This window comes from Talpa occidentalis, unplaced genomic scaffold, assembly GCF_014898055.3.
Source record: "Talpa occidentalis isolate TD23 unplaced genomic scaffold, MPIMG_talOcc4v2.1 talOcc4.12, whole genome shotgun sequence".
Classification (NCBI taxonomy): Eukaryota; Metazoa; Chordata; class Mammalia; order Eulipotyphla; family Talpidae; genus Talpa; species Talpa occidentalis.
The window spans coordinates 52,907,268-52,978,644 of NW_023601212.1; the positions used below are offsets into that span (position 1 = coordinate 52,907,268).

Consider the following 71,377-nt stretch of genomic DNA (forward strand, 5'->3'; position numbering starts at 1 on the left):
GGTGATCAACGCCCTGTGCCTGCTGGGCATCTATGGTGCCTCTTCCTTTTGGCATCATTGCTATAGACCCAGCTCGAAGCTGACAAGATCCCGAGATGCCCCATGTTCCATGAGTGCTGGAGGATCCCTCTATATGTTGCTGCAGCAGGTGGAGCCGCCAGAGAAGGATGAGCATGTGCCCGTTCTTTCAAAGAGCTAGTGCTGAGACAGGGCCTAGGGTTCTTGGGGCATGGTCCACCCCGCCTTCCTCCCTGGGGGTTCTCTCCCACCAGGGCTTTGCACCCTCTTTGGTCCCGAGTGAAATTTATGGACAGGATGGTGCCTGTAGTTGCTGAGGAGAAAGGGAGTGAAGGACCTGGAAACCGGGCACTGACAGGACTCTGTGGATAAGCAAGTGGGACAGTGACATGAATAATGGAAGAAAGAACCATGTTGGGAAGAGAAGCACAGAGGGAGACCATAGCAGGAATGAAGGCCATGCTGTCACCAGCTGCTTCTCTGGGCTTTTATGGAGAAATAAAGACTCCTCACAAATCAAAACTGCAGTGGTGGGTATTTCTGGGTGCCCAGCAAAGTGACACTACCATGTTGAAAATAGCATAAGCAGATGTGGCACAATTCACTTATCCAATAACCAAGTTGAAATGCTAAGAATCTCATCTATTTTTTAATTAGGGTAGATTAGCACTGTTTCAAATTTTTCACATAGAGCGAAAATTAGTGCTTTCATATCACAGATTTTTTTCAAGTCTCCTTAAATCAAATTTTCATTAACGTCACCATATTTCTCATTCCTGACCTCTAATTCAGACAAAACAAAGTACTTAGCTGCTTCTTTATTTACCACCAGCCCCACCACCAATTTACTAGCTCCTCTTGTGCCGCTGCCAAATAATACTCTGTAATTTAGAAAAAGTCTTCGCCTGCACATTTTTACTCCAGCAAGTCAATTTATACCCAGTTTTAAATCTTCTGCATGACAGCATCCCCCAAGAACTTTTCCAGAAAATTCTCATTGTTTTCCTTTTATTTGGGACACTTCAGTGACTGATGTGAATCTGCTGTTATGTTGCCAGTGCTGCTGCTTCATCAACCTCTGTCCTGTTCCCATGTTGTTTCCTGTGAGAGATTTTGCTCCACCAGCTAAAAGCAGGTTCCTTAAGAGTGGGAATTTTCCATATCCTAGATTCCTAGTTACCTAATTGGTTCTGCATATTCCAGAAGAATATAACATTGTTGTCTGCACAGCTGATGTTTAAGAAAGTCTTGGTTTGCTTCCAGAGATTGCCTTTCCTCTCTCTTCTAAATGCAAAGTCCAGCTGCTCAGTGGACTCTCCTGGAGGCAGCGCTGTCCAAAGTCTGAGCCATGTAAGCAGCAGGTCCACTCTCTTCCTGCTTCACCTGCAACATAAACTCCACTGCCCTATTTAAAATGGTCTCTCTGTGCATCATTTTTACTCTACCTACATAAGGTATGCCCTGTTGGCTTTCCAGAAGTTGCCATAATTAAGACCCCAGTGGATTTGTTTGCCCAAAGACTCAGGGCTGGTCAGCATGGGACAGGGACTTCAGTTGGTCCCTATCTGAAGTCAGGCCTCTGCTTCTGTCATGTGGGCTCACTGGCTTTTCCGCAGAAATCCAGACAAGGAAATGAATAGACGGCAGGCACAAGGAGACCCTGTTGGTATAAGTATAACCGTGCAATTGTCCTCAGTCCTCCCAAGGGGTGTGGGCATGTATTACCGCTGTCTCTACCCCAGGCTTCCCTGGGTGGGGAGAGGCCGATGGGTCTGCACAACCCTGGCTGGGGCTTACCTGTCAGGGTGCAGGCCAGAGTGGAACTTAAGAAAAATTTCCCAAGCATGCCTAAGTGTTTCTAATCCTTCTTGTATCTCTCATTTCTGGACTCTTTCCTATTATTTTTGTTCTACCTTTCTATTTTTTACTATCACCGTTTTTGAATACAGTTGTGGTAAATGATGAAGAAATCCAGAAAACTCTGTCTCACTGCTCCTTCAAGTCCTATTTGCCCCATTCTGAACTGTTTAGTAAATCTCTAATAATAAATGAAATTCTCCCAGTATAATAACTCCTTCAACATATCTTCTGGATAACATATCTACCTTTACAGAATCCTATTTAAATTGAAGACACTCTGGATCAAAAAATTCTTAACATGATTTTAATGGAATTCAGCAAACCCATTTTAAATCATATCTGGAAAAAAATATAGAGAGAAGAACCTAAGTCAATTTTTCTAGAAGAAAAAAATGAGAACTATATTGCTCTACCAGTTTTTCATACACATTATAAATACTCAATAATTAGAATTGTGATGTAAGAAAAAGTCAGGACCAGAGGTCCCTAAATCCATAGTGTAATGTAATAAAGACTCCAGAAACAGGAATATGTAGTGTGAGTGTCAAATACAGCAGGTCCTTGAACAATGTTTGGTTAATCTTTGCCTATCATGTTGCTGAAAGAAAATCCCAACCAACACGGAGCTAAACAATGTTGTTCAAAGACTGCTCTCCTATGTCATTTCGTGTGAAATATTATTACCAATGTTATGTGAGGACTTACTGCCCATGTAAAGCTCGGCTCTTCAGTTAATATGAGAAATAAGTGGCTCTCCATTTCTGCGGGGGGGCGGGGAGATGGCTGGGAAGAAACCCACACAACACAGAAACAAAGAATTATAGCCAGATTGAAAAATTAGACATGAATAATAAGACCATAAAAGTTGCTTGACGGGAATAAAGGGAGATATTTTATAACAGGAGACACAAAAAGCTTTCTTGAGGAAGGAAAAAAACACTGAAAAATTAGACTTTCGATTTAGACTTCCTATAACTAAAAGACACAAGGAAAAAAGAAAGGGACACTATGAAGAATATTTTAAACATATGTAACAGACCAAAAAAATGCTGCTGAGAATCTATAGACATGTTTAAATATGAACAGACAACCAAATAAAAAGGAAGCCAACGACAAAAAATTGGCAGAGAATAAAAATGGCTGTCTCAGAGATGAACAAATTATGCTAAAAAGCATAAGAAAAATGTGCTAATCTAACCAAATTCAAGAAAAAACTAATTTAAATAAATAAATTTAGATAAAGTAGGACTTTTTTAAAATCACTATCAGGTTGTCAAAAATTGTCAAATATATTAAAGAAATTATATTATCCATTGCCAGTAAAGATTTAGGGAATTATAAGCTGTAGGCAGCTCTGCAAACTGGTCTATGTTGAAGTGAGTTTGGTAGTGTGTGAAAATATAAAGGTATATATATATTTTAAAAGATTTATTTATGCCATGCATACAAGAGCTGGGGTACAGGCCAGAGGTGTGGGGGGTTAAAGGATTCACTGGAGACAGTGGGGAACAGAATAGGCAGACTGAATGAAATGCACTGCTGGGGGGAGCAGAGGGCGAGTCAGGAGAGGTCTGCTGTGCCATGTGGGTAGCTCCCTGGCCGGGGATCGAACTTGTGCTGCAGTGGCTGTGGATAGCTTCAAAGGTTGTGTCTTAACCCTTTTGCCACCAGGGAAGCCCATTAGTACATATATTCTTCAAGCAAACAGTCCCCACTGCTTGCAGTGGACTTTTGTTATGTGAACTTAACCACATCTGAACCCCTTTCCAATATGTTGATCAGTTTCCATATTGTTTGTCCTGCCTTCTCTGGTCTGCCTTGGAGCTAGGTAGAATATAGGCATGTAACCAATTAGACTTCAATTCAGGCGTGAGCAATGTCAGGAAACTGTGCATTCAGTTTCTATTCTGTGGCACAATCAGTGGCAAAGATGACAACCTCACCTCTGTTCTTCACTGTCCAGCCACTTTGCCCTCATGGTCTGGGCCCGCAGAGGTCTCAACCTTATAAGCCCATTTCAGCTGTGAAGTTCTGGGAATTGTTTTTTCATACTTAACCTGGAACCCCTTTCCCTAGCCTGCCTTCTGATTCTGTAAGCTGACAGACAAGACTCCATTGTGACTAGAAAGGGAATTTATTAAAATACTCTTTATAAAATAAATAGTATTAGTGGGCCTCCCCTGGTGGCGCAGCGGTTGAGCGCTGGGCTGCGAAGCTGCCTGCAGCCTCTGCAGCGACGGTTTGATCCCCGGCCGCCAGCGAGGGTTCCACGGCATGCAGACCTCTCCTGCGGCGCCCGCTGCTCCCCTCAGCAGTGTATTTCGTCAGTCTGCCTGTTCTGTTCTCCTCTCTGGTTCTGATAAATTCTCTCACCCTCCCGTGCTTCTGACTGTACCCGGTGCTTGTATAAATAAATAAAATAAATCTTAAAAATAAATAAATAAATAAATAGTATTAGTAACAAGATGCTATTAAACAAGATGCTAGAATTACTCACACATCCACACAAAGAGCATGTACAAAAATAGTTACAGACACATTGTTTCCATAGGAAACTAAAAAATCAATATTCACCTGATAGAGGAGTAATTATTGAATTATAGAATACTATGCAGGAGTTAAAACAAGCAAACGAAAATGATCTGTATGTCTTGACAAGAATGATCTCCAGGATGAACTGAAAAAAGCTAAATGTAAAACATACAGGATGAATGACCTAGGTTTTGGAGACAGGTGTGTTCTTGTTAACTTCAGGAGCTCCTATGTTTCCTCCTCACACCTGTTAAGACTGGTCAGGCCTACAGAGCAATTAGAAGAGAGTGTGATGAATCACCTCACTCAACACACCCTAAAGCAAATTCTATTTCCGTGTAAATAATGATTCATTTGAATTTTAACCTATAACTAATGTGGCCATATAATTTATCATTCAAACATGGGCACCTGAGAGTGAAAATGGCAAAATTAATTCTTGCACTTGGACAACAGGTGAAAATCAAACTCCTCCAGGGGCCTCCCTGGTGGCACAGCGGTTGAGCGCCGCACTGCGAAGCTGTCTGCAGCAGCCTCTGCAGCGCCGGTTCAATTCCCCACCGGCCAGGGAGAACCCCACATGGTGCAGCAGACCTCTCCTGCCTCGCCTGCTGCTCCCCCCAGCAGCGTCCTTGGTCTGTCTGCCTGTTCTGCTCCCTGCTCTGGCTCTGGTGAATTCTCTCACCCTCCCGCACTTGTGACCTGTACCCCAGTTCTTATATAAAATAAATAAAATCTTTAAAAAAAAAAAATCAAACTCCTCCAGGCAATCAGGATTTAGGGGTACCCTACAAAGAGGTGTGCCGTCTATATTCAGTTTGCCCCTCCAAATCCGTCATTTGCCTCCTCCCTATTCTCTCCCCCAGGAGACAGAGGTGGTCTGCTGAACACCACTGAATTCTCTTATCCTCTGGCTTGTAGAGGGCTTGGTCAATGAGGAGCCCCAGCAGAAGAATGAACAAAATGCGCTTAGCACTTTTGCTCTCTTACCTCTGGGCTTAGCTCAAGCTGATAGTACCGTGGCACCACCCATATTGTTTTCCCAGGCTGCCATATAAATGACCACAACTTTGTTGTCTTGAACACAATGGAAATTTACTCTCACAGTTCTGGGTGCCAAAAGTCAAAAATCAACATGTGGGCAATACTGCTGCATCCTTCTTGAGGTTCTCCAGGACAATCTATCCCATGCTCTCCTGGTTTCTGATGACTACTGGCCATCTTTGGCTTTCTTGGCTTATAGATACATCATTATAAGTGAAAAAAGATCCAGAGCCTGAGATGAGAATCACAGCCTGGGCCAGTATCTCTGTGTAAGCTTGGTGAGATTCTGAGCAGAGGACTCAGTTAACTGTATTGGATTCCTGACCCATGGAACCTCTGAGATAACATGTGTTGCTTAAGCTCCTAGTTTAGGTTACTTTGTCACACAACAATAGAAAACTAAAACAGGTGGCTTTTTGGAGAAGGTTTACCCAGTCGTGGTCAGTGACCAGAAACAATGTACTCATTAAGATGTGGCCCTGTTTCTGGAAGCCTGCTTCCAAAAAAAAGAGAATCTGAGGATAACAGGAAGCTTCAGGACTTTCAAGTCCTTGTGCTCTCTGTGTGTCATCATCAGGCAGCCTTTGTGAACTAAGTTTCTTGGGCCCCAGAAACAGTGACCTTGGACTTTGTTTCTGACTGTTCTAGACTTTGAGATGCTGAAGGCAGAGGAGGGGTTGGATAGAAGTTATAAACTTCATCCTTCAGGTAACTTGTAACAGCAAAGTTGACAGACGGGTTGAATTTACTTGAGTTCCCACTGGCTTTTTGGGGGGCTTGGTAGACTGTATATTATTCAATGTGTATTAATTAATTAAAACAGATAAATGCTAGGGACTCCCTGGTGGTGCAGCGGTTGAGTACTGGGTTGCGAAGCTGCCCGCAGCCTCTGCAGCGCTGGTTCCATCCCCGGCCGCCAGGCGAGGGTCCCACATGGCGCGCAGACCTCTCCTGCTGCCTGCTGCTGCCCTCAGCAGTGTACTTCGTCGGTCTGCCTGTTCTGTTCCCCGCTCTGGCTCTGGTGAGTTCTCTCACCCTCCTGCACTTCTGACTGTACCCAGTGCTTGTATAAATAAATAAATAAATCTTTTTAAAAAATAATATGTTAAGACAAATAAATGCTGAATCTTATTGACTTAACTTGACAAGAGGTTATTCCTCCACACACATCAAGTCAACAGCCAGCACTCCTAGCTACTAGGCCTTATCCCTGGTCTCTCAGAAGCCAGACTCCTCCCATCTTGTCTGTTTTCCTCCTCTGGGGCCTCTCAGTCCTCTGTATTCAACCATCAGTTATGGAAAAAACAAAGGGTGGGGAATAGGAGGGAGGTTGCTATGAACCATGCCTTGAGGCATTGTAACTTCTACACTTTCCACTGCCCAAGTGTGGTCACTGAAAGGCTAGGCAGTGTGGTGCTGGGCATCCTGGCAATACCCAGCACCACTCTCCATTGTAGGAGAGAAGCGAGAGACTTTAGTGGTCAAAGATCTGTGGCTACGCAGAGAATTTTGAAATACAGAGTCCCCAAATTGCAGAATTCAGAATCCTGAACAAAAGGGAGCAAAGGTTAACTTCTAGTTAGGGGATAGAGATTCTGGTTGAGAAGATAAATGATCAATGGAAAAGCAGACCTGGGGTACTTGAGCCCCTCCGTCATGGGTATGAGTTCAGAGTGTAGTCATAAGGCAAAAATGAGTATGATAGGTGAGCCCATGTTTCCCCTTGCCAAAGCTTTCAGAAGAAAAGGAAATTTGCAGGGCCTCCCTGGTAGCCTAGAGGTTAAGTCTCAGTGCGGTCACCTCTGCAGCCTGTGTTCAATCCCAGCCAGGGAGCTAATCCATATGGTACAGCAGACCTCTCCTGTCTAGCCCACTGCTCCCCTCAGCAGTGTATTTCAGTCAATTCACCTGTTCTACCCTCTACCCTGTCTCTGGTGAATCCTCTCATCTCCCCCACCTCTGATCTACACCCCAGTTCCTGTATGCATAAATAAATAAAAACAAATCTTAAAAAAAAAAAAAAGGAAATTTGCGATTGGAAATTTGATAGTTGAAAAGTACTACAAATCAATTCTATAAACTGTGAAGCCTAAGTTATCATTATAGAATGAGGTATAAAGCTCAGAGAAAATTTTGAAGAGAAAAATTATGAGCTGATATGCCAGGAAAAATAAAATACATATGTCTTTTAAAATTAAGAAATTAGAGTGCTATTTTCTATCTCTTTCGAGCCTTGTTTTGTAAGTCAGTGACAATCCCCAAGGCTTAGTACCCCTTGCTTGAAATAAGATTAAAGTTAGGTACCAGAACAGATGGGCCATCTTTGACCTGTAACAATTTTCATGGTCCACTCTGTATGTCTTGCCCAATCCCCAGTTTTCTTCCTGTGGTCTATTTCTCCCATACACCCAGGTGAGTTGCAATCCATTTTTTAAAAATATTTATTTTTATTTATTTATGCATACAAGAACTGGGGTATAGGCCAAAAGTGTGGGGGTGAGAGGATTCATCAGAGACAGAGTGGGGTGCAGAACAGGTGAATCTACTGAAATATACTGCTGAGGGGAGCAGCAGGCTGCGCCATATGGGTCAGCTCCCTGGCCAGGGATCGAACTCATGCCACAGTGGCTGGCGGATAGCTTGATAGCTTGAGACTTTAACTCCTGAACCACCAGGGAAGCCCATACAATCCATTTTTGATGATGATGGTCATGATGATGATTATAATGATGATGTTGTTACTGACTGTCCCAAGCAGAAAGGAGATCAATTAAAAGATCCTTTAAGAAAGCACCACACTAAAACCCCTTAGCCATTAAGAGTTTAGAGTCTGGCTCTCTAAATGCCTTTTCTAATCAAACTTCTACTTCCTCCATGAACTGCTATTTTTTCTAAAACGTTAAAACCCATATTTCACGCAACATGTTACCCTACACTGTAAATCTCTCCATCCAAAATGGGCGCCCCTGACAAGAGGCCACTGAGTGCTTGTCATTTGGCATGTTTGAATTGAGATGTGCTGCAGGTGTATAATATATGCTGGAGTTTGAAGACTTAGTTTAACATAAGGGACCTAAAATATTTCATTTATTATTTTTATAATCATTACAAGTTGAAATAGTATTTTCAATTTACTGGATTGAATATAGTATCATGATGAATTTCACTGTTTATGGTTTTTAAAGTTGCAGTTAAAAATTTTAAATTACATATGTATTGTTTGATTTCAATGGATAGAAAACTTGAATGTGTGTGTGCATGTGTGAGTGTGTATATAGTGGCGCATGCCTTCAACTCAAACGCAAGCTCTTTGAGAGTAAGAATTAACACATACTTCTCTATGAGTTCTGTTATACTTAGTAGAATTCACAGCAGTGTGTAAATTCATGTTGACTAAATTCTTGAAGGCTTTTTCGAAGACTCACTTTGGCATTTTTTCCAGACAAGTTGCAGCGGATGAGCCGGGGGCTCCTTTTGAATGTGGGCTATATTTTGGGGGTGCAGGTCTGAGAGGAGTGTCACCATGGAGCAGCCATGCTATGAAGGGGTTCCATAGACTCCCATGTTCAAGCTCAGTTGCTTTCATGAAACATCTTTCCAGGTACTCGGGGTCCACAGACTCTGGCACTGTCCGCCAGGTCGGCTAATCATTCACCACCTTTGGCTTCCTCTGCAGCTACCTGTGGGCGGTGTCTGGTTTCTGAAGGACATTTCCTCTCTTCAAAGTCCTGAGACCAGGATGTTCATGTTTTAATGAACAACATACGGCTTTGGTGCCTGGTCCAATGGGGTCCTGAAGATTGCAGGTGGGGCCCTAAGAGGAGCTACTTGACCTCACATGTCCTATTTCCGACCTCATCACTGCGGTTGGTCCGCTCTGCTGTTCTTTCTCCTGCTCTGACCGCTCGCTCAGAGCTGCCAGGAACAGCCCAGGAGAGAAGCATAGAGGTTAGGAAAGCTCTGCCGCCCCCCTCGTTACTTGGACCCAGCCTCAGAGAATGAGGGGAATGTTAGCATGACCAAAGCAGCTCCCTTTGAGGCCTGTGGATATTTAGAGCACAAATGGACCTCATGTTTCTCCCAGAGCAGAGCCAAAAACCAAGAAAAGTCCCTCAGCTCCTCTCCGCCCTGATCCATGTCACAAGTATCACTCCAGTTTCCCCTTTGAATCCCTTCCCTCTGAGCACGAAGCTCCATGGTGCTCTCCAAGTGTTCCAATATCACACACACACACACACACACACACACACGAGAGCTAAATATGCTCACTTCTGTGCAATAATATTCATGCTTTTAATTTTCATTTTCACAGAAAATTAAGTGTTCCACTCACGTTTTTTCAGACAAGTAGTATGACTTCCAGAAAATCAAAGGAGAACTGGAACGAGAATCCAGATTTCTGACTTCCAGCCAAAGCATTTTTCACCTCTTTATGCTGGTTTGTTCATGTTTTAATGAACAACATGTAGCTTTGGTGCCTGGTCTTTCTATACCTCAGTGATGACGATGTCACTTCCAGGTTATGGGATTGCCAATGACGTCTAATTTTTTTTTTTGTGCTTATCTATTTTAGCTTATTTCCTACAATGATTATGTGTGGAAAAATCTAAAATTAAAATTTTAATTAAGCAAAGCAGATGGCTTTCAGAAAGCAGAATTAAGCTTTGTTTTTCTAACTTACATCCACATAAAATCTCCACCCCATCAGATCTCTCAGTTGCAAGAAGCAATGTGAGTTATTGTCATCCACAAGGCCAGAGAGATTTGATTTTTCTGGTGTTACAGTGAACTTGAGAAAGGAGTTATTTTTGCGGAGCAGCGCTGTCACCTGGTGTAACGCCTTCTCCCCACTGGGGGCGCTATCAGCAAGCATTTACTGCCACTGCGCACAGAATTGCTTTACTGGGGAACAGATGATATGCGGAAGACCTCATCACAACAGCATGCTTCATGATGAGGAATGAACCGCCTCTCCCCTCAGTACACCCAGAAAAACTCCTATTCCAAATACCCCCCTGCAATAAACCCAATGCTCAGGCCGTGCCTTGCAGTTTTTGCATTTTGCTCCTTGCCAGGCCTGTGTTATACAGTCGGCTATTACCTGATACTTGGAACTCTGTCCTCTGAGTTGCATTAGACTAGTCAAGTGACAGATAAATGAGGCTGATGCACTACTCCACATTAAACTACAAGTGGCCAAAACCAGCTCACAAAAGTCACTCCCCTCAGCTGTATCTGTGTTTTAAGGCCTACACCTTCATCCCTTGTATCAGGGGTGGCTCATGAAATTCATTTTTAAATAAAATTTTTAAATAAAAATGATTTTTAAATCAAAAATTAGACCTTATACATGTGTAGTAATGAAGTCTGTGAAGGCTGCTGCCTCCTAGCTTTGCTCAGGGGCAAGGCGACTTCTGGTCAATATGGCAGCACTGAGGACTAATTGTTAAGGCCGGTGCCCTTCACACTGAGTGAATCTCAGGGATCTGTCAGGCTGTTGGCTGTTCAAGGCTGAGGAAGTGATCCAGTGGGCCAGTCACAGAGTGCAGGAGGTGCAGTGCACCTGGCACCCCACACTTTGAGAGTGTGCTTAGGATGCTGCTTCACTTTCCCCTTCAGATTCTCATGCAAATTTCCTTGTAACCAACCCAGCCTGGAACAAACAGGGGAGGGGATTCTGGAAAAATGGCTCAAGCTTAGGTAGGTTGACAGACTACAAAACCAGAGGCCCTAAAATCAAAAGGTAGCTTTTTGGATCTATGTATCACCCAGCAGAGATGCTGAAGTGGGTGGAGTGGCTGGTGGCAACATGGGGGTCAGAAGGGCAGATAAAGGGAGACTTCTTGGTGATTTCCAGAATGTGTCTATAGAACAAAAAATCTGGCAGACTGACTGAAGTACCCTGTTCTTATATAAATAAATAAATCTTTAAAACAACAACAACAACAACAATGAATAGAAAATCTGTATCAGTGCTAAGCACATAGTATATAGTAATATAGTCAAAAGTTTGTAAATATGTGTCCATATAGAAAATGTTACAATTAATTCAAAGTTATTATTGAGCAGTACTGAGTGCCGGGATTCCTCTGGATACTAAGGCAGCTCTTTTTTTTTTTTTTTTTTAAAGATTTATTTATTTATTTATACAAGCAGTGGGTACAGTCAGAAGTACGGGAAGGTGAGAGAATTCACCAGAGCCAGAGCGGGGAGCAGAGCAGGCAGACTGATGAAGCACACTGCTGAGGGGAGCAGCGGGCGGCAGGAGAGGTCTGCGCGCCATGTGGGACCCTCGCCCAGCTGCCGGGAATTGAAAGGGCACTGCAGAGGCTGCGGACAGCTTCGCAACCCAGCGCTCACCAGGGAGGCCCCCCAAGGCAGCTCTTCGCCCCATCCCAGGTTGCTTTCCTCCTTCTCTGAGCACTCTTGAGGACAAAGGAAAGGAAGCCATGAGAGAAAGGGACAAATATGACCAGAAGCACCTCAAGGGCCCTACAGGAGAACCCCTAAAAGCATATTCACTAGCTTCCTTCTTTGGCAGAACCAGTGAGTTCCCGCTGTACCAGGATGGAGTGGAACAATGAGGCTTTACTCCCTCAAAGGTGTAGGCTTGTTTCAAGAAATATTTCCTCTCTGTGGGAGAGCAGTGGGTGGGGTGAGACAATAAAACCAGTGGAAGGCAGTTCTTTCTAAGGTCCAGATCTTGAGTGGACCTCAGAGTGGACGTGGCTGAGTTTCCCTCTTCCACCCTCCATTGGCCAGATCTGTGGTTCAATGGGAACTTTCATTGGTCATGTGTACCCAGGGTTGTTCCTAGTGACCTATGGACTCTATCAGGCCGTGGTGGTCTCCAGAGCTGTGATATTCAATGACTCCCTCCTGTATCCATCATGCCCCCCCAGGAACAAGGGAAGATGGAGCTGGCTGTGGAAAACATCCTACAGAGGTTTGCTGAAGGTGGTGACTGGCTCCATCTTGATAGCTTATGAGATCAGCTGCGTTAAAGGAGGACTGGTGCTGATGAACAGAGATCTGCCACCAAGATTTATGTACCCCAAGCAGTGGCAGCACCTCACCATGTTCCTCCTCCTCACCCTCAATGGCTGTGCAGATGTTGTAAGCAAGAACCTGCTGTCTCAGAGGTGTGTGGTCCTAGAAAAAGCGACTCAGGCCCTGGGCTTCTACGTGCTTCTGCTCCTGCTGGTGACGCACAGCCAGGGCTCTGCCGGGGTAGAGCTGCAGGTGCACGCGCTGCTCATCCTGGTGGTGTTCCTGCTGATGCTCGTGCTGACTGCAGGGCTGTGGGCTCCCGAGATCTCTCTCCTCTCATTCATCGAGACCTTTCTGTTCCTGATGATGGGCTCCTGGCTGATGCAGGCTGGCTTCATTCTGTTTCGGCCGGTCTCCGGCTACCCATGGCAGGACGATGACATCAGTGACATCATGTTTGTCACCACCTTCTTCTGCTGGCACGTGGTGATCAACGCCCTGTGCCTGCTGGGCATTTATGGTGGCTCTTCCTTTTGGCATCGTTGCTACAGACCCAGCTTGAAGCTGACAAGATCCCGAGACGCCCCATATTCCATGAGAGACGGAGGACCTCTCTATAAGTTGCTGCAGCAGGTGGAGCCACCAGAGAAGGATGAGCAGGCACCCATCCTTTCAAAGAGCTCGCGCTGAGACAGGGCCTAGGGTGCTTGGGGCATGGTCCACCCCGCCTTCCTCCCTGGGGGTTCTCTCCCACCAGGGCTTTGCACCCTCTTTGGTCCTGAGTGAAGGCAATGACCGTGATGGAGAGCAGTTGGTCTTCATCAGCTGATGCATGTCCTGTCCCTGTACCTGAGGTGATGAGAGAGGGGCATAAAAGGGGGGGGGGGTCTGATGGGCTCGACAGGGGGAGTAGGAAAGTGTGGGAGAATGCAGTGGAATGCAGGCCTTTGATGGGGAAGAGAGCAGGGCCCACTGGTCATGCTGTCACCAGTTGCTTCCTCCAGCCGTGCCTCCTGGTCATCGTCATTTCCCTGAAGGAATAAAGATTTTTCACAATTCTATAGGAATCATTCAAGTCTCATCCTGATAAAGAAAAGTGAGTATACTTCTCTTTGCTTTCCAAAGTGGCATCACCATACAGAGTGGCATAAACAGAATATATAATTCATTCACACAGGTTAAAAGAATGTTCTTTTTTGCCTCCTTTCCTCCCCTCAATTTTTTTTTTAAAGATATACTTATTTATTTATACAAGCACTGGGTACAGTCAAAAGCGCGGGAGGGTGAGAGAATTCACCAGAGCCAGAGCGGGGAGCAGAGCAGGCAGAAGGACCGAGGTACACTGCTGAGGGGAGCAGCGGGCGGCAGGAGAGGTCTGTGCACCATGTGGGACCCTCCTCTGGTGGCCGGGGAGCAGCCGGGGATCGAACTGGCTCCGCAGAGGCCACGGGCAGCTTCGCAACCCAGCGCTCAACCACTGCGCCACCGGGGAGGCCCCTCCCCTCAATTTTTAAGGATTGGCTGGCTTCACTTCAAATTCAAATTAATAAAGTAAGACCCTATTAATGCTTAATACAGTCACATTTCAAATTTGCATAATTCAAATTTTCATAGAATTCAAATGCTTAACTGTAGTTTTTACTCCTATTCTAGCCAATGCTTACCAATTTCACCATTATCGCTCATAGTCCTATAATTTACTGGATAATCTCCTTGGAGCTTTGCAAATTTTACTGCCCAGAAACCCACAGAAAGCTGTCCGGCAATCACATTTTTACATTACTTGGTACCAGCCTAAAAAACTGGCTTTACTCCTCACCCGACTGAGCAGCCCCTAGAGAGTTAGCCCCTGACTAACTCCTTTGTTCTGGAACTCACAGGCACTTATACTGAACTGGTCTGGTTAATTTGCTCCTACAGCAGCTACACTTTGCTTTGCCTGTTTCTGAAATAGTTTCTCTTGGGAAGATTTGCCCTCAGCACCTAAGGTGTAGACTCCTGAAGGATAAGGACATAATTTTAGGACAAATTACATCATTTCCTATGTATCCTCCAACTATGGCGCATAGGGGAGACTTAATAAAGGTTTATTTGCTTCCAGAATCTTTCCTTACCCCATCTCTGCTAAGAGTGTTGCCAGATAGGAACAAGGGTCTGTAAAGTACTGGAAGACACCCAGAGCCCCAAGCCTGATCACCAGCTTGGCTATAAGCCCTCTCTCTCTTCCTCATTCTTGGGATAACAAAATCCACTACCTGTTTCTGAATTGTTTGTGGTGTTATTTTATTTTAATCCTCACAAGCATTTCTAGAAGAAACTTTCAGAAAACCGAGACTCAGCCAGTTGACATGCCTAGGTCTTACAGCTTGAACGAGGCAAGACAGAAATTCAAGTACAGGTGGGTTGACTCAAGCCAGCACTGGGTCCCCTGGCAAGGACTGTGCTCTGGCAATGGAAAAGGGAGTGGTCCTCAAAATAAAAGTGTGCACACAATTAAAAAGAAAAAAAAGGTCAGCCAGGACATTCAGCTGAAGCAAGCAGCACTGGGTAAATACTCCAGACCCCTCAAGGGTATGTTTAGGTCACACATTCTGTCCACCACCCCCTCCCAGCCTCCACTTGGAGGGGGCTACACTCTGGTAAATGTTCAGTTTCTGACTGTCTTAAATTTCTGGGCTCAGATCCAAGTGAGAGCTAAGGAAAAGACCTTTTTGTGACCAAGTCTCCCAACTTTGCCATATCCACTTAACTCTTGGTTCCTAGGCTCTTTGCAAGTACAAGGGGGGTAGCCAGGGGGAGGGGGAGATCCTTTTCTCTTTACCTCTCTTACACATTGATGGGGCATGATGCTAAAGCACAAACACTCTACCTGCCCATTTCTAGTCATTTGAGGTTGAATTTTATAATGGTTAAAAAAAAAAAACCTGGTAATCAGTTGATTTCCAGAACATAATATCACCAAAACATCCAAGGAAACAAACTTGTCAGTAACTACTATAGATATAGAGAGAGGGCCTCAACCACGTTGATGACTCCCTTTGAACAACAGTCAAGAAAAAAAAAAATTAAGCGTTGGGGAAGAAGCTTGTAATTCTCCCAAAATTCCACCAGAGGGCAATAGGTTCCCACCACCCCAGCCAAACCTCGCACTAATCCGGTAAACAAGTCTCCTGAGAATGGTTTAAAAGAAGTGGGGGAAGGGAAAGGAGGCCCGGAAAAATACAGAACCAGCCTAAGTATTGCCCAAGCATCCAGAAAATACCCCAGGGCTGTTTGTTTCCCGTTAAAATTTGGCAAGTGACAGTGATATAAACAGGGATCCAAATCAGCTAATGGGATGGGGTGAGGGAGGAGGAACTAAGGATTCACTTGAAGATTTCTGTGGGAAAAGGACCAACTGAAAGACACACTCTGACCCCAATAATTTGTTTCACCACAATGGTAAATATCCTAAATGTTGTAATAAGCTTCAGCAATTTTCTAATCAATTTAAAGAACAAAGATAGGGCCATACCTAGAGAATAAAAAAACAGAATGTACATATGGAAATCTCAGACTCACAAAACAATGGAAGTAAGAACAGATTATTCCATGCACGCTGTGATCTCCAAAGGTCCCTTTAAAGGAAAGCTGCCTTAAAGCATGTTTTCCTGGTAAGCTGTTGACAAAGAATATATGGAATGTTTGCTCTATGTGAGGCCCTGGGGAAGCCACAGTGCAGCATTCAGGGCAACTGGTGGGTCTCTGCACTCTGGGAGGACAGAGGGATTCAGGTTTGAGAGGGGTGGCCCACGAATGCAGTGTCCATATTCTGGGGAGACAAGAAAGGGAAACAGATTAAGGCTCTCAGGGAGTTAGCTTTGAAAGCACTATGTGATTGCAGCCGGCAGCTACAAGTTGTCCAGGCTGCAGCTTCCTCCTCTCCTGGAATGATTTGAAGATCTAATTCTAGAATAATTCTCCCTGTTGTTAGCTAAGAAGAATTTAATTCTTCCCAACTCATCAAGCAATTTCCTGTAAGAGACAAGATTTGCAGTAGGGCTCAAACAGACCGAAGCCTTCAGTCATAAGGGAGAGTTGGGGAAATGGCTTCTCCCTATAGTCTCATGGTTTTAAGGGGATTCAAAAATTCAAGTCAGGCTAAAGCATCAGCGCTGACACTTAAACTTCTCATTTCCTAATCTGAGTTTGCGAGTATCAAACAACCAGAAAGGATATGAAGAGTAATTCCTCTCTGCTAAGATAGGTGCTGAATTAATGCAAAACTTGGTTTTTCCTTCTTTAATGGTATAGATTGAAATCTGAAAGTCTGGCCAACTGCAGCTTGTCTCCAAAATTTGGTTTAAGAATAATGACACCAACCTCCAGGGCTTTTTCTTTTCTTACTTTTACTTTTTGCTTTTTTTTTTTTTTTGCATGTATTTGTTTGTTTATTTATACAAGCACTGGGCACAGTCAGAAGCTCAGGAGGGTGAGAGAATTCACCAGAGCCAGAGCGGGGAGCAGAGCAGGCAGAAGGACCTGAGTACACTGCTGAGGGGAGCAGCGGGCGGCAGGAGAGGTCCGGGCGCCATGCGGGGACCCTCCTCCGGTGGCCGGGGAGCAGCTGGGGATCGAACCTGCGCTGCAAAGGCCGTTGCGCCACCGGGGAGGCCCTTCTTACTTTTACTTTTAAGAACTATATTACGGTCTATTCTTTTGAAAAGAACTGGTGCTGTTTTTAAAATAATAGTTTACAATTCGGGTTGGGTTTAACAGGGTGTTCTTCAAGACTAGGTCTCAGTGATGTTCCTTTGACCGCATGTAAGATTTTTAAGAATCACTCAAATACAGATAAAATTCCATTTCCCAATCTGCATGTTGAGGCTGAAGATTTGGGACTGTCGGGGTGGGGGTGGAGGGTCGTCTTCTCCCAAATCCTGGTCTTGCAAGCAGCCTCACTGCTCTGAGAAGTCACTCTCAGATCACTAGATTAAGGGCTTCCGACCCACACAGTGAGAATGGGTCCTTGAAAAGAGAGAGAAAGCAACTGAGAGGCTCACAGGTAAAGCTCGCCCAGGACCAGCCCTTAATTTTAGGCAGCCACACTCAAGAAATGCTTTTAGACCTCGCCATTTCTACAGATTTGGCAGCAAATCTTTACCTGTAGCATTGCTCTCCCACTCCACCCACCCCTTGGACATAGCTACTCCACGCTGGGAGAGAAAAGCCTGACTTCAAAGTGCACTTAGTAGAACCCCCTGTGGGCTTTGATACTGCATGTACCCAGAGACAGAAGAGTTCATGGGTTCAAGCATTCTGATGCTCTTTTTATGGAGGGGGTGGAAAATGAGGTGGGTGGCAATTTAGAGAAGAGGGAGAAAGATAACAAAGGGCAGCAAACACAGCAAAGTCAAACTGGATCAAACAGGCCATTCTACTTTCAACTTCTCTGAAAGCACACTCTGGTTTCTGGGGGCAAACCAGTTAGTTACGTGATTTTTTTTTTTTTCTTTCTACTTTTTCTTTCCTCATATTCTATGTTTTCCTGATCAGTCCTCACTGGGTCTCTGGTTCGGGGGGGGGGGGGTTTCAGTAAGTGTGGAGCCGACTCAGGACAAGGCCTTTTGCTCTTAAGTCTTAGAGGTCATGAATTTCAGTGCTAACTCTCACAAGGTGTACGCCTGGTCACAGGGACGGATCAAAGCAACCCATCCCCATTCTTGGAACAGCAGCTCAAAGCACAGTCTCTCTTGATGGTGCCGCTGTCATTTGTGTGGTCAACTAACACCATTTATTGAACATTCACCCTGGACCCTATTGGAGGGACAAAGTAGAATAAGCTGTCGAAGGAACTTGAGATGCCTAGCAAGGGAGGCAGGCACTCGCATGGCAAAGTCTAGTGCCATAAGCTTTAAGAACTGCCTTTGTGACTCCCTTGTCTATTTACTGTTAGGGCTACCCTCTGCCCTCAGCTAGTGATGACTGCAGAAGGCTCTGGTTTAATTTAGGCAGTTTTGCATATGGAAATTAACATCTTTTAAAAGAAGAGCATCACCCTTCCCCTCCTCGTTTAAATGAACCATTTAAATTCAAGACTTGACAGAAAGACATGGAATAAACTAACACCAGGTCTGAGCCTGCTTTCATAATGAACTACCGGTGATGCATTATACTCAATTAGAAAGTTGTACTTAATGGGTTGTTACGGGGAAGGAAATAATCCAGCCTCTTCTGATTATCTTGGCCCATAATTAGTCACTGTTTTGTAGACCTTTATTATGTTCCAGGTACTATCCTAATCTCCTTTGCATATGCATCACAATTGACCTCTGCAAATACAAAGTAGCTGTTACCCCAACTTTGTGGCAAAGAAGCTGAGGCTTCATATTGTTACAGGGCAGCCCAGATATAAAACGGGTTGCCTGGCTGTGGGTCCTCACCTGGCTGCTTAACTCCACCCTCAGGTTCCAGCAACCTTCCCTTTGGTGGTGACAGGATTTGTCTTTCCCAATGTCCTGATGGCTTTGGTCTGGAGTGGGGGTGGAGTCCACAAAGCCTGCATGAAATTAGCTCAGGACATCCTTTCCCCCTAACAATATGGTTAAGGAACTAAACCAACACAAAGCTGGTAAGAGGTGAAGCTCAAATTTGAACCTCTGTCTGACATGATGCCCAGTCTTTAACCATCACATCAGAATGCCTTAAAGCACAGCACCAAACTTCCATGGAATCCCTTATATTTGCAAGGTTCCTTACCCAATCTAGAATGTCACCTTGTCTGAAAACTATCTAAAACCAACTCAAATGCTGCCTCTGTCATTTGACAGCACCACAAGTGCTACACACTCTTAAAGGGAAGAGAGGTTGACCAAAGTAGTCAAGTTGTGTGTATGTGGCCACAGAACATTGTTTTTCCATATTTGTGGTACAAGAAATAACCAGAAGAACAAACTTCTTACTTTCTCTTCCAGAAGCACAGGAAGCATGACTTTTTGGTCTTCCAACAGAAAAAAACCTTAGGCTCAAATACTAGGGCTCCTGAAAAATGCCATAAATTTTAGGCAATAAAAACAGAATGATTGAGTAACAGCTCTGGGAATAATGAAAATACCCTTTGTGTGGTGCGTGTGTGTATATACACATAATTACTGGACACCTGTTGACAAGCATCCATTTCAAGATTGCATTCACACGCACATTTTCTCAACCACAGCAATGCTGGGCGTAGCAAGGGGTATATATTCTCATTATCCAGATTAAAAAGGCGCAAATGAAATCCTTGATAAGCAAAACCAGGGAAATTTGCTTAAGGAATTGTTTTTGTTTTTTTTTTTAACCTACCCTGGTCTTCAGAGGGGGCTTTCAAAGGCCTACTTTTCTTTCAGCTGCCCTTGGCGAACAGTGTGCACAAAGAATTTCAAATCTAGTAGGTACTCAAGGTTCTCCATTTGCAGAAGAGGAAAGCGCCCAGAGCGTCTGAGAGATTTGTCTCAGTTATGGAATCAGATAGGTCCCCGGGCTGTGTTTTCCACCAAGACCTCCCTGTGGAAAGCTCGAACACTGCGCGTGGACGCCAAATGTGAACTCTCGGACTTCAGTTCACTTCCCCAAAACACTGAGCCAGTAAGGGCTCCTCCAAGTCTCCCTGGGGCAAGCCCGCGCGGCCCGGCCAGTGCTTCCCTCTCAAACTCGAAGCGGGAGCCGGGAAGAGGGGTGGGGGACCGGGGTTCTCCAACAAGAAAAGGCAAAATGATGTCGCAGTGGGCGCTGGTGGGTCTACCGCACGGCCTCGCCAAGGAGATGCCTCTCCCGCAAACCTACCCAGCCCCAGAGCAGGAGGGCGTTTTGCCGGGCGCCTAGGGCCAGGGCTAGGGGCTGCGGAGACCGCCCCAGGCGGCAGGCGGCCCGGGCAGGCGGGGTCCTTCGCAGCCCAGCGCGCGCTCCGCCCGCCGCCCCGCGGCCCTTCCTCCCAGCCCTTCCCCCACGCGCCCCCTCCCCCACGGCCCTTTCCTTTTCTTTCTTTCCCTCCCCAGCCCGCTCGCCCCCACCCCGGCGCCCGCCCGGCTGCTCGCCCAATGGCCGCGGTGCCCCGGCGCGCATCAGCTGATCCTCCCGGCTCCCGGGCCGCCGGGAGCCAATCAGGGCGCCGGGGGCGGCCCGGGCCGCCGATAAAGGGCGCGGGGCGGCGGGCGGCCCTGCAGAGCCTAGAATGGGAGAAGGGTGGGTCGCCTGAGTAGTGCCGCCGGCCCCTCTCCGCTCCTCTCGGCGCCTCGCCCTCCGGCCTGCCTGCCCAGCCGCTCGCTCGCCGCCCAGGTAAGCGCCCACCAGCTCGCTGGGCGCGGGCGCAGCTCCTGGGTGACGGGGCCTGCAGCGCGGCCCGGCCCTGGCCCGCCTCTCTCCCCACTCTCCGCCGGGCCTCCGCGCGCATCGCCGCGGGTGGCTCCCGGCGCTCGCGCCTGGGGACTTGGGGCGCGCGCGTCACTCGACTGCTGGAGGGCGGGGAGTTGTTTTGATCTTCCTGGGGCTCCGGGCGGCCCAGAGCGCCGCCCCTTGGAGGCCGCTCGGCCGGTGGGGCAGTGCTGCGGCTGCCCGGGCTCCGCGCGTCTTTGCGCGCGGTGGATGGAGCAGTTGGATCCCGGGCAGGAGTCTGGAGCCCTGCTCCTCCTCGACCGTGGCTCTTGTCGGCTTCGGGGGCGCGCGCGCGTGTGTGTGTTGCGGGGGCGGGGGGGTTCTTAGTGATCATGAAGAGCGGCAGATCCTAGGCTGGAGCCAGTGGCCGTGAGCTTTGATGGCGCGCTGTCCCCTGTTGCGGGACCCGGGGTCCTTCTTCTGTGATTAAACAATGGGGCGCCCCAGCTGCGGCGTGGCCGGCAGGCGCGGCTGCGGAGAGGCCTGACCGCAACAGGCAGAGGGAGCAACAACGCGGGTCCATCAGGCAGACGCCTCGGCTTCCTCCCCTGCCCCCCAGCTTTGGCCCTCAGTGGAGGGGTATGCACCCCTGGGGCAAAGTCCTGAGATCCGGACGGGGGCCCGAGGGGCGGGGCGTCGACTTTGGGGACATTTCCGGGCGAAAGGGCTGCTCTCAAGGTGGATTATTCCAACTCGCCCGGGGGCGGGAAGCGGGGGTCCCACCCCAGCCGCAAGTATGCGCACACCACAAACGACGATGAAGATGACCAGGAGTCGCAGTCCTCGGGGACCCCCGCCAACTGCTTCGGCTTCGTCGCCTACTCAGTGAAATCCGGAGAGAAATCGCGATTCAAGTTCAGGACTTTAAACCCCCATCCTGAGTACTGCGGCACGTTGTGGCCCGAAGATCGCTCCCTAACCCCGTCACCATCTCCATCTTCATCTCCTTCGCCCAGAAAACTCCGCTGTGTGGACCAGCGAGAGCCGGGGAAGCAGGAGAAGCACCACGAACACCACTCCAAACGGAGAAGGGCCAGAGAGGGCCCCGCCAACGGTGCGCTCGACCTGCTGTGGCTGGGGTGAGTGAGGGAGCAGACAGGAGGACCCCCCCAGAACCGGCTGCAGCAGCAGAAACAGCTGAAAACTCAGCAGATCTCTTTTCCTCCATCGGCTGCACCAGTTGATTAGTGGACCAGACTGTGCGCGTTCAAGGCGGCCGCCCCAAGACAGCAGATCCCATATCGAGCCTTAAGGCAGAAAGTGGTTAGATGTTGGACTTAACAGGTTGGGGAGAAAGGCTGGAGATGGTTGTTGTAGGTTTTAGGCGGAATCAAAGGGTCGCAGATTTTCCTTGCTGACCTTTAGAGGTGAGGGTGGGCAGCGAGTTTGATCCTTTTTCTAGGCTCAGTAGACAAAGATATTTGTCTCCTCTAATTTGTCTTGACAGACGAAGTTCTCCTCTTCCCCAAGGGGAAGGGTGAGGCTGTTGGAGAGAGAAGCAGTTATGTTTTCAGCTGGGCAAACATGGACGGTTGCCCATAGAAACTTTGCCACTGTGCTTCGCAAAGTTGCCCAAGTCTTTGGAGGAGAACAATGTGTTCCCTTTCCAGACACCCTGGGCTGGGGGTGGGGAAGGGGAGGGATAGGGATGGGTAGGAAGTTTCCTCCTGTGTTGAGGCTGGTTTTGTGGCTTGGGGTTTGTCTTTCAGAGGTTTGGTTGGTGGTGGTGGCTGGGAGTTTAAGTTTTTGGTATGCCGTTTTGAAACCCCAGGTCTTTTTTCTTTAGAAGTGGGAATGTCTTAATTACTTGAAATTACTTGAAAAGTGTTTTAATGGAATTTCAGCATTCATTCTCAAACCTTCAGTTTACCTTCGGAAGCATTGCGTCAGACTCAGGGAAATTAATGGCAGTGTGATTCTCAGAATGCTTCTCCGATGTCTGTTTTTAAATCTTGGGGATAGCCAAGCTGCGGTTCTTACATTCCTTTTAGGAAGTTGCCAGCCTTTTAAATCGTCTAGGTAATCCCGTTTCATCCCACCCACCATCTAAATTTTATCTGTTGTTTTTTGGAGGGGTAAAGGAATTTCCACTAGGATCCAAGGCAAAGGGAAGCCTGGCCAGAAACCATAGTAGCCAAGCCTTTTGCTGACAGGACTGTGCTTTTGTATTACATATGTTGTGGAAACTGTGAATTTTTATACTTTGTTTTCTTCTAATATCTTAGTAGAAGAAATAAAACAACTTCTTTATCTCGACTGTACTGAGAAATTAAAGCTTAGTCTTTGAAATTTTTTGTCATATGGAACTTTTATCTTCCTGAAAGCAGAGTAAATAAATATACCATGGGGTGTGTGACTTCCAAAGGGAGGGCCTCCATTCCCACTGTGACTTCTTGATTTAATTTGTTGCTTTTGCGCCACTCCTTCAGAGGATCAATTTTGAGTTGGTGATCTTAATTTTTTCTCCCCTTTCCAGAACACCTTCCACCATGGCCACTTCAGCGAGCGCCCAGTTAAACAAAGGCATCAAGCAGGTGTATATGTCCCTGCCTCAGGGTGAGAAGGTCCAAGCTATGTACATCTGGATCGATGGTACTGGAGAAGGCCTGCGCTGCAAGACCCGGACCCTGGACAGTGAGCCCAAGTGTATAGAAGGTGAGATGGGGCTGGGATTACTAGCTGGCTGGGAGCAGTGTGCCAGTGGGCAGCAGTCTGAGAGCAAGCCACTACATTTGGCCCGTTACACTAAAGCTTTTCTAAGGTAGAATTTCAGACTTCCTGCACTGCCTGAAAGCTTAGCAACAATGAATCCCTTTATTTAAACCAATCTCACACATAAACTAGCCAGACCTTGAAGGAAAAAAAAAAAAAAGTCTGGTAGGGTTGGGGGGCTTTAGAGACTTTGCTCACTTGGGTGTCAATCCTTACTTAGCTGACTCCACGACACCCCCAGGAACCCAGTTTTAAAAGCACTGCTCTAACCTATGACATGTATTTTACATGTAGTTTACAAACTCATTAAATACTGTCTCATACTCCTGGTGCTGGAGTTTCAGATGCAAAGCAAACTCTCCCACAAGTGGGTTTCTAAATAGAACTAGTAGACTAGTATTTCATTTGTTTTTAGTTTATAATACTTTTGGAAATTCTGCAACTGTCAACTTGCATATCCCACTAAGAGCTAGAGTTGTGACCTTCATTTCTTGGTCTAGAACAAGCCATAGTCCTCCTGGGGGACCAGAGGAGAAAAACTCACCTCTTACCTACTTTTAGGCTAGCTTCAGGTTAACACTAGAGTGAACGGATGACTTTAATACAAAGAGTGTATTGTACTACCCACTGTGTGGCAAGTAGTCGACAGGCACTAGGAACTCAGAGTCTGGGTGTAGCTGTCAGATAACTCATAGAAAAGAAATCGGCCTTTAAAACATGGTGGGGAAAGTGAGTAAGTGATAGGGGAGCAGCGGCGTGAATTACAGGTGCCTTAGTGGGGGAATCAGAGAACCTGTGTCGTCTTATTTCAATATTTTCAGTGATGACTGACTTCCTGGAGATGTCAGAATATTTGACTATATTTAGTGGGGGGATCACGCTTAGACTGTGTTTACAATTATTATTTCTTTTAAGGAAGTGGGGCACTGGGAGCTCAGATAGGAGGGACTTCAGAGCGCAAGCAGATGGCAGGGTCTTCTGCATAGCAATGGTGACATCCGTAAAGCACTGTTTATTTTTTCCCTCCTCTTTTTTACTTAAGAATTGCCCGAGTGGAATTTTGATGGCTCTAGTACTTTCCAGTCTGAAGGTTCCAACAGTGACATGTATCTTGTTCCTGCTGCCATGTTTCGGGACCCTTTCCGCAAGGACCCCAACAAACTGGTGTTTTGTGAAGTCTTCAAGTACAACCGGAAGCCAGCAGGTAAGCCTGGTGTGGATGCCTCCCTCCCTGTCCGTGAATGCTGAAAGGGGAAGGGGAACATTTCATTGTCGACGTTGGGACACTAGATGGCCAGAGCTGTTTTAAGAGGGTAGGGCATTGGACAAGCATCTGTACCGTACAGAAGGAGTATGGCCCATTCTCATGGTTTCCACTCCTGGTTGCACAACATTGGATTTTTCAAAATCTGCTTGCCAGTGGAGCTCTCCTGAGACAGCGCTGTTGTCCGCGAGTAAATGTTAATTAAGAGCCCAGGATCTGCAGTTACCATGTAGGCCAGGTGTAGCTGGTGTGTCTGCTGGCTCTGAACTCAGGCACATTATTTATCCCCTATACCCATTACCTGATTTTAAATTAGGGAATACAGCAAAGTCATCACACATTTGTTTGGAAGATTAAATGAGCTAATATGTGCAAATAATCAATGATGTGAGTACATCAACTATCCACTCACTGGTTAAAATATGAGCATTTTGGTTCACTGAGAGCATACGTTTGCCTTGTGGTTTTATCACTGCACCTTTGGTTTCTGTCTGGCTCATCTCAAATTTTCAGCTAGTCATTTGCTTTACACTCTATTTAGTTTCACTTCTATGGAGACTTCCTACACTGTCAATGAAACTTTTTGACAAGTCACTTAGTGACTCTGGGCCTTGATTGCCCTTGTTTTGAGAGGCAACATCATATTGTGACGGCAGAGCTCTGAAGCCTGGTTCCCCAGTATCCGGTATCTCAGTTTCTCATTTGTAAAATTGGAGGCTTAGAATGCCCACCTTGGGGTTATTAAGAGTTGTGGGGTTTTATTAAATACAGAGGCTTTAAAGTGGTTCCTGCATGAAGCAGTCAATCTGTACCTATTTTAAAGTTCCCTTCTCCCTTGGAAATTGTTTCCTGTTGTACCTGTGTCACTTTGATGCTTTCTTTTCATGCAAGCTAGTACCATACAGCTTGAGTCCTATATATTCTACAGTTTTTAAGGTTGGGCTAGCACTTCCATCTTCTCACCAGGAATGTGAGGCTCCTAATCCACAAATGATTTTCTCAGTAAGGACTGTAGATTTGGCGCTAAATGCCTGTGAAATTAGGAAATAATTTTGACAACTTGAAGCAGCTGTCTTGTGAATAGAGGGGTTAGAAGCCTGACATTTGGTACTTGGGGTTTAAGGGCCTGACATTTGGTACTTGGGCTGGCATGCAGAGAAGGTAAGAGTGTGGTCTGTTCTGGCTCCTCTCCCATGTGACTTGGTTGGAGCCCACTTCAGCCCTGGGTTGTCTTGTGTGAATCTCTGTACAGAAGCTACTATGGCTTATCCCATCTTCCACTCCTAAACTGATGGGCACAAAAAGGTTTACAGTGGGAAAATTTCACCTTATAATCAACTCACCTGCGTAGAATCTAAACACCATTTTCCTATCATTACTGGGATTCTGTGTACACTTTCACATTATCTCTAATGGCACATTGGCTTTTTATCTAGAGACCAATTTAAGGCACACCTGTAAACGGATAATGGACATGGTGAGCAACCAGCACCCCTGGTTTGGAATGGAGCAGGAATATACTCTTATGGGCACAGATGGGCACCCATTTGGTTGGCCTTCCAACGGCTTCCCTGGGCCACAAGGTAAGTCTCTTAGTAAGAGATAAGCCTATTCCTCACATGCTTAATTGGCAAGTAAAGTCTCCCCAGAGATAGGAGTAATGCCTTAGAGATCAGAAAGCTGTGGAGCTTTGAGACTGTCTGAAATCATTTTGTAAAGAGCCTTGTGTTAACCACATCCAGATGTGGATGTTTATGCATTAACTTTGAGGGGAAGTCTTTGGTCCTACTGAGGATATGGCCAGAGGAGCCCCCATCCCTCCACCCCCACCTCTGGTTGATGGCAGGGTTAGTGGTTCCAGAGAACATGTATTGAGAGCTTTCTGATTCCTGGCTTGGGGCCACCCATCTTCGGTGGAAGGGGGTTTCCTGGGTTTTGTCCATTTGATGTTTGTTTCCATGTCCCTGCAGGTCCCTACTACTGCGGTGTGGGCTCGGACAGAGCCTACGGCAGGGATATTGTCGAGGCTCACTACCGGGCTTGCTTATATGCTGGCATCAAGATTGGGGGTACAAATGCTGAGGTCATGCCATCCCAGGTAAATGGCTATGGTCTGTTACCCTCCCGGCCTCTGAAGACTTCGGGGTGGGCCGTGGGAACTTTTGGTTAGCAAGAGCTGTCGAACCACTCCTTAACCCCAAACTTGGCAGGGGAGTAAAGGGGAGTGAGCTGGAGTAGAGATGAGAAAAGACAGGGTTTGAAGCTTCTAAGTGGGGCTAAACAAACAGTCAGCTTCATTTTAAACACTAACCTCTTTCTCTCCAGTGGGAGTTCCAGATAGGGCCCTGTGAAGGTATCGAAATGGGAGATCATCTCTGGGTGGCCCGTTTCATCTTACATCGTGTATGTGAAGATTTCGGGGTGATCGCAACCTTTGACCCTAAGCCCATTCCCGGGAACTGGAATGGTGCCGGCTGCCACACCAACTTCAGCACCAAGGCCATGCGGGAGGAGAACGGCTTGAAGTGAGTGCCTGGCCGAGGCCATTTTACTCTCTCTGCAGGAATTCTTGTCGCGGACCTGGTATCTTGGGGGTGAAACTTAGCTTGGTGCTTGTAGAAGACAGTGTAGAAGACACTGTCTTCTAATGTTACCACTTTGTTCCCATTTGGAAAGTATCCAGTGATCTCTCATGAGAGAGGGATAGTGACAGGGAAAAGGTGTCAAAGATTTACTGTTGAAAATATTTATTTTTTATTTTATTATTTATTTATTTTTTTAAAGATTTATTTATGTATTCAAGAACTGGAGTACAGGCCAGAAGTGTGGGGGAGGGGGTGAGAGGATTCACCAGAGACAGAATGGGGAACAGAACAGGCAGACTGAAATACACTGCTGAGGGAAGCAGTGGGCGAGACAGGAGAGGTCTGCTGCGCCATGTGGGTAGCTCCCTGGCTGGCCGGAGATCAAACTTGTACTTCAGTGGCTACGGATAGCTTCATTGGTTGTGTCTTAACCCCCTGTGCCACCAGGGAGGCCCTGTTGAAAATCTTTAGTAAGAACTGAATCAGTGGGCCTCCCCTGGTGGTGCAGGCGGTTGAGCACAGCGCTATGAGGCTGTCCGCAGCCTCTGCAGCGCCAGTTCGATCCCGGCCAGCCGGCGAGGGTCCCACATGGTGCAGCGGACCTCTCCTGTCGTGCCCGCTGCTCCCCTCGGCAGTGTATTTCGTCAGTCTCCTGTTCTGTTTCCCGCTCTGTCTCTGAATCCTCTCACCCTCCCATGAATCTGGCCTGTGCCCTGGTTCTTGTATAAATAAATCTTAAAAAAAAAACAAACAAAAACTGAATCAGTAATGGTACGGACCTGTGAACGAAAATTGAGGGTGTGAGATTCTGGTTCTCTGCCCTGAGCACAGGGCACATGGAGCAAGTTCAGGTCACTCTGCTCCTGGGTTGGTTCCACTTGGGCCAGTAGAAAGCAGAGTTTGGTAGAGGAGTCACTCCCTTCTCACTCCCACACCTGCTGTCTCCACTACCCTTGAGGGGGGCAGGTTTCAGGGACACAGGTGGATCTCACCTTCTCTGTCTCCTGTAGGTTCATCGAGGAGGCCATCGACAGACTGAGCAAGCGGCACCAGTACCACATCCGAGCCTACGACCCCAAGGGGGGCCTGGACAACGCCCGGCGGCTGACTGGATTCCACGAAACCTCCAACATCCACGACTTTTCTGCCGGTGTGGCCAACCGAGGCGCCAGCATCCGCATCCCCCGGACTGTCGGCCAAGAGAAGAAGGGCTACTTTGAAGACCGTCGCCCCTCTGCCAACTGTGACCCCTTCTCGGTGACAGAAGCCCTCATCCGTACGTGTCTCCTCAACGAAACTGGCGACGAGCCCTTCCAATACAAAAACTAAGTGGACTAGATATGCAGCCGTGAAAGCCCTCTAATTCTGCACCTCCTCCCTCTGCCACCCCTCTCTGAATTGTCCTAATAGCTGTAACTCAAAGGGTGGAATATCAAGGTGGTCTTTTCATTCCTCACGCCTAGTTAATCTCTCTTGCTTTCTTTGGCCAGGATAGAGGGGTCAAGTTCTTAATCTCTTCACACCCACTCAACCCTCCCTGCCCCTTGTTTCCCTATCACTGAAGCTTTAGTTAGTGGGGAGGGGGTTGGGAAACATAACCACTGCTTCCATTTAATCAGGTGTGTGTGTCCAGTAGGCGTAGCTGTGCAGACAGAGGACATAGTATTTGTGAAGGGAGGGGGAAGACTTTTTCTTCGAGGTAGCTAAGTGTGAGGGGAGAGGGTCACTGACTGAATCTGTTCAAGTTAGGTTCACCCCTCTCGGGAGTAGCTTGGGAAGTTACAAGGTTATAACCAACTTGCTATTAAAACCAAGAATAAGGAAAGGAGAGAATAGGTGGGAGTCTGGTGGAAAAGGACCCCTGCCTCATGCTCCCAGGTGGCGCCTCCAGGCCTGAAGACAGTCGAGCATAGACTGATAGATAGACCTACCTTTGAGGGAAAAGTTCTTACTGCTTGGTCCTCCATTTATAACACAAAGCAGAGTAGTATTTTTATATTTAAATGTAAAAAGAAAAAAAATTATATATATGGGTGTGTGGATATGTGTGTTTTTTTTCTAAAGGAGAAAATCAATCCGGTCACCAAGGGCCAAATGTGAGGGGGAGTGGTCTCGTTGGGCAGGAGGATCTCCTGGTTGGGATTGTGGGGGGTAACGCTGGAAAAGTAGGGCTGTTAGTCCTCCACTGCCACTTCCAGGGTTTCTGTGGCCATGCCCGCTGTCAGAGAGAGGTGGACACGGGTCAGGTAATTGCAGGAAGGAGGTCCCTGGCGAAAGGAGTCACCTGGGCCCATGACATTGGTCTCAAACACACATGGACTTGAACACACGAGCTTAATGATCTGAGTTGGCTGGTCAACTTGCGCATGTTGCTGACAAAGGGTTTTGGGGTTATTTTTCTGGCGGGACTAGCATGTCACTAAAGCAGGCCTTTTGATATATTAAAAATTTTTTAAAAGCAAAACAAGGTTAGATTTTAATCATATTTGTAGGGTTTCTAAGTCTTTGTTTTACAGAATTGCTTCTTTGCTTTACAGAATTGCTTCTTTGCTTAACTCGGTATCCCTGCTCTTTTGAGGAGCACGGGCTTGACTAAAGTCAAAACACTTGTAATTTTGTATCTTGGTGTGTCTTCTCTGAGTGTGAAATACTCTTTGTTAAGATTCCTGAGGAGTTATTTTTCCCTTTTATAATAAAAAGGCCCCACCTCATCCCTACCTTTCCCTGCTGTTCCTGGCTGTCTTTCTGTTGTCTACGGCAGGCCAGTTGCAGTTTCTCTTGCCAGGATTCCTGATGCCTTGTGCAGTATGTTCAGAGTTAACTCCTCGGTATAAACAAGTTGTGTTAACTACCCAGAGCTGCTCATATAAATCAACCTAACATTTATAAGATCTCTTCTGACTTGATTCTTTGTGATTCTTTGAAATCTCTAAGAGCCATTATTCAAAAAGGGGTATTTTTTTTTTTTTTTAATCAGCAAAGCTTTACTTGTCAATGGGATTTTGTAATACATATTTGCAATATGTAAAGCCATATTGCCTACCAGCTCTTCAATGGATGGGGTTTTTTTGTATTTCTAGATTAAGGCATGAGACAGCTGTATTAGGCTGTAGATACAAACTCCAAGCTTCTCATCCCCATGCTCCTGATCTTGGTGGTGGATTACCCTTACTGTAACACCACTGGCTTAATTTTATAGTGTCTAAAGTAATACCTAGCAGGTTTCACTATCCCTACTGGTCTTGATTTCATCCTCTGCCGGTGATTCATCTAAACAGCAAATAAGCAAATATTGACTTGCTGCTGTGGGTGGATAGCCTGGGTCTGGTGTGGGCTGAGGCAGTCAGGTCCAACTTACCTTTCCTTGCACTGCACCAGTGAGCTACCTAGGATTCCCCCGAAGCCCATGTGGACACCTCTGAGCCTTTGCTCCTGATCCCTTTACCTGCAAGTTCTACCATGTTCAGTTCTACCCTTTACCTGACTCATTTCCACACCAGGCTGGCAGGATCCCTGCTGCTCTGGTACTGTGCACATACCTAATGGCACTTAGCCTAATGTGCCAGGTTTTGCGGGCAAGAGTAATTCCTGCCTTTGGGAAGTAGTGTCCTCAGTTTGGAGGTAACTGGGACCTGCTGAAGCAGCTTGGAGGTGACACTGCTTCAGGCAAGTGTGCGTTTTGCCTTAGTCATAGGGAGTCCTAGGTGGAGGGGAGGGGGATTCTTTAGGAAGGTTGACCTCTGACATACTTTTTAGAATAGGATGATCTTAGATATTGGATAGAACTGTTTTCATTGGACTAATCTATATTTAGGTCTGAGACACTGATTTTAGGAAATGATTGAACAATTTGACTTCTGAATTGTTGCAACTTGGAAAGTTCCACAGGTGGCCTGTAGGGAAGCAAAAATATGCCACCCCAAGGCATGTCTTTGGAATAGGTTTATTTCATAGAAAGGGCTGAAGGCTGCGTGGAAATTGTGTATGGTATTGACATCTAAACTCCTCAATGGCTTTTTCTCATAAAAATGGGGTGATATTACCTGTTGATTTGCTGAGTATGGTCCTGGCTTGCACCTTTTTGCAGCCTGATGACTGAGTGTCCTCTTGCACTCCACCTTTTCCTGGTTTTGTTGATAACTCATGAGGTCACTCCAATTGAAGCTCTGCTTCCATCTCCCCAGCCAAGCTGGCTTCTTGGGGTCACCCCTACAGGTCTTGGTGGGGTATATTCTGCACAGCGCAACACTAGATTGAAGAGGCAATAATAACCTCAGCACTTTTCTCATCACAACCAAGTCACCAACGGAAAGTACGAAAGTACATTGAAACAAACTCTTAATACAATCAGAATGTAGGTGGAAACCAGGGTATTTCCTTCTCCACCCTCCTGGAGTTAGCTTTGACCTACAGGTCACAGTGCAATCCTTTGTATTTCTAAGGGTTATTTTTATAGCTCATTGACAAAACAGACACTGGGTTACTATCAGTGATAGATTAGATGAGACTGACACCCAAGCCTTCAACCTTAAAGAGACAGGCCATTATTCACAAGAGTTCTCCGTTTTAAGCAATTTCAGTTGGCTTAATTTCATCCTGCCACTTAGTTGAATAAACGCTAAATGACTACACGAGCTTACAAGGTTCCAAGTTCCCTGGGTGGGTACTGCTAGTAGCAGGTACAAAACCAGATACATGCTGTTGGATGCAATGGTACACAAATGAAGAAGAATTTCCTACACAACGCTTCTGGCTCCAGACAGCTCCCAAAGGTGCCATTTAGATAATCCCAGCTCCTGCTTGTGCTTATACCAATAAGGTGCAAAGTCTGAAAGTATCCCAAAAAAAGTGGGTGTCCGCATCAACAACATGAAGGCACGGATCCTGTTTTTCGTTCTGACCATTCTCTCCAGCCCTGTCACGGCTCCTGCAGTACTTGTCAAATTAATTATATCTAGGTAGCCATTTGGTGAGTCTTAAGCTTACAACACTTAAATTCAGCTTGCCCAGCTCCTCCACCATATATGGTAGAGTCAAAAGGAGGTCTTCGTTCTTTGGCTGTTTTAACTGGCTTTGGCACTAAGGTCAAGTTCTCTTTTACTAAGTTTAAGGCTCATTTTGTTTAATTCTGGCTGGAATCAGGCTGCCAAGAACCTTGAGTTGCTTACATTATTAGGACTAATATAAAGTGACAATTTATCATGTAATTCCAAAGACTTCAGGTAGGCTGCTCTGTAAACAATGTGAGCTGATTAATGCCTTACATTTTGCAGCTTTTAGCTCAATCCCAGCCTCATTATAAAGTCGTTGTTGATTTTACAATATGCAGGTACATACATACACAAACATGCATAATACAGACATACACCACATTTGTGAGCATATGCAAGTACAGACGCATTAGAAACACAATGCAGGTGTATTACATGGATCTTTTGCCCAAGATAAGGTATCACTAAGGAGACAGAAATCTATAACTCTCTCTTCCAGAAGCAGTACTCAAGATAATCACTGGACCCAGAATCTATCACTAGGAAAGGGAAGGCAGGACATGAAAGCTATGGTTCTTAAAACATGATTCTACTGCCAGCTCTGCCTCGCATGTTTCATGGACAGATGTTTCCAGTGCAATGTCAACTATGTGTCTCATTCACTGCCGAGAACCCCTCTGATGGATGGGGGTGGTGCCCTAGCCCCATGCTACAAAGAAGTGCCTATGCAGTGTCTATTGTCACTTGTTGAGTTTGTTTTGTGGGGCCTCGGATCTCAGCAAGTTGTCTTTTTCCTCATGGATTTCAGATCAGGTGCTTGCATTGTCTGAAGACTGCAATGAGTATCAACTTACTCAGCTCCCCCACTGTGTGGACAGCCAATAAATGTGTGACTTGAACTCCAGTGGACATGCAGGCTCACCCCAAATCTAATGTCTGCATTGAGACCTTCTGCATTTGCCTCTCAATCAAGGTGTAGAAGAAGGCATCCCTGTGACTGTGCGCTGCTCTGCTAACAGTAAATGAAGGGGGCATTCAGGATACCTCCAAAATTTAATAAAAGTTTGGGCCAGATAGGTACTATTTTTGGTGTTTGGGTGCAAACATATGAATGATGGAGTCAAGTGAAAGGAAATTCTGCTCTTTTCATATCTCACTTCCTTTTACAACTAAAAGAGAGCCATTGACATCACCTGTCTGTGCACAGCTTCTCCTCAAGCAATTTTGTGAACTGTTTTGGCAACTGTACTCAGCTCATGCCTATATGAAATACAACATTGTGCTGGTAGAGGGCAAGGAGAGGATTTTTTTATTTTTGAAAAAGTGAACAATTTTCTGGTCTCTGGGGAGGATCCTATGCTATATTAAGGGCTCAATTTAGAGAGATAGGAAAGTAGAATAATCCAGTTCTCCAGTGTTTCCTTTACAAGAGAAAGTCATAAAATGAATGTGCTCGGATTCTCCTCCCAAACAGTCTACCACCACATTCATTTCAAGGTGGGTTTAGGAGCCAAAAAGAGACAACCCACAGACATTTTATATAAATGCATTCTGGCCTAGCTCACATAAGACACTTAACCAAGTAAGCCTTCAGTAAATGTTGAATTAAGTTATCAGCAGAAGCTCACTATTAGTGTCATGGGCTAAGGGAGTGAATTCAAATCAGGGTGGGGGCCGGGGCAGTATATTCACATGCATTAATCTCAGAGGCTAAGTGGTTTGTGTACAAGAGCTGCCCCACTCTTGCAGTTAATCCCAAATTACCAGGTCCAGAAATCTCTGAGATGGCGAATGCAGGGACTTTGGGCATGATCATTGAAGTGGGTACATCCTGGAAGTAGCTTGAGTCTTTGAGGTTCCTCCCTTCCCATAGGAGAGGATGAAATTCCTTCCAGATTTCAATTCTGCACTGTGAACCATCGCAACACTGAAATGAAGCAGTTCTGGGTTGAACTTGCCTTCCTAGAGGATGAGAATGTTCTTCTTAGTGATGATTACTTATTGATCAAGGTTCACAGCTGTGTTTAGAAAGTTAGGTGTGTAGGAGAAGTATGAAAGAAATGAACAAGCCAGAACTTCATGCAGCATTTCTTTTGAGGAAAGCAATATAGAGTGACATTTTAGTAGAAGAGTGATAGCAGCATTTAACCATAAAGGGATTGAAACCTCATTTCTTCCAGGTTCCAGAGAACCAGGTGTGGTTGGCAGACTCCAAACTTCAGGCGCAGGGTTGCAAAGCCTGATAATAATCTTCCTCCTGGAGCTAAGCCTGGAGCTCTCTGTCCCTGAGGGATAGCTCTAATTGAAAATATCCGGAGTGTATTATCTATTGCAAGTCAAGTGCATGATGAATTACATAACAAATCACCCCAAGATGTAGCTGCTTTAAATGACAAATAAGTATTATTTCATGTAGTTTTCTAGGATTAGGAGTCCCGTGGTTCTGCTCCTACGTTTCTTTAGAATTGCAAAGGGGTGCAGTCTATGAAGATATTTTTTGAGGGGAGGGGGTAGGGGGTTCTGTTATTTTTTTCCTTTTATAAACTTTTTAATTTTCTTACATTGCTGTTCATTTTTTTTATAGTATTTGATTTCTCCCCTTAGGTGTAGTCCCTGTAAATATTCCACCACCACATCACCTGTGAACCATCACCATGTTCCCTTGTGCTCTTCCCAAGCCTGTTTTGATCCCTTTTCCTCCCCCTCCTCTGCTTTAAGCCTCAGATCTATAGTTATCATCAAGTTTTGCTAAGATATGGAAACAACCTAAATGCCCAAAAAACAGATGACTGGATCAGGAAGATGTGGTATCTATACACAATGAAATACTACTCAGCAATCAAAAAAAGATAAACTCATGCCATCCACAGCATGAATGGAGCTGGAAGGGACTATGCTCAGTGAAATAAGTCAGACAGAAAAAGAAAAAGATCAGATGATATCACTTATGTGAGGAATATAGGGAAATTGAACAAAGGGTCAAAAAAGAAAAAAGACAAAACTTAAAAAGATTTGCCTGGGACTGCAGGTACTCTTTCCAGCCACATTCATTCACTTGCCTGCTGTCAGGATACTCCAGTTCCTTGTACATGGGTCCCTCCATAGTGTTACTCACCCCATATCTTCCCAGAGTGAGTGGGAAGTGGGAGGAAGAGACAGAGACAGACAGACAGACAGACAGACAGACTTTTAAAGGAAAGGAGACCATAGTCTTTTTAAATCCTGTAAGTGGGGCCTCCCCGGTGGCGCAGCCATTGAGCGCTGGGCTGTGAAGCTGCCCATAGCCTCCCTCTGCAGCGCCAGTTAGATCCCCGGCCGCTGGTGAGGGTCCCACATGGTGCGACAGACCTCTCCTGCCATGCCTGCTGCTCCCCTCAGCAGTGTACTTCATCAGTCTGCCTGTTCTGCTCCCTGCTCTGACTCTGGTGAATTCTCTCACCCTCCGATGCTTCTGACTGTACCCAGTGCTTGTATAAATAAATAAATAAATAAATAAATATTTACAAAAAAATAAAATAAAATCCTGGACGTGATATCCCATTGCTTTGGCAATGTCTATGTGCTAGATGTATCACTAGGTTCAACACAACTTAGCAGAAGGAAACACTCTACCTCTTGAGCAAAGGAGTATCAAAGAATTTGTGGGCAAATCTTTTAAATTCACCGCAATGGGCAGCTTTGGCCCTGAGATCATAGTAAAGATTAAAGCATTATCCCAGGGAGAAAGTCTTTTATTTAAGGTTTCTGGTTTTCTCCCTTTGATTCCTGTTCTTAATTATGCCCACTTGTCCATCAGAGGTGCAATTAAACATTTCCAGTTCAAGTCTGCATTTAATTGGGTGTGAGGGATAATGTCAGTGACTTCATTCCCTTTCTCCATTCCCAGATGGCAACAGGGGCCAGTGGCAATCATTCAGAGAGCCTAGAACAGGCAAGAAGAAAGAAACAAAGTTTCCAGGGACAAAAACAACAACCCCGAAGTGTGTGTTTGTGTATAAAGTATATTCCCAGACTGGTTGCTTACTGGCTTTCCATTCCAGTGGCAACCTCCACATTCACATGAGCCTCACCACACCCCCAAGCCTGCTAGCTCCAATCAAAGATGGCCTTGATAGTCATTATTACCATGGAATCTGCATTAAAATGTTTGGAGAAGACACACCCACACACTGTGAGTGATTCCCTCCTTATTCTGGGTTAAGCTGCTTCTGATCCTAAAAGAAAATGACTTGATGGGTGTTAGCCCTTTGGAAAGAAAGAAAGGCAGGTACTCAGCAGAAAGACTACAAACCAAGAAACCTCAAAAGACTTCTATGTTCTTGCCACAGAGTTCCCAGGAGAGGCCCTCAGGGAACGGCTTTAATATTTCTACCTGAATAATCAGGACACCTCTGGGGGATAAGTCACTTTTAGGAGCTTGAAATTATTGTTAATGGCCTTGATGTTTTGTCTGTACAGCTATTGAAAATCCAAGAAACACTTCTGGGGCTACTAAGCTGCTGTGGCTTGTGCAATCTTTTTAGGAGAATCCCTGAGTCAGTGACAAAAGGTGGAAAGAATGGAAGATTCTGGTCCTAGTCCTCACATTATTTAACCATTAAGTCTCTCCCACTCCACACCCACCCTCCTTTGTCTCTGACATGTTCTTCCTCTACCTTTGAACAGATTGGAAGGCTCTAAAATCCGACCCAATTTGTTCAGACTTAGATTTTGTCTGGGCACTTGGCACATGCGAACCTCCTCTTGCTGATCCGCCTTGCAAACAGTCTAAAAAAGCCAGGAATTGCCAAGTCCCAGGTGTTTTCTTTTCACCCTGGGCTTCACCCAGCCTGGCGTGGCAGGCAGCAGGGTTGTTTTGCTTTCATAAGCCGTATTATATAACTCAGATCTCAAACACGGGTGCCGAGCCAACTCGGCGGTCACAACGAAGGGGAGGGGAAGATCAATCAAAGAAATGGAGAGAGAAGAAGGAAGGAGAGGGGAAAAATGGAGAAGAGTACAGGCAGAGAGAGACCACTGAATTTCCATGGCCTGTTCATATGTTCTTGGGTTCTAGGGATAGGATATGCTCTTTGAAAAGTTCTCCTGCCCCCAGTTTTGTTGTGCAGGAGGCCTCATTCGGTTCACAGTCTTGGAGGAACTCACTGGGTGCCAGCCAGCTGCCTGCAGGCCTCACTCAGAGAGGCACTGATATCCTTGCTGGAGGCTGCTGCCACCTGGCATCATGTGGCACTGAATGTTCTTGGGGGAAAACAAACAGGTGTGACGCTGTCTGTTTCCCCAAACTTTATCCCAGTTCCACACTGACCACCAGAGTCAGTAGACTGGTGAGTGGGGAACGCCCAAAGGGACCTGGAATCCTGAGACCATTTTCCTCTTCTGTATTTCAAAAGACTGTAGTCTTTTGAAGACAATAGTGCACTTTGCAGGACCTTAGATGTCAGGAAACAGTGCCTGAATCTGGTAGGCATTGGGTAGGGATTCTGAATTTACACCCACAAAACTCACATTGTTTCATTTGCTTTAATCAAATTAAATTTGAAACCAATACTACCAGGCTATATGCAACTTGCATCTATGACCCAAGCAGTTAAGGAATCTTTACTCATGGGTGATGCTCAATGGAAATTTCATTTACCTTTGTGGCACTAAGATGTTGGTACAATTCTTGAGCAATTTTAAGCCAGGACTCGAGTTTCTATTGAGCCAATTTCTTTCTCAGATTAAATATTCCCAGATACTTCTGTTCTTTTATGGCTTTAAGAGCCATCACCAGCCTGTTTGTATTCCTCTGAGAGTCTCTGATTTTCCATGCAGTCTAGAAGGCTGTTCTTCCCTGGCTGGTCTGATGGGTGTGACTGCAGAATGAGGACTTCTTCCTTCCTCCAGACACCAAATTTCTAATTGGTCAAAGAAAACTTTCACTAACTTTTTGGAAGTTTTATAACATCTGTTGCTTTGTAGTCCACTAACATCCTTGAGAGAATGGACAAATTGCTCTTAAGCCAACATAAACTTATGCTCTTGATTTTCAGGGCTTAATAAGGATATCAATTTTTACCCTTGTTACATTTTGTTTCCTAACTATGGTGCAACCTTTTCAGGTCATTGTGATCTTTGGTATTTTGTCTCGTTTTTCCTTTTTTGAGTTATTGATGATTCATTTTGATATATGACAGGGAGAGGGGCAGCCCAAACCCCGCAAACCTGCCTATTCTAAATGGGTTCTGCCATCCGCCGCATCAACAGAAAACATAGGAGACTTTAAGGGGAAGGAACTTTAATAAAACTAGGAAACAATACAGGTAAGGCAGAGTCTAGTTTCTAAATGAAGCACCCAAAGTTACCCGTCCCCTCGTGGGTAAAAGTCCATCCAAATGGGATTGGCCCAGAGCAAAGCCCCAAAGCCTGCCACAAGTCTAAAGCATCTTCCAGTGGGGACCCACAGAAAGGGCCAGAAACAACCAGACAAGCCCGGAAGAAAAGGAGCAAAATCAACATCAAGATAAAAGCTGCCATTGTCACCTCCCCATGGGTCTCACCCACATTTGTGTCACCCAGTCCACAGCCAAAAGACAAGCGCAGTTTCTTTACGTGTCTCTAGGCTCCATGCGCCTCCTCCAGGTCTCCTGGCTCCATCCTGCTTCCTTCCTCAGTCTCTTCTGCACCTTCTTCTCTCCCTGCTCAGCTCCACCCTCCCTTGGGTGGGGCAGGGAACCTCCCCCTTTCCTGGGGACCACCCTGTTGCAATTTGACTGTATTACTGTAAATTCTTCATTCAAGTAAATGACAAAAGTTGAGCAGAGGTAGAAAGAAGTAGAATATTCTGCTGCAAGATGCAGAGACTTCCTGCAGGCTGCAATTATCCATCCTCAGCACTCTAGCGGTATTGGCTACAGATAGATTCCAGCTGACTTTTCTTTATCTGGGTAACTTTTTTTCAGCTTTTAAAATCATCTTCTAAGAGATTTTCTCAAATGGTTTACTGAAAGTTAGACCATGCCCTTCCTTATCTACAATCTGGTGGACACCATCAAAAAGAAAATAGGAAATCTAGATTGTCACGACTTTCTCTTCATTGACCTATTTCTTTGCATTTTGCTTTTTACTTCTGTTGACTACTTGGTAATATTCTCTAATGATTTTCAGTACAATTTTGTTGGTATTAAAAAACCTACCAATCTTGTTGAGACTGGCTTTATCTCACCACTTGAGCTACAAGTGACGCTGGCTTTGTTGCTGCTGCCAGCCCCAGTGCCTACAACCTGTGGGTCCACCAGCGCAGGTTGCTCTGAAAGCAGCAGAAGCGGCAGGTTTTTCACCACCCAGTACAAGGAGCCCCACTGGTGCTCTGGCAGCCGGGCTCAGCAGCAGCCTCAACCATTGCCTGTGGGCAGCACCCAGGCTGCTCCTAAGGCAGGAGCTGGCCCTTGGGCTCTGGCAGAGCAGGCCAAGGCTGCAGTGCAGCAGTCCCCGGGCTAGTCCTGGGATGCCAACCATGGAGGCGAGGCAACCCCCAAACTCCACAGCAACTGGTTCATATCTGCAGTGAGGAGCACTGGGCCCTGCTGGGGCAGCTACAGTGCTGTGCTCCCTAGAGCTACAGCAGACAGGCCTGCATCATGCTGGGCCAACATGGCAGGCTCCCAGCCTGTTGCAACAGGCTGGGAGCCTAGAGTCACTGGGACCTGTATACCAGCATTGCTGCATGGCACCCTGAATTATTAAATCCATGTGCCTTTGGTCCCACTGAAGCCTGCTCAGTGAACCTGCCCTAGCCTCAGTGCAGATGGAGTCTGGGCAGGCACCCCTGTTATCCCTTTTGTATCTGAAACCATTTCAAATGGACCAATCCCATTGGCACTCTCCAGCTGTCAATCAAGGACTTGAGCTCATTATGCAGACTGAAAATGGAGCAAGTTTGACTGATGCTTAACAGGCACCAAATAGGAGGCTAGTAGGGTGGGGACCCTGAAGAGGATTTAATTGCCCCTTGATTAGGATCCTTCCTACTTCTCCAACCTCATCTCAGATAAGAGTGCCCTTACTCTCTGTGCTCTGTCTCACTGTCCTGCTTTCTGTGCTGTGAAAATACCAAGATGGTGACTTTGGAATCTACTGTTTCTTGAACCAGAAGAGGATGTTTCTCAAGTTCCAATCAGAACTGTCTGATTCTCACAGATCTCTGTGATCGCTAACTTTCCCAGAAAGCCTTCTCTAAACACTGTCTAAGTAGTCTACTCAGCCTCTGCTATATTCTACCACATTAACCTTAGAGTTTCTTTCATCTCAAGTATCATACTTATTACCATGCTAATACATTTCTTTGTGTGTTTATTATCTGTGTTCCTAATAATATTAATTTGCAACGTGATGTTTTAGAAAGAGTTTGGGATGTGGAATTAGATGGAAGACTTAAGTTAATTTTGGGTTCCACTACTCACATATTATGTGCTCTTGGCAATTTACTTTTCCTCTCAGTGCCTTATTTTCTCATCAATGGAAGGAGATTTACATAGCACTATGAGGTTGCTATTAGACATTGGAATCATACACCACTATAAACCAGTATTATCTCAATTTTTAAAAAAGTGAGATTGCTGTTAAGATTAATGAGCTGACTTCCATAATGTACTAAGCAAAGTTTCTCATGTTACTACATATTGGGCATGGGATTTCTAAAGATGTTCACTTTCACCAAATGACATCCCAAGTAGAATCATCTTAAGAATTATTTAAGATGTCTTTATAGAAATTTTTTACTGTAGTTCCTCTCCCATTTTTATGGCATGAATCAAGGAAATGCTCTGGGTACCATCATCTTGCAAAATAGTAGAGTGGATGCAAGACCTTTCACTTGTCTTTGTCCTGTAGATGACCTCTAAATAGTTCACTGCAAGCACTTTTGCCACATAACTCATTGGGCATAGGGCAATATTGCCGCAAAAGAGAAAATGACTGGTTAACAGTTTGGTGTCAACTGACACAATACTCCCATTTTTTTATTATATAAATCTTAACCTCATAGTGGTCTACACAGTAACAAGTAGACATGGGGTCTTAAAATAGTGGGTAACAACTCTGTATATTAACTTGATTGGAAAGCTTACTGGAAGGGTGAAATAAGAGGGTGTTAAACTAAATTGCATGCTAGAGAATGATCACATATCATTTTGCAATTCCTTCGATGAACATTCATCTCTCCTACCTGCCAACACCAGTTTACCAAGTTATGCAGAATATAAAGAGGCAGCTAATAATTCACTGTAGCCTGGGAAAGCATTAATGAGCAATTCTAATTGTTTTTCCCTTGGAAGCTGAAGCTGTCAGAAATGCTACAATCCAGTTGAACTCAATGGTTCACTAAATGTCATCTACTGAGTAGATGCTGAACATCTTGCAATCCCCCTGTGCTGTGAAGATGGTTGCATGTGTCGAGCAGTGTTTGGAGCACCCCGAAGTTCCCATGAGACATCTGGTTTTTATTGTGAGTGTCAGAGCCTGCCAGATGCTTGATAGGATGAGATTGTTAAGTTGCTAAACCTCTCATGTGCCCCAGTTCTGGCATCTCCAGTGTTCCTATTTTTTCGATGACTCCTCCTCCTCCTCCCCTCTCCCCCTCTCCCTCCTCCTATTTTTCCTCCCATTTCCAAATCCTGCAGACCCTGGAGTGTGTTCACATCTTTTGAATGATCCTATGTGCAGACAAATCCATTAGCTCAATGGACACTTGTAGGTTTTTACCAGGTGCCTTCTAGGGTATAGAGATCTCATCTCTCAACTCTGAGTGTTTCTTCCTATAGTCTCCAAAAGAAGACAATACAGGAGAGAAAAAGAAAACAGAGAGGAGTCATCTCTCTGCTAGATGGTCCCTGTTTTCTCTCTACTCCAGTTATTTGTTTATTTATTTATTTTTTAAAGATTTATTTATTTATGCATACAAGAGCTGGGGCATAGGCCAGAGATGCGGGGGGTGAAAGGATCCACCAGAGACAGAGCGGAACAGAACAGGCAGATTGACTGAAGTATACTGCTGAGGAGAGCAGTGGGCGAGTCAGGAGAGGTCTGCTGCACCATGTGGGTTGCTCCCTGGCTGGCTGGGGATCGAACTTGTGCTGCAGAGGCTGCAGATTGCTTCATAGCGCGGTGCTTAACCCCTGTGCCACCAGGGAAGCTCCCTCTACTCCATTTTAGTTAGTTTAGCAGGACTGAGTTGGTTCAATGGAAAAATATAAGATTTTAGCTGTTATAGATGCTAGTAAGCCAACTTCCTGTGCAATTAATGGCAGAACTCCACATTCTTCCCTCTTCCAGCAAGATCATTTCCTTCACCAAACGCTTCCACTATTACATGGTCCCACCAAATTTTCCTGTAAATATATGATATAAATGGAGGGGAGGGAGCCCTGCTGGACTAGTTTCTGAGGGGGCAGTCAAGTCTCCAAGGGAAAGGCTCGTGGGTAAAGAGGGAGAAATTCCACTATAAAGGGGGTGGGGGATGGAGACTGTGCGGAAGGCAAAGTCTGTCAGCTCCTGTGACAGCTGCAGGAGCTGGGTCTTGGCATGGCTGTGGAGAGGAAAATGTGCTAATTATGTTTATCTTTTAGATGTAATAGGCTTTGCTACAGACCAGAAAGCCTCTTGGTAGCATGCAGTTTTTCTCTAGCAGCATTTCTTTGTCCCTGAATTATGTTAGCACAGTAGGTCTATTAATAGTTTTGGGAATTCCTGAATCTACTCAGTCACCTACTTGTGACTATTGCTTTGAGAGGATCATTACCCATCATTCTCCATCTAGGTTGACTGAAGAACTGGATGTGCCAGGCCTCACCTTGGGTCCTAGGTTGCATGTTAGTAGCGAGTACCCTGACCTGAAAGTTGCCCATGAGGTCAGGCCCTCATTAGACAGACACCCATATCGTCTCGCGTTTTCTGGTTTTAAGGTAGCCATGACATGCACAGGCATTTTGAGTCTAAAGGCCAGAATAATCAATCCTTTAGCTACTTAAATACAAAAACTTATTCTCTCAGGCCATAGATTTTACCAGATTTATGCAATATTAGGAATTGGAGGCAAAAGAATCCAGCTCCTCCTATCTCCCCCCCAAACAAATGTGATAGTTTTGTGATTCCTGACGGCTCTAAGTTTCTTGAAAATAGTGAAAATTTTTGCTGCTTGATAGTGGAAAACATGATGTAGACAATTTTGATATAGAATCAGACTTAGATGATTAGGTAGAATGTAAGGAGTGGGCATGTGAGGCACATTTAAGTGCAGTCCAGAGATGTACTAGATTATATACGTTGCATGGAATGACTAGAGTTAGTGGTCTTCTGCATCTATTCACTTTACCTGCAAGAAAGTACAAAAAGACTTAAACAGAATATTTGTGTGTGCATATTAAGGAACTTATAATAATTTTAGTTTCAATTTTGTTAATTTTTCATTATGTCCTTTGAACTTAATGTCCTTCTTTTATTTCCCATGATTCTACCTTTAAAAAAAAACAATTATACTTTATGGCCAATTCATTATCATGCTAAGGTGCTTCTGGAAATACTTGGGGTAGAGAATTAGGCTGAATATACTGGGACCTGCTGTCAGTCCTGGAGGGCAGATATTAGCATGGGAGGCATAGCTTCCCTAAACCATATAGTGAAACACCCTGTCAGCCAGAGCAGCCCAGGGAGGTCCAGCGAGGGCAGTGAGGAGATCCAGGGGAAAGAAGGTAGGATTTGAAAGCAGCTCCACGCAAGTTCTACGCTTGTGAGCCTCAGAAATGGGGCTGGCATAGGAGCACTGGTTGTTTAGCGATTTGTTCCAAAATTTGATTGTTCTTTTCTTTTTTTGCTACTAGAAGATAAACTCCAAATATAGAAACACTCTCCCTTCTAATTCACTTAAATTTTAACTTTCGCCCACTTCCATAGACCATGTCTATGTGGAAGGCAGTTACACTTAAAAGGAAAAATAAATAAGCACTAGACTTAAAAAACAGAAGTCCGCACACTGGTTCTGTCAGGTACAGTGGAGAAAGAAGTGATGGATCTTTCTGGTAAATTGGCATCACTGGCAGTCTCTCAGATATTCTTAGTGAACGTGTAAATTGGAACATCCTTTTGGAGGACAATCTAGCAATTTTAATGGTTATTTCCAACACACCTATCCTTTTCACCTAAGTTCCCTTCTGCGAATGGATGTACTTGCATAGGTGCACAAAGACAAAAAGTTCATTGCCCCATTGTTATAAGAGCAAACTATTGGTACCAATTCCCCAGATCAATTTGGCCCACCCATATATAAGGATTATACAGCTGTTAAAAGGAATGAAGGAGAACTTCATGTATCAATAGGGAAATTGGAGCTTTATGAAGTGAAAAGAGTGAAAAGAGCACATTGTAGTCTACCGTGTGTGTGTGTGTGTGTGTGTGTGTGTACACACTTACGCTATATTCATCCTAAAAAGATTTCCAAGTACTGATGTTAGTGATTTGCTCTGGACAGGGGCAGGAGAGAATTGTTTATGGTTGCTTTTCTCTCTAGTTTGGAGGTTTTTTTTAAAAATCATTTATTTGAAGATCTTTTCAGAAAAAGCACCTATACTTTTTAGCACACCACGCTGAGTCTATAGAAGCAAGTCAGTGAAGGACAGATGTCTGAGCCTAATACTGTTGGCCAAGTCAATCTCGCCGAGATGTTTTCATCACCTCTTACATGGTGATAATGATGTACAGCCTCAGGATTAAGTCAGGCCGCTGTGCGGACGTGCCAAAGCACACGAGGAGGGAACAAAGCAGAGGGCCAACAAATGCCTGTTGGTCTCCCTTCTGTCCCTTCCCAACCATAGGTAGAGCCATTGGCACGTTTTCCCTTATGACTTAGGTTTCCTTTCTTAGGCCAGGAAAGTTGCTGCAGATGCCACAGTTATTTAAATCCACTGACCTTTCCTGCTGAGGCTCCAGGACACCTCTATCTTAGGCTGTGATGACTAAGGTTACTGGTGATGGGAGGTTGCTGGGGGTGTGTTGGGAGGTGGGGCAGGGGTGGGGCCCTGCCTTCATGAGAGCCATATGACCTACTGGCTCCCATGCTCCGTGGATTTCTCTAGATAGAGAATGCTTGCCAACCTGACTGGTAATCTCTTAGGAGGTAGAAATAGCAGGGCTCATGGCTCCAAACCCCATCCTCTCCTTGGCCTGAAGTCTTTCAGCTGTCAGGGTTTTAATTTCCTTTATTACCTGGGCTTCCTTAACCCCTCTCCTGAGCCTGGAGCTTTGTCAAGGCAGCAAGATTGGGCTGGCAGGCTTTCTAGAAATTGTGATCTAGAGAAATAGATGCAAACAGGACATTATTTCCTCAATAAGAACTGTCTGGGGGTGATGCTGTCACTGACCGGCAGGGTTCCTTCGAAGCCAAGTGACCCCACTGAGGGAAGTCATGTGATTTAACCCCCACTGCAATCTCTGTCAGCATTACACGTACCCTTCCCATACCAACTTAAATCCTAAACATTTTGCAATGTAAAATCCGGTGTGCTTGTTAGCCCCAGAGAGTAAACCATTCATGTACTCTACCACAAACTGCTAGAACTCTTTTTGGAGGTAAGTTAAACTTGTTCATGGTTGAAGGGCTGACGTGGCTTCCACAAAGCTTTACATAAATAGTGTCAGGGTCTAAGAAACAACTCACACAGAATGTCATGTCATCCTCATAGCCTTTATTTATGGAAAGTCTTTCAACATGTTAATTTTATGGATCAACCAGTGTGGGCCACAGTGCCTACTATTCTGGATGTTTCTGTGAAGATATTTTTGAATAAGATTGATACTGAAATTGATGGACTTTGAACAAAGCAGTTTACTTTGAATAATGCCGTGAGCCCCATCCAATTTGTTGGAGGCCTTCATGGAATAAAGACTGACTTCCCCCAAGCAAGTGAAAATTGCAGATCTTCCTTGAATCTCCAGTCCCCTAACCTACCCATCATATTCTGGACCTTCCAAGAATCTGCAATGAGTGAGTCAACACCTTAAAAGCTATCTATCTATCTATCTATCTATCTATCTATCTATCTATCTATCTATCTATCTATCTGTCTCTCTATCTATCATCTCCCTCCCTACCTATCTATATTTATAGTTTTGTCATCCAAAACTTAATTACATAGCTTTAATCAACATCTTACCACAATCACAGTCAAAACAAAGAAAATCTTGCTAGGGAAAAACTGGAAAATATTGTTAAATATTAAAATAAAATAGTTTATTTTATAATTGATTTTTCTATATTTTCTCAATAATTAATTTTGAGAAGGTATTGCTTGATAATGAAACCACTTAAAATCTATTTCTTAATAGTGAGATTTATGTTATAACAAAAACTACTTTTTAAATCAAAATAGATTTCAAAGTAAAACAAAACAACAACAGTGTGTTTCTAGTGACTACAGTTTCAAATCAAATGGCCCAGGTCTCCCTTTCAATCAGATACTGTAAGACCCTCTCTTGAGGAGTCCTGCTTTTGCTCGGGTACCCCTGAGAGCTGGGGGTGCATGTCTCCCAGATCGGCTGTGAACAGCAGTCTGTGGGCTGGCTTCCCACCAAGCTTGAGCTAGGTGCCCTTACTCACAGCTAGTTTTCATCTGATTTCCACATCTCGCCTATGTGAGAGGTGAAGTGGACTCTTCTCCCTTGACAAATGAAGAAACCGAGACTCCAAGAAGTCATGCGATTTGCTTAAACCCACACAACTGGATACACTGTAGAGCCTACATTTGAACTCATTCTCCTAACTTCAGTCTCAGCGCTCTTACCTTTATACCCTGGCTGTCTTTCCCAGGCTCCCAGAAGATGTGGAGGAGGGCAACACCCAGAGTCTGGTTCATTCCAGACCAACATGTACAGGGGTGGGGGGTGTGATGTGAAAAAACACACATGATCAAAATTTTGCAAACTATTTCCTCAAAATATCATCCTCAATTCTCCAAGTCTTCATGCATCCCACATTCCTGCTCCAGACTAAGAGAAAGGAAGCTGAGGCCATTTCACCCCTTGGATTCAGCAAGGCTCATGCTCAGCCTCATCCTGGCGTCCATGGTCATGGCCAGGAGGCAATGCCTGTCTTCCCTTTATTCTCCCTCTGTTGTTCTTTTCACATCAAAGAAAAGCAGGCCTCTCCTGCCTCCATCAGAGTGTGAGAGCAAGGTGTCAGAGTCTCTGTTGACAAGAAAGGAGGTAGCAGTGAGGATGGTGGGGAAGCTGGGGTTGGTGAGTGGTAGTGGTAGCTCAGGACAGTGGAGAAAAAGCTGATGAGGAAAGAAAAATGAATAAAAAGTGGTTAAGAAATGCATAGGTTTCCTTGAGTCAGATTATATGTGTTCAAATTCCAGCTCTGCCGCTTGCTGGTGAGTTACTCAGGTGAGTTTTTTTTTAATCTATCAGAGTATCTACCATGTAGGGTTAGTGTAAAAATTAAATAAGTTAATGCATGTAAAGTGTAAAGTACCAGTTATATAGGTTCTGTGTTTGTTGTTATAACCCCCAAGCTAGTTATGTGACAATTTGCTTTCCTAAAATATTTGGTTTTCTCATTTATAAAATAAAAGAATTGGATCAGGTGATCCAAATTCCTTTCTCACTCTCAAATTCAAGGCTCTGGCCTCTTTGTGACCATAAGGAAATTCTCTCCAGTTTCCAGAAACTACTCTATGAGGTGTTTATTTATTTATTTATTTATTTTAAAGGTTTATTTTTTATTTATACAAGAGCCTGGGTACAGTCCAGATGCGCAGGAGGGTGAGAGGATTCACCAGAGACTGAGCGGGGAACAGAACAGGCAGACTGACGAAATACACTGCTGAGGAGAGCAGTGGGCTAGACAGGAGAGGTCTGCTCGCCATTTGGGTTGTTCCGAGGCCAGTGGGGATCGAACAGCCACTACAGAGGCTGCAGACAGCTTCACAGTGCGGTGCTCAACCGCCTGCGCCACCAGGGACGCCCCTATGTGGTGTTATTTAAATGATTAAAGCTCCCCTCAGCAGTGTATTTCAGTCAGTCTGGCTGTTCTGCTCCCTGCTCTGTCTCTGGTGAATCCTCTCACCCTCCCGCCTCTGACCTGTACCCCAGATCTTGTATAAAAATACATAGATCTTTTAAAAAAGAATGATCAAAGTACCATTGTCACTCAGCATCTACCATTGTAACTATGACTTTGGTTCTTATGAATGTTTTGATTTTTTAAGATTGCCTAACTGAAGTTCATAGTCTCCGGGAGATCATTAAAGCAAAAAAGACAGAAGAACCCTAACAGCAAAAAAATAAATAAAAACGGAGGGAGGAGGAGAAGGGACAAAAGCTATCTTGGGAGGTAGGGTGTCGAGGGGGCATGGCTGCAGCCTGCCACAATTTAAAATTTCCACTCATTTTGCTCCTTCAGTCTCACTGGCTACTTCTTTAGACTAGACCAGCCCTACCATAAACTACTACCATATTTGTGCCTTCCTTTCCCTGGCAGTCTTCAGGAAGGGTGCTCCACCCCAGCTACCCACACTGCCCACCCACTTGGCCATACCCCATACTCCCTGCCCGCAGAGTTCAGGTACCTCCTTCTCAAAATGTCCCTCCCCTTTAGAGTCAGTGACTAACACTCCTCTCTGTTCTGCTCTTCGGTCACCTTTTGACTTTTATTTATTTATTTATTTTCTTTATTTATTTATTTTTTTTTTAATAGAGGCATGCTTTATTTGTTTGCTGGTTTCTTTGTTTGTTTTGTTTATACATGCACTGGGTATAGTCAGAAGCGCGGGAGGGCGAGAGAATTCACCAGAGCCAGAGCGGGGAGCAGAGCAGGCAGAAGGACCGAAGTACACTGCTGAGGGGAGCAGCGGGCGGCAGGAGAGGTCTGCGCGCCACCTTTTGACTTTTAAATGTCCTTCACTCTAATCTTTCTGACCTTTGGCTTGGGCTTGGCCCTTCACCCCTTACAGCCCCTCCCCCCACCAGCAAATTTCCCTTTCCCTTGATTGCTTTTGAAACAAATGTTCAGGGAGCTGCCCAGTCATGTTCAAGCAAACAGCTGTCTAAGCACCAGCCCTCCCAGCAGGCCCACTTGCTGCTGCTATAAGTGGAGTGGGATCTATAGCCCCTACATGGAGTCAAGTTGCAGACACTCAGCTCTCTAGCTATCTTCTGCCCTGTTTTGCTGTAAGGGATCTGACTGTGGTGGCTCTCTGGCTCTCCTCCATGTTTCCCTGTGTTTTTGGAGGGCCCTGTGCTGGCTGATAGTGGGTGTGGCTGGTGCAAACTCTGGGCCTGCTCTCCCAGCAGCAATTCCTACACATTTTCACAGCCAAGTTAGCCTTTCAGGCATCTCTGTTCTTTCCCAGGGAGGAGAAGACTCTCCCTTGCGTTTGTTAGACTCATTTGTCATCATGGAACCTGACTGGGCTTCACCCAAAAGAGATTAATTTTTCTCACACAACAAATAGAAAGTAGCTGCCAGGGCTATGCAGCTGTGCCAGGATATAATGAATAGACCAGATTTTTTGTTTTTTTAAAGATTTATTTATTTATGCACACAAGAACTGGGGTACAGGCCAGAGTTGTAGGGGGTGAAAGTGTTATAGGACAGGGAGAGGGGCAGCCCAAACCCCGCAAACCTGCCTATTCTAAATGGGTTCTGCCATCTGCCGCATCAACACAAAACATATGAGACTTTAATGAAAAGGAACTTTAATAAAACTAGGAAACAATACAGGAAAGGCAAAGAGTCTAGTTTCTAAATGAAGCACCCAAAGTTACCCGTCCCCTCGTGGGTAAAAGTCCATCCAAATGGGATTGGTCCAGAACAAGGCCCCAAAGCCTGCCACAAGTCTAAAGCATCTTCCAGTGGGGACCCACAGCAAAGGGTCACAAACAACTGGACAAGCCCGGAAGGAAAAGAGCAAAATCAACATCAAGATAAAAGCTGCCACTGTCACCTCCCCACGGGTCTCACCCACATCTGTGTCACCCAGTCCACGACCAAAAGACAAGCGCAGTTTCTTCACGTGTCTCTAGGCTCCATGTGCCTCCTCCAGGTCTCCTTGCTCCATCCTGCTTCTTTTCTCAGTCTCTTCTCCAGCTTCTCCTCTTCCTGCTCAGCTCCACCCTCCCTTGGGTGGGGCAGGGAACCTGGAACCTCCCCCTTTCCTGGGGACCACCCTGTTACAATCCCCCCTTTTAATTTTTATTCCACCATATCTATGGTGGCACAATCTCAGGGTGTAGTCTTAGGAGACAGTCTTTTTTAGGGTTACAATGTGTGTAAGAGAAGCAACAATTAGTCAGCAGCATTGTCTATGAATGTCCAGTATGACAGTTTTCCATTCTGAAAAATAGTCCATTATACTAGCCAAAAGAAAAAAAAATTGGAGCGTTAGCTAAAACAAGACAGCAAATATATCAAAATCACAGGGAAAAAATGTTAAAATGGTTCAACTTATGCAAAAACGAATTTTCTCAACCTTGATCCCAAACTTTAACAGCATAGCAAAAGTTTGCAAATTAAATTTATTTTTAAACCATTTTTCCTATTTTTGCATAAAATCACAGGGCAGAAATAACTAACAGCAATTTTTAGCTGGCTTTGTTGAAATACTCCATATAGGATCAGAGCGAACCATTGGCATCCAGTCGACGTAGGCTTCAGGTACAAAGTTAGTCTCATCAGACTCCACCTGGGCTTTCCTCTTCTTGAGGGTACCAGGGACTTTTCGTTGGCCGGGTTGTCCAGTCCTGCCAATGGAGGCAAGCTTCCTCACCTTCTTTGGAGGTCTCTGGAACCCTACAAACAAGGCAAACAGGTTCTCCTCTTCTTGGTTCAGCTCTTTTTCAACTTTTTGGAAGAACTCCACACAAAGCCACACAATCAAACTCGCGTCCAATTTTTTTGTTAAAACAGACAAAATCCCTATGGAAGTTATGCAAAAACAGACTAAGATAAGTAGCAAAAATTACTACCACTATTTGTATGCTGTGTTGGTATCAAGGGGAGAGAAAATGTGACAAGTTAGTTTTGCTGGAAAAAAAATTACAACCTTTCTGCAGATCCTGGTTACTCAAAACAAAACAAAACAAAACAAAAACTTCGTGGATTCAGGACAGAATGCATAAAAAAATTTCCAGTATGTCAAAGAAACCTTAGTAAATGTCAGGTGTATTTTCAGGTCTATTCAGTCCTTTGTAGGAAAGTTTTTTTCTCTCAACAGTTCCATCAATAGGAATCTGTTGAGACCTTTTCTCCCTATATTTCCGGAAACAATTTCTGTAGGTGTGAAACAATTGAATTATACAATATTACAAGGTGACAATCACCATTGACAATTTACATACATACCAGATACTACTGTTAACATTTTGTACATACCAAAGTTTTACCATTTTCCCAAGTGACAATGCTTCCCTTCCAGTTTTACTTCATTAGGTAAAAGCCAAATAGAACAAATTCATGTAATGTCTTCCCAGGAGGAAAAGGAGAAACTTCGTGGAGTGTCTCAGGAGCTCTACTGAGGTTCCACAAAATTTCCTTGTATCAGTCAAATGACAGGCTATCAAATTTGTATTTGAATTTAGATTTTTGGGAAGATTTGCCATAAATATCAGAAAATTAACAGAAACAACAATATTTAATTTCTGTGAAGGCACCGGCTTAGTTCAGTAGCACAATGTTGACAATCAAACCATAACTTTGTTTTTCTCATAACTGGAGACTTTTTTTTTTTTTTTTTCAACGTCTATGGGCACCATGTATACCAATTTGTCGATCACTGGAGGTCAGGACAGTTAGACACAAGGACATACAGACATACAACGTATAGACAAAGACAGTTTTTTTTTTAGTTATGCCACGTAGAATATGTTATGTAACTGCAGTTTTACTCCATAGGCTCAGAAAAAAAAATATCAAAGTCCAAAAAAAATGTGGAGTGTTGCTGGCAGAAAAATTTCCAGTTGTCATCCTGCAAACCTAAGACTTTGGAAATAGGAAGGAAAAGTTTTATTAATCACAGGAGTTACATGACCTTGTTTATCACCTTAGGGTTTTCAGTGTTGAAGACTTTTTGTTAGAAGTCAATCCTGGGGTATTATGTACAGCAACTGAAAGAATAAAAGTTAACTTTCAAGCAAAAGGAGTCATCTCTTGTTAGCCACCAAGCAGGCACTCCTTGGGTTTCCTGGAATAGAACCCGAAAAAGCAAAATCAAAATATCAGTAATTAACTTTCAATTAAAAGGAGTCATCTCCTTACTTCTGTTAGCCACTCTGGGACAGAAGCTGAAAGAGCAGATTAAACATCTAAGCACAGATTACACCTCCCCCACACTAGGGAGGGACAACAACAACACAGGTATGAAAACCTGGTATAGTTACATGATGCACCCTAAAGAGTGCTTTCCATAACAGACCTTCCTCAGTAGGAAGCATAAACTTAGAATCTTGTCTTACACCAGCAATTGAACAAATTCAGGATTCAAAATGGCAAACATGCCCAAAACAAATTGTGTAGACAAAATTCACAGCAGCAAATCCTTTCAGACTCAGACAAAATCTTGTTAATTTTTCTGATCCAGACTTTGCAAAAATTCAAGTTATCTCCAAGAATCCATCAAGGATACCAGCGATTACCAGTTACTGCTTAAGGCTACTCTTTCCTTAACACCCAGGCATACATTTGCTAATTTAAACACCACTGCTCCACAATTGGCTTGCAAAATCCATCAGGCAGAGAGCAGGAAGTAGCCAAAGACAAAGCAACATACCACTGAAGAACCATTATTGCCTTTAGAAATGCTAATGAGACAGTAGAGATTACAAAAAGAAAGAAAAAAAAGTTCCAAAGTCCTAGCAACAAGAAACTCTGAATTTTACAAGAGCCAGCCAAGTGGCCTCAGACGCCATCTTTGATCTGGCCACATAGTCCAATGTACTGCCTAATCTTTTGAGTAAAACTGGCACAGAACAATTTCCACAAAATCAAATGTCTTAGAAAGTCACTACAAACAAATTACATACAGACACACAGATCTTCACAAAGCCCAAGCCACTTTTTGAACAGCAAATCGACATGAAACAAACACACCGGAGAAACCAAAAATCACATTTGCGCTTATGGTAGCCAGCGCCACAGGGAAGCCCAATTTCCCCATGGGGCTGACTAACCACGGATGGCTCTGTCCTAAATCACGTTGGACGCCAAATCTGTTATAGGACAGGGAGAGGGGCAGCCCAAACCCCGCAAACCTGCCTATTCTAAATGGGTTCTGCCATCCGCCGCATCAACACAAAACATATGAGACTTTAATGAAAAGGAACTTTAATAAAACTAGGAAACAATACAGGAAAGGCAAAGAGTCTAGTTTCTAAATGAAGCACCCAAAGTTACCCGTCCCCTCGTGGGTAAAAGTCCATCCAAATGGGATTGGTCCAGAACAAGGCCCCAAAGCCTGCCACAAGTCTAAAGCATCTTCCAGTGGGGACCCACAGCAAAGGGTCACAAACAACCGGACAAGCCCGGAAGGAAAAGAGCAAAATCAACATCAAGATAAAAGCTGCCACTGTCACCTCCCCACGGGTCTCACCCACATCTGTGTCACCCAGTCCACGACCAAAAGACAAGCGCAGTTTCTTCACGTGTCTCTAGGCTCCATGTGCCTCCTCCAGGTCTCCTTGCTCCATCCTGCTTCTTTTCTCAGTCTCTTCTCCAGCTTCTCCTCTTCCTGCTCAGCTCCACCCTCCCTTGGGTGGGGCAGGGAACCTGGAACCTCCCCCTTTCCTGGGGACCACCCTGTTACAAAAGGATTCACCAGAGACAGAGTGGGGAACAGAACAGGCAGATTGACTGAAGTACACTGCTGAGGGGAGCAGCGGGGAAGACAGGAGAGGTCTGCTGCGCCATGTGGGTAGCTCCCTGGCCGGGGATGGACCTCATGCTGCAGAGGCTGCAGACAGCTTCGTAGGTTACATTTTAACCCCTTGTACTGTTAGGGGGAAGTGATGTCCTGAGTTAATCCCCTACAGGCTTTGTGGACTCCACCCTCACTCCAGACTAAAGCCATCAAGACTCTGGGAAAGACAAATCCCATCACCACCAAGGGAGGGTGGCTGGGACCTGAGGGTGGAGTTGGGCAGGAGGTTGAATATAAAAAAACCAAACACGTGGGCCTTGGGCTCTCTCTGGCTCGCGATCACTCGCCTCCTGGCTTCACGGCTCCTGGCTGGCGGCCAACTCTGAGAGCGCCATTTTGGGATTCCTAATCGGCGGATCGGGTAGGACTCATTTAAAACTTTGTCTCCCACTTTTCTCCCAGAGCTGTACATTTCCTCATCTCCCCTTCCCTTGTAAATAAACCTTTTATTAACCTTTCACGTGTGCCTGCAGTAGAGCATTGATAAGTCCTTTTAAGCGCGCGGGTGAGGACCCACAGTCAGGCACCCCGTTTTGTATCGGGGTTGCTCTACAACAGTTTGGCGCCCAGCGTGGTTTCCAAGTTACACCCCGTTTTGTATCGGGGTTGCTCTACAATAGTACTACCAGGGAGGACCCCAGACCAGACTGGTTTAGATGGTTTTTGCACCTCCTGGCATTATGCCTGTGTCTAGGCAAGAAAAAGGAATGAAGGAGGGCCTCCCCTGGTGGCGCAGCGGTTGAGCGCTGGGTTGCGAAGCTGCCCGCAACCTCTGCAGCACCGGTTCGATCCCCGGCTGCCAACGAGGGTCCCAGATGGTGGGACAGACCTCTCCTGCTGAGCCTACTGCTCCCCTCAGCAGTGTGTTTTGTCAGTCTGCCTGTTCTGTTCCCCACTCTGGCTCTGGTAAATCCTCTCACCAACCCACACTTCTGACTGTACCCAGTGCTTGTATTAAAAAAAAAAAAATTCATTTAAAAAAAAAAGGAATGAAGGAATGAACAAGGGTGAAAGGGATGAACAAAGCAAATGGATAGATAAAACAAAATAATATTAAACTAGTGAATGTGCACAACAGAACAGAGATTACTAGGGGGGAAGGGTGGGGGATGAGAGCAAGGGTGGAGGAGAGTCTAATGATGGTAGCATTTTTTTGTTGTTTGCTTAATAATTTTTTTTTTTTTGAAAGCTCTTGATGGAAAGAAAGAAAGGGGGTGGGAGAGAAGAAAAGGAGAAAAGAGCAAGGAGGAAGATGGGGAAAAGGCCCAAGTAGAAAGCCATAAGCTTTGGGCAAGCAACCTCTGCTACCAGACCACTTAGCTGCCTCTATATGCAAAGAAATTGCGAGTTTTCACTGAGTGACTTTGACATGGAGCCAATTCAAGTTTCTCCAATGAAAAAGAAAGAGGGCATGAGTATTTAGTAAGTGGGTAACCCTGTCTGCTATAACTCAGACTTCTCCGACAGCATCCTCAGCCAAGTTCACAACTATTTCTAAGCCCCAGCTTTTCCACTCCAGACCCTTATGCTCTGTCTATACTTAGGCTAGATGGCACAGTTGCTAAGAGTCTAGACTCCAGAGTCAAAAATCTAAGTGTAGAAATCCCTTTCTACATACACTGGCTTTATGAGCTTGGCCAAGTCACTCAAGGCCTAACACCTATAAAGTAAAGGTAGCAATTCTTCCCATTTATGAGGTTATGATTAGGAGTAAATGATTTTATGTCTCTATAGCCCATGGCACATAATAAGAACTCAACAATTGGTAGCATTTATTATTCAATCGCTGTACAGGCCATACTGAATTTTATTTTAACACATCATTTAAAGGATGTGAGCCTTGACATTGGCTAATGCAAGGTTCTTGAGGAAAGGTACTACCCTCTCTACCAACTTTCAAAGCAACTGTTTTTTGAAACAAGTGGTTGATAAATTCTCTTGCCTTGTAAAAATTTAAAACATCACAGAAAAAGTTCAAGACCCCTTGGACAATCCTCCATCTTCTCTGGCCCTCCCTTTCTCAGTCCTGGAAGTGACCATTGTTTTCTCTCCAGACCTTTTCCTATATATTTTATATGTGAAAAATATGTGTCCTATTGTATGGAACATCCTTCAACTTCCCTTTAAAAAAATCATCTATATATCTTAACGGTCTGTTCTATTATTAAATGTGTCTTTCCCAGGTTTTCATTTTCCAAACTGCTTCCTGGTATTTCCCAGTAAAGATATATTTTGTCATAGTTTATTCAGCTAATCCCCTACCAATTGACCTAGATCATTTGCAATTTAGGCTATAGCAAACCAGTGCTGCAAAGATTTTATATATATATATATATATATATATATATATATATATATACACACACACACACATACACACACACACACACACACACACACACACTTCTCTTGCCCACATAGATACCATAAGGGGAAATTTCTGGGTTTTAGGATGTGAGCATTAAAAATCTTCAAAGGTGCAAGGTGTTAAGCACCACACTATGAAGCAATCCACAGCCTCTGCAACATGAGTTCGATCCCCGGCCAGGGAGCTACCCACATGGTGCAGCAGACCTCTCCTGTCTCACCTGCTGCTCCCCTCAGCAGTGTATTTCAGTCAGTCTGCCTGTTCTGTTGCCCATTCTGTCTCTGGTGGATCCTCTCACCCTCCTATCCCCGCATCTCTGGCCTGTACCCCAGCTTTTGTATGCATAAATAAATAAATCTTTTAAAAAATTTACAAATCTTTAAAGATAGGGCCTCCCTGGTGGTGCAAGGGGTTAAGCCTCAGCACTATGAAGCTATCTGCAGCCACTGCAGCAGGAATTTGATCCCTGGCCAGGGAGCTACCCACAGGGCACAGCAGACCTCTCTTGTTTCACCCGCTCCTCCCCTCAGCAATATATTTCAGTAGATCTGCCTGTTCTGCTCCCCACTCTGTCTCTGATGAGTCCTCTCAATCCCTGCACCTCCGATCTATACCCCAGCTCTTATATGCATAAATAACTAAATCTTAAAAAAAATAAATAAATAAAAATCTTTAAAGATATTGCCGAGTAACCTGTCCTCACAGTCAGAGATACCTGTATCTAAGAATATGGTTTAGTTATTTTTTAATCTTTAACTCAGGTCTCTCTTTGGTCCTAGCATAGTCTAAGCTCAATAAATGTTTGTTACATTACACACTCCATCAAGATTTTGTATGGAGATTATTAATAAGGAATTTGTCACAATCTGAGACCTCTTTAGACTGTTTTTTATGTTAGAAAATTCTTTTTGTTGCATCTCATGTTATCTCTCTTTCTCCCATTACACTTTTGTTCCCTTTTTAACCCCAAGATCCAGGGACAAGGGAGAACAGCCTAATTCCCGTTTCATGTGATGTGCCCAGCCTGGGGCAGACTGAGAATCCTGCTGCCCTCACTGTGCCCGCTTTCAAAATTTTCAGGGTTTATGTGACGATAAGTGAGATAATCTTTGTGAAAGTAGTATGAGTTCTTTCCAAGGCTGGAATGTAAGTATTGCAACAATATGTCCCCAATTTTTTAGGACAGATTAGTTTCCATCTGATGAGTTCTTCAAGTTGTCTTTGAATATGTAATACATTCTGATGGCTCAGAACTCAAAAGTACAAAAAGATTCACATGGGAAAGTCTTGCCTCCGCCCTCCCCCTTTCAGGGCCTGACTTTGTCTTTGCCCGTAGATAATTAATTTCTTGGGTCTCATTCTCATTCCTTCTTTATTTTAGTACTTATGTATAAATAATTTTTTATGTTTTCCCATGGAGTTCTATCCCTCCCCCACACACACTGCTTTTCATTCTCATTATAACTGGAAGATATTTACATGTGTAAACATATTGCTTTCCCGTGGTTACTTTTGACTTCTTTTTAAAATTATGTAACATCTAAAACTTATACATGTGGGGACCTCCCTGGTGTCTCAAGGGTTTAAGACACAGCACTATAAAGCAATTCGCACCTCTGGCCTGTTCCCCGGTTCTTGTATGCATCATTAAATAAATCTTTAAAAAAAATATACATAGAAAGTTTAACCTTTCATATAATTTCCACAGTAATTGACAACTGGACAACTCTTAAATCTATCCTTGTGCTTTTAAACTTTTTGTGGTAGGATTTTGAGGTGAATCCCTGATAGCTCTCACATTTCCATTTTACTTTTTCTTTATTATTTTAGTGAATTTGCAGATATTCTATATAAAGAGAAATACCATTATTGATTTACCAGTCCATCACTGATGAAGATGTAGTTGTTCCTATAGTATGATCCTTTTTAATAAGAGGGGATTGCTATATATGTGTGTTTATATAGTTCTAGATATGAATTTAGCTATAGATACACACATACAGACATATTTGGTAGATAAATTTTTATTATTATTTAAAGACTGCATGTACATATATCCTCTAGTCAAAAAAGGAAATCCTTTCTTAGATCTTGATTTCATTTTGGAGTTCATAAAATATAATCACTGTGGAACCCAAGAGGTGACCCCAGAGCCAGAGTGTGGGAGGCCAGGCAGCATCTTTCCTTTTGCTCTTCTCAAGTGGCTGCTGGAGCTTTGATTTTAAGTACCTGCCTTTGTTAATTTTCTTCTCACATTTTCGTGATTCAGAAAGCTCTAGCTTTCCTGAATCCTAGCTTCTCTTTTTTCATTGCAAGATCTTTCTCAACTTAATCAGACTTCCTCCAAGGTTTCTCAATCTCAGCACATATGAACATTTTGAGCTGGTTAGTTTTCTGTTTTGGGGGCTTTCCCAGACATTATAAAGATGTTTGGTAGCTTCCTGGGTCTCCACCCACTGGATGCCAGTAGTACTGCCCTCTCCCGCCTCCATTTTGATTATCAAAAATGTCTCTAAGATGTTGCCAAATGTCCTAGATAACAATCTCTTCACTTTGAGAACGATTGCTTCAGGCTGCCAGCAAAAGGAGGGAAAATGGACAAGATGGCAAGTAACAGACACAGAAATACCTTCTGGTACCGACTACTGTCTAAATAAGAAGCACAGTTAGACTGGATTATGCTTCTGTTTTATTTTCCATCTCAGAGTCGGTTATTATTTGTTTATTTAACCAAGAATTTCTAACTTCCCAGCTTAAACTCGACTTGAGAATAGAATTAGGAGCAGAAAGGTAATGAGTAAATTTGTTCATCCCTCTTTCCAATCAATGACATTGATTGTTAATTCTTCTTAGTGACAAAACTCAGCATTATTTACCTGAAATATCTTATTTTGTATATTAATTTTGAGATTCAATGCCTTGTTTTCCATTGAATGCCTCAAAGGAACTATATGAAGTCAAAATATTTTTTAGGGGGCCTCCCCTGGTGGTGCAGCGGTTGAGCGCTGGGCTGCTAAGCTGCCCGCAGCCTCTACAGCGCCGGTTCGATCCCCGGGCCACTGGCGAAGGTCCCACATGGCACGCAGACCTCTCCTGCTGCGCCTGCTTCTCCCCTCAGCAGTGTATTTTGTCAGTCTGCCTGCTCTGCTGCCTGCTCTGGCTCTGGTGAATTCTCTTACCCTTCCATGCTTCTGACTGTACCCAGTGCTTGTATTAATAAATAAAATCTTTTAAAAAATATATATTTTGTTTTATTATTTTTTAATATTTTATTTTATAAAATACATCATTTTTCATCTTTGTACAATGTATGCATTTTCATTTTGGTTATATTCCCCACACAATTGCCCCCCCACACCTTATTTTGACTCTAGTTCTTCCTCTCCCACCTCTCCCTAATCCCCTCCCCGCCCCAGTGTGTCTCTGGTTTATAGTTGCTTGTTGATTTTGATTATTACTTTGCATTGATTAGTCTTTTTCCTGGTCTCTTATTTAGGTTTTCTAGATTCCTGCTATGAGTGAGAACATCCGGTATTTTTCTTTTTCTTTCTGACTTATTTCACTGAGCATGATCCCTTTGAGCTTCTGCACAGCAAAAGAGACTATAACACAAACAAAGAGAAACCCCACCGACTGGGAGAACATTTTTGCACACAACACTAATTAATGATAAAGGACTGATCACAAAAATCTACAAAGAGCTGATGAGACTCAACAAAAACAAAGAAAATAATCCAGTCAAGAAATGGGCAGAAGAGCTAAAAGAAACTTCTCCGAAGAGGAAATGCAAATGGCCAACAAGCATATGAAAAAATGTTCAACATCACTTGTAATCAGGGAAATGCAAAAAATATATATATATTTTATACGTGACTTGAATTTGTATGCAAATCTTGATTAATTTCTGCATCAAAAGTTTTGTGTGTTGGGTCTTGTGGCGCAGGGTTGAGTGCTGGGCTGCTAGCTGCCTGCAGCCTCTGCAGCACTGGTTCAATCCCTGGCTGCCAGCCAGGGTCCCAAATGGCGCACAAACCTCTCCTGTGGCGCCTGCTGCTCCCCTCAGCAGTGTACTTTGTCAGTGTGCTTGTTCTGTTCCCCGCTCTGGCTCTGGTGAATTCTCTCACCCTCCCACACTTCTGACTGTACCAGTGCTTGTATAAATAAATAAATAAATAAATCTTAAAACAAACAAACAAACAAAAAAAAAACCACAAAAGTTTTGTGTGTAGGTCTCAGAGTCTCAGAACATGTATTCAGTTTTCGAATTGGTCACTGTCTTCATATGAGAAAGTGGAAGTGAACTATGAAGGAGTCTCCTTTGCCCTTCTTTTTGAGAAACAGCTTCTTCTTTGTAGAAGGAAGAATGGAATAGAATTTTCTCAGCCGAGAATAGAAACATGCTGTGAGATGCTTAGAAATTCTCCCTACCTATCACAGATCAGCAAACTTGCTTATTCTCCTATAGAGCTCCCGCACCTGCCAGCAAAACTGGTCTGCATCATCCTATCTCCTCTGACTGCATTTTAAGCCTCTGCCATACATCATGGTGATGGGGGATGACACATATTCCCCTTTAGCTTGGTCCCTCCTTTTGTCTACAAGCACCTTAATGACATGAACCCATGTCTATGGGTTCTTGACTTATTCTAAAATTCAGTTTAGTTTGAAGTGATTAAATAATTGAACCCTTTCTATTCAAATTTTCTGACTGCTTGAGAAATATTTTTTTTTCTCCTTTTGGAGTTTATGCTTTTGGAATATTCCTTCTATAGCCAGTATATATATTCAGTAAAAGATACTTTCACCATCATTATCACCAATAAACACCTCTGATGTGCCAGACATTTTGTACATAATATCATCTGATATTTTGCAATTACATTGCAAGGTCTTACCCAAGGTTACCCAACTAGCAAATGAGCAAGCTAGAATACAAACTCCAATCTCTTGTTTCTAAATATCTGTTCTTTCTTTAGTGTCATTCCTTCATATGAGAGAGGAGGAGTCTGTGGAAACTCTGACGTGGATTAAAAGCTTTGGCTGATGACATATTTATTTTCTTCCTTAATAGGACATTCAGGCCCTTGGTGATCTCCTGTATTTCTCTTCCCCAGGAGAGAGGGTACCCTGTTAGGGTTAGCAAGACATGGGTCTCCTGCCTGGAATGAGCTGGCTCACAGTAATGCACTGATACACTGGAAGGGTCACCTGGAATAAGAAGAACACTCTGGCATGTTCCAAACTTATTTCCTCATGTCCTGTAGGTCACAACTCTGTCACTGTGCAAGGAAAAGGATGAGCATTTTGGAAGGGTGCATCTAAGGCAAAGTCAGCAGGAGAATTTGGGGTGGGCCATGCCCCAAGGACATCAAAGCCCTAACCAAGCCTTTTTCATGCCTATTGTTCAGTGACCTCTTGAGCAATTCTTTTTTTTTTTTTTTTTTTTTTTTTTTAATAGAGGCATATTTTATTTATTTATTTGTTTGTTTGTTTGTTTGTTTTGTTTATACATGCACTGAGTACAGTCAGAAGCGCGGGAGGGTGAGAGAATTCACCAGAGCCAGAGCAGGGAGCAGAGCAGGCAGAAGGACCGAAGCACACTGCTGAGGGGAGCAGTGGGCGGCAGGAGAGGTCTGCGCGCCATGTGGGACCCTCCTCCGGTGGCCGGGGAGCAGCCGGGGATCGAACCTGCGCCGCAGAGGCCGCGGGCAGCTTCGCAAGCCAGCGCTCAACCGCTGCGCCACCGGGGAGGCCCTCTTGAGCAATTCTTATTTGTAGTATTTCCACTCTTTTCTCCTAGTCTATCTTGGATAGGATGACTATATAACTTGTCCAGATTAAGGTACTGAGATACCAGGACTCTGCTGGGGAAGCCAAGGTATGTGGTCTCCTGTTTTGGAAGTCCTACTCATATAACATTTCAGAAATCTAGGGGGATGTACCTGACATCCTTGAACACAAAGCATCTGGTTGGGAAACCTCATAAAGTGGTTAGAATTGATGGGCCCTTTCCCAAGCTTCAAGCCTTTGGATAAACCAACTCAGCTTCCTCATCTATATGAGAGGCACAATGATATTTCTCTCAAGGGATTTACTGGGAATAAACAAGACACCATAGTAGTAGTCCCTTTCTCAGCTGGCTGTGCATCCTGGTGGCTGGTGGGGGCAGTGGAGACCAAGTTCAGGGAAACTCTGGAACCCTCGAGAGGGTTATTAGATTCCTGTGACTTTTGGATTCTTGGCTTAGTCTTAGTTGAAGGAAGTGGAACCCACTTGTTTTTACTGGCCAAAAAATCTACAACCACCAGCTGGGAATGAGGAGGAAAAAAAGAGAAGAAAGGACCTCAAAATGTGTTTCTTCTATTGCACGGAGAGAGGATTATGAAGAGGTGGGGGCAGGGTGGAAGCACTCCCACCATCCTATCCATGACCACGTGGACAGAGCATGGGGGCTCATCTTGTTTGTCATGTTTTCAATTTCCACCAGAATGACAAAGAACTAAAGGGAAGAGCTGAGACCCCAAGCTTAGGATTGGGAAATGCTTCAATTTTCACCCTTCATCTCTTTTCCTTGGCCTGGCAATAGGCTTGCAATCTCCTGATTGGACAATGATCCTTCAGGCTTCTAAGCCCACATAGCATTTTTCCAAGACTAATTAGAGTTTAAGAGAGAATATTTGGTTCAGGGATTTTCTATTGAAATGGCCTCTACCTTAGACTTCCTGGTCATGAAGGAAAGAGAAAGTAAAGTGTGTGCCCCTGAAACCTACTAGGTTTGATTAGAAAATAATGCTATTGAGCCTGATGCTTTCTTGGTCAGTCCTGACTTCATTAGCTAGAAGATGGGCAATGTGACATCTGTTCCCCTGACTAAACTGACAACACCGAGTAAATAATAGTCACAAATCCATCCAAAGGGGTAGGCACAAGGCTGGCTCAGGCTACAGTTGGGCCTGGGCTAGTGCCTGGAGGCAAGGAAATTGTCATATAGTCTTCTCTTCTGCCCCACATTTGAGCCCCTTCTCAAGGCCTGGAGTTGTCTCTGTTTTCAGTCCTTTGGGGCCTCCTTGCTATTCCCATGGGATGAGGAGCAGGGGTGCTGGAATAATTGAAGGCATGTGTCTGGGGTACTGTTTCTGGCTTGGGTTGAACGCAGAAGTCCTAGGAAGAATGTTTCTGACACTGCTTGTCTTTGAAAATCTGTGAGGGTCAACCACGGAAAGGGCTCTTGAACCCAATTACAATGCGGATGGGTGTAGAGTCTTCCCTACACCAATAAGCAATTCTTAGACACCTATTGGTGGCCAAGAATTCCGCTCAGTTCTGATATCACCTATCTAGAGAGAACATTAGATTCCAATCAGTCTCCCAATACTGCTTCCACATCAAATGCCAGTTCTAAACCTACGTGGTTACCTGGGTTTCTGACTGACTATGAGTCAGAGGGTACCACAATACCCAGATTAAGATACTGAGATACCAGGACTCTGCTGGGGAAGCCAAGGTATGTGGTCTCCCTGTTTTGGAAGTCCTACTCATATAACATTTCAGAAATCTAAGGGGATGTACCTGACATCCTTGAACACAAAGCATCTGGTTGGGAAACCTCATAAAGTGGTTAGAATTGATGGGCCCTTTCCCAAGCTGCAAGCCTTTGGATAAACCAACTCAGGTTTCATTAATTTGCCTGAGTGGCTCCCAGAACTCAGGAAACCCATTTACTCTACTCACTAGATTAATGACTTAATACAAAAGGATTTGACTCAGGAACAGTCAGATGGAAGAGAGGTATAGGGTAAGGTACCGGGAAAGGACGCAAATGCCCACTCCAGGCTCCCAGCTCCCCAACTCACCACATGCTCCGCAGCTTGGAAGCTCTCTGAAGCCCCTCCTTTTGGGTCTTTTATGGAGGCTCCATTAAATAGACGAAATTGATCAAATCACTGGCCATTGGCAATTAACTCAACCTGTAGCTCTTCTCTCCTCTCTGAGGTGGGGCTTAGGGAAGCGGGACTGAAGTTCCATCCCTCTAGTCACCTGGTTGGTTCTCCTGGCAACCAGTCTGGATCCTGAAGTGCTTTCAAAAGTCACCTTGTTGTAGAGCAACCCCGATACAAAACGGGGTGCCTGACTGTGGGCCCTCACCCGCGCGCTTAAAAGGACTTATCAATGCTCTACTGCAGGCACACACGAAAGGTTAATAAAAGGTTTATTTATAAGGGAAGGGGAAATGAGGAAATGTACAGGTCAGGGAGAAAAGTGGGAGACAAAATTTTCAATGCATCCTACCCGATCCGCTGATCAGGAATCCCAAATGGCGCTCTGAGAGCTGGCCGTGAGCCAGGAGCCGTGAAGCCAGGAGGCGAGTGATAGCGAGCCCCCCCCAAGGCCCACGTGTTTGGTTTTTATACCCAACCTGGCTGCTTAACTCCACCCTCAGGTCCCAGCCACCTTCCCTTTGGTGGTGACGGGATTTGTCTTTTCCAATGACCTGATGGCTTTAGTCTGGAGTGGGGGTGGAGTCCACAAAGCCTGTATGGGATTAGCTCAGGACATCCTTTCCCCCTAACAACCTCATTTACTTAACTAAAAAGAAAACCTTCATCACACTCAACACTTACAAATTCAAAGGGATTTAGGTAGTGCTCTTCCAAGAATCAGGAATTGTGGATCAAGACCAAATAAGAATAGTCTTATCTATTTTGGTTATTTGAATGTCCAGTAGTACAGGAAAAAACCCTGTCTGTGGTCTGTACTCATTCAGCCCAATAGATTTGACTACCCTGGCACCCAGGGGCTTGATGGAGGCAGTGACCCAGCACCGGAGTCCTCCAGGGGCTGGCTCACAGCAAACTGTGTCTCTGGCTGCTGTATTCATTTATTTATTTATCTGTTGTGCAGCTCTATTGCCAGACATTGTGCTGGCACTTGGCATACATAAGAGAACAAAACAGACTTAACTTTCTGTTCTCACGGGCTTTACTTTTATTAAAGATAAGAGAGAGAATAAATAGATAGCAAGTGTGATGTAAACAAAACGTAAATAAAATATTTAACCTTAGAAGATATTAAATGCTATGGAAGAGAGAAAGAATAGAGCAGAGTAAAGGGGGTTGGGAATGAGGTGGGGAAGGAGGTTGCAGATTTACACTGGGAAGCCAGACCAGACGTTACTGAGAATACTTCAAAGACATGGAGGAGGATGTGGTTAACTTAGCTCATATCTGAGGAGTGAGTGTTTAACGTAGAGGAACCTGCTAGAGCAAAGACCCCTAAAGAGGAAGATATCTGGAAGTCAGTGTGGAGGGGACAAAGAAAAGAATAAAGGAGGAAGGTATCAGACAAGGGATGATGGGGGGGGGGTCGGCCGGATTAATCCTAGAGGGCCGATAAACCACTGTAATTTGGTTTAATTTGTAATTCACCCAAATTGCCTTGTAATTTGGGTGAAATAGGAAGTCCTTTCAAGCTTTTTAAGAAGCGGGATGAGCTGACATGTTTCACAAGGATCCCTCTGCATAGATGGCAATAGCAGGGGTGGCATAATTTGTTTGTTTTTGATATTTCTGAATTCCACACTGTAACAGAGAGAAACCAAAAAAACCCTAGCACAACATTTGCTCAAAACTAGGTGACAAGGTACTCTCATGAACCATGAAAATAGAAGTAGACAGAAAAGAATGCCACCCAAAGTAGCAGCAGCATTGCAGAGGACCTGAGGACCAGAAAACCACAGACCAGTCAACAGTTGCCCACTGCCAGGTGTAGCAGGCCAGTTGGAGAAGAGCACCAGGCTGGTGGGGGAGGGCAGGGTCTGAGGTGAGACCGATGGGGTGAGAGCACTCCAGTCCCTACCAAACTGTTGGAATCCACCCTCCAGTCTCCCCTCCTGGGCACAGTCCTACTTGAGGAGAAACTGCTAGGCGTGGATTTAAAAGGGAAGCAGAGAGACTCAGAAGGAGCAGTTCCAGAGCAAAGAGGCAGAGAACAAACCAGGAAATCTCAGAGAGCAATCTGCCATGGTTTGTTTTGTTTGCTTTTTAAATATTACACAAAACAACAGAGGCGGAAGCTCTGTGAAATTAGAGAAGCCACCTGAACCAAGATGCCTTCTAACAGCTGGAGAAAATTTAGTTCACTAAAAGTGGGTAAAAGAAAAGTATGCAATTTAAATTCACATAAAATTTTGTTACTGAAGAGCAGATTAAGAATAAGATCCCTATAGGTAATGAAATTATGGCAGAAAGACATGCTTAAAAAAGAAAGACAAAACTACAGTACATTATTTCCCAATGAAATAAAAGATATTAAGAAAATGTCTTCAATAAGAATTAGAGAAACATAAATCAGAATTAGGAAGTTTAGAAATGATGAGACTCAAGAAATTAAAGAAAAAAGATCAAAATAATTATCAAATTGGAAGAACTATGAAACAATAAATAAAATAGAATAAATAAATCAAATAAAAAAGCTAAAATAGAAAATAAGGATTTGAGAAAATGTGACAAATATTTCAGATTACTAAGAAGGTACATTGATAACATAATGAAAATGTTAAAAGGAAAATTTGAAAAGTAAAACCAAAACAAGGTAAGCTCATAAATTCAAAACACTATAACTCAAGAAAATGTTCCTAAAATTCAAAATAAAAAGAAAGAAAAATACTTAAAACTGCATATCCAAAGAGCATATAATGTGCTGCGAAATAAACATACGAGTAAAATTCTTAGATTCTGAAGAAATGAAAAAAATCCCTTGAGACTCTCAGTGAAAACACCACGTGACTTATAAGGGAAAGATAATAAATTTATTATCAGACTTTTTGAACATCAGTGCTCTATGCTAGAAGCAAATGGAGTACCATATTGAACATACTCAAGGAAAGAATATGTGAACTAAATTCAGTTCAATTTACCTTAAGCGTAGAAAGGATATTGACAAAATTATCAAGGATCTTATTCTCTTGAGTCCTTCTTAAGGAATTTTTCTCAAAAATAGGCTTCACACAACTAAAATGAACTTGAGAATAATCAGTTTAAGGACTGTTGGTGAGTACGACCTATATATTTCATTGTAGAATTGGATTAAATAAGCATTAAAAAACATAAGGCATAGTATATATAATAACTGTCTGCTTTGAAAATGCAAATTTGGTGTAACCATTAAATAACAGAGAGAAAAGGGATGGCAGAAGCAAAAATTTTTGATCATGATTAGTCATTGTAGCATTAATGTTGTTATTTTGAGACTGTCATAATGTACGACAAAGCAAACAAGTAATTGTAGGCTATCCTAATTCTGTTATTTATAGGTCCTCGAGAAATCTGATGCTCGGAATGTGAATGGAAAATACCAGTTCTGAATTTGAATAGGAAATATCATCATGAATTTAGGAGACTCTTATCTTCAAATATATAATTTCCCCTTTGCTCTGTGGACAAAGATAGTCAAGAAACACTTCTGGTATGGGCCATAGAATGTTCAAGGTGAGTCTGGAGCCCCTTTCCATACTAAAAAGTGAAAAAAGTTACCAAAGCCTGTGATTTCATTTCCCTGGTCTGCCGCCCCAAAGTGCCATTAACTGGGATGCTAAAAACATCGCATACTTACTCTCCTGATGGTTCTGGAGGCTGAAAGTCTGAAATCAAGCTGTCAGTAAGACTGATTCTTTCTGGAAGCTCAGGATACTGTTTTTGGTGGGAAAGATCAATTCCCTTCATTTATAGACAACCTTTCTGACACATCTTATGGGGCTATGTGAGTGGAGGGGTTTGGGGAGGTGTTGCTGGGAAGTTGCTTGTTCAGAAGCAATTGAAGGGCATGGTGGGAAAATATTCTCACAAAGGAAAACATCCCCTTTCCACCATTTCTCAGGAATGTCTCCTACCATTGCCAGTCTCCCAATTTTCATCTGTAAAGTGTTGTGACTGAAAGGAGCTTTACAGCACAGTTCAAAAAGCCACCCACTCACATTTTCCCAGCCCACAGACTGTTTCCCTACCCAGGAAGCATCATCCTCTGTCACCATCCAGTGCTCTCCCTTGTGGCTCTAACAATACCCTGAAGACATAGCTTAGACAGTTCAGGAGTTCACATTTTTATTACGTTCCTCCTTTGCCACCTGTGTTCTTTTTGGACTGCCTTAACATTCCACAGGCCGTGGAGAATAGGCTGCCTGAGAATTGTGCCAGACAGATTTAAAGCTCAAGTTCCATGTCGCTGTTATTCTCTTTAATCTGTATCTATAATCCCTAGCAATTCTGCCAAGTCATGTGCCCTCTCAGTTTCCTGCTACTACAGTGGCATCCTGGCACCCCTAGTCTCAGGGTCCCCATGCCCTCCCGCTCCCCTCTTTCTTTCCTATCCCTGGAGCTTGAGCCCCATATACAAACACGCAGGATCTGTCCTGTTATGTAAGTTTCTGGTCCCTGAGTTTGGTGACTCAGCATGAGGTGGTGCCCCCGCTCCTTCCCAGCCTGGGGCAACATGTTGACCAGTGCCAGGTCAGCAGCAAATTAGAATGGAAAACAAGGCCTGCTAATGGAGTCCAGCTGGGTAGGCTTCGCTTCCCAGTGGTGTCTGGCGAGCCCAAGAAGCCCATGGGAGGCATCTGAGGGCTGTTGTGAGCTAACCCCTGGGTGCAATTCTCCATCTCCCTGCTCACTTCCTGTTTCCTCCTCATCTCACCTTTGGCTGAAGATCACAGAAAGCTCACATAGAGTTCTCCTTTGCCTTGGGACCACCACTTTCTGTTACCCTACCCACTCCCCACAATTCGTATGTTGAAACTTCAACCTTCCCAATGTGGTGGTGTTATAAGGTGGGGGAATTGGGCTTACATGAGGTCATGAAGGTAGGTTCCCCACGAAGGGATCCACGTCTTGTAAGAAGAGCAAGAAATCAGAGCCCGCCTTCCTCCACTCTGTCATGTGAGGATACAGCCGGAAGGTGGCCATCGGCAAGCCTGGAAGAGAACCCTCATCAGACCCCAATCATCCTGTCACCCTCATCTCAGACTTCCAGCCTCCAGAACTGTCATAAATTGAAGTTCTGGGGTTTAAGTCGCAAAGACTGTGGTGTTTTACTATCACTGCCTCTAATAGTCTCACCTATCTGAGTCCTCAGCTCTGAGCTCTCACAGGAAAGTGATGCTGGTGTGGAAGGATGTGTCCTTGGATACAGCCCATCCTGGACCCCAAATCTGTCCTCCACTCTGGGTCCCAAGCACAGAACAGAAAATCGCGTGGGCATACTGATCACAGAGGACAGCATTCAGCAGATTTTCTCTTGTGTCTGGTTCTCCCTCACTTTGTTCCTTGCTCACATTTCTTTGTGTTTTCTTTCCTTTCCATGACAGGGATGGGTTCTGCCCTGCTACCTATTGAACTCAGAGACCTCAGATTCTAGCCAAGGTTTTGCTACTAGCCAAGTGTGAGCCAATTTACCTTTACTCTGTGTTCTGGGACCTCAGTGAGGGACACTGGCCACAGAGTGCTGTCTGTTCATTAATAAAATGATTACTCATTAATAAAAATGAAACCATAATCCCATTGTGAGGTTGTGGTACAAAATAGGACATCATCAGCCCTGACCTCAGGGGGGCTTGCCTTCCTAGAGACAACTAGTAAGAAACCAGGTAAACAAGATGATTATTGATTGCGCCAAGTGCTCAGAGTCAGAGACACAGAATGTGAAATAGAGATTAACATGGAGGGTGGAGTAGAGTGACTTGGGGGAGATGATATTTATTTCAAAGTTTCCATCTGCAGGCTGAAGAGCCAACCCTGTCAATCAGAGAAGAACTAATGAGGCACTGCTTTAAAAAGTATGCAGTGCAACACAGACGTCAGGTTTCATATGAGTTAAGCTACCTGCATCCTCTGAGGCTTTGCCCCACATTCCTTCATCGAGCAAGCATTCGTGGCCGGAAATCAGTGTTAGGACCATTTAAGTGTCACACGGGACCCCACACGTGGGCTTCTGGTGGGAGGTGTGGGAAAATGAATGGGCTGAGCTCTGCTCGCATCGAGGATACGATGACCCAGTCTGTACAGAGAGACCCTGTTCCTTCCACAGCTTCTGTCCCCAAATGCTCTGATTCTCTGTCATCCTTTCAGCATTCATCCGGCGTTTATGGATCACCTGCTTGGAGATAGGGATGCTTCCCTCCTCAGAGCAGGAACTCAGGAAGTCATACCCACTTCTCCCTATGCTAGGCTTTGCGGAGGCCTGTCCATATTTGGGCCCATGTTTGGCTTAAGTCCATTTTGTTGGTTATTTTTCCTCTCCAGCTAGATTCTTTTAGGGAGCCAGTGGGGCTCCAAGCATGCTGTGTTTGTAAATGGATGCCGCTTACCACCTGGAGGGGCCCACTAGCTGGAATGTTCCAGTAGGTGTGTTCTTTCTCTGGACAAGGCCTGGAGGCACATGGGGCCCCCCTTGCAGTGCATCTCCCTGAGGAAATAACAGTAGTGAGGTTCACCAACAGACAGCTGGGACTTCAGATCAGTGGGCACAATGGGGCTTCACATTCTCTCCGGGCACATTTCCTCAGGGCTGAGAACACCTGACCTGCAGCCTCAAGGTCGGGTTTCCACCTCCTCAGCATGAGGGCTGGTCTGCAGCTTGACACCACTTGGCCTTTAACATTCTACAGTGTGACTTTAAGGGGCCACTGG

General features: G+C 44.6%; 3 protein-coding genes across 4 annotated transcripts in view; all 3 read left to right on the plus strand.

The window, feature by feature from the left end:
- Positions 1–199, plus strand: part of LOC119240058 (transmembrane epididymal protein 1-like) — a 900-nt gene extending 701 nt beyond the window's left edge. Inside the window, exon 1 of the mRNA XM_037504420.1 lies at positions 1–199. This exon is cut by the window's left edge and continues 701 nt beyond it. Within this exon, the coding sequence (XP_037360317.1) occupies positions 1–199 (199 nt within the window).
- A 12,029-nt stretch (positions 200–12,228) lies between these two features.
- Positions 12,229–13,134, plus strand: TEDDM1 (transmembrane epididymal protein 1). The gene has a single exon (XM_037504421.1). The coding sequence runs from the start codon at positions 12,229–12,231 to the stop codon at positions 13,132–13,134; it is 906 nt and encodes a 301-aa protein (XP_037360318.1).
- Positions 13,135–20,637: 7,503 nt separating this feature from the next.
- On the plus strand, positions 20,638–28,849 carry GLUL (glutamate-ammonia ligase). Of its 2 annotated transcripts, none has more exons than XM_037506337.2 (7): positions 20,638–20,739; positions 23,312–23,490; positions 24,590–24,751; positions 26,248–26,394; positions 26,782–26,909; positions 27,137–27,336; positions 28,407–28,849. In XM_037506337.2, exons 2-7 carry the CDS (start codon positions 23,325–23,327, stop codon positions 28,723–28,725), a joined length of 1,122 nt encoding a protein of 373 aa, XP_037362234.1. In that variant the 5' UTR covers positions 20,638–20,739; positions 23,312–23,324; the 3' UTR covers positions 28,726–28,849. The 2 variants fall into 2 exon arrangements, with proteins under 2 accessions (XP_037362234.1, XP_037362235.1); XM_037506338.2 differs by lacking the exon at positions 20,638–20,739 and adding an exon at positions 21,315–21,914.
- Positions 28,850–71,377: the final 42,528 nt, after the last annotated feature.

Coding starts and splice junctions, on each gene's coding strand:
- TEDDM1 (XM_037504421.1), top strand. CDS start 12,229: ATGGGAACTTTCATTGGTCATGTGTACCCAGGGTTGTTCCTAGTGACC.
- GLUL (XM_037506337.2), top strand. CDS start 23,325: ATGGCCACTTCAGCGAGCGCCCAGTTAAACAAAGGCATCAAGCAGGTG. Junction 24,752..26,247: donor GTACAACCGGAAGCCAGCAG/GTAAGCCTGGTG, acceptor CTTTTTATCTAG/AGACCAATTTAAGGCACACC. Junction 26,910..27,136: donor CTGAGGTCATGCCATCCCAG/GTAAATGGCTAT, acceptor CTTTCTCTCCAG/TGGGAGTTCCAGATAGGGCC.